Genomic DNA, 72,089 nt, shown 5'->3' with positions numbered 1-72,089 from the left:
AGTCATTGGATTTTTTGAGCCATATTTTCCACATGAGGTTTCTTTAGAAGCCATTAAATCATATTTAATAGTCTGCACTGCATCTAGGGAATCAATCTTAAGAGAGGTTCTATAGTCAGTGACAAGTGTATCCATTAAGTTGAATGCACTTTCCACTAATGGGCCATGGAAGCAGCTAAGGCAGGCTTTGACCAATTTAGCCAATGTAGGATACTTATAATCATTTGTGAAATCATTTTTTAAATTAAAAACTTTAGGCCAATATTTATCAATTGTACACTTGACTTGATTTCCACTTTCATCAGATGTGTAGAGCATTTCTTTGGTGATATCAATATCACTCTAGTATAACCTTATTTCAGCTTCTACTTTTGACTTTTCATTATCACTAAAAATATGGGACATAAAAGATGATAATTTTTCAAAAGCTAATATTGTACTGGTTTTACCTCTTAGCTCTGGATCTAATGCTGTAAAACTAATTAGATATGAATTTTTAAGGGGTAATTTCTGTTTCATATGCTGAAATTTCAAAGTGAAATTCTCTTGCGTACATAAATAAAAAAATATTTCAATAAGCGAAACGAAAAATTTACACGTGCATCAATAAATGAAACGAAAATTTTACACAGCGGAGAAAAAAAAGTTGCGAAGCGATCAATGACAAATAGCTAATACGGCGAAAAATCCCCCTTCTCTACTTATTGGCGCCACGCCAGGAGAGATAAGACCTTTGAACCCAGAGTCACGTGATCGCACATCTGGTCGAACGAAGTCTCTCCCTTTTTTTTCTGCCGCGCCTACTTGCCGAAAAGAATCCAGAAGAGAATGTCCGAGAAACGGGGGAATGAGTCATAACTCGCAATAAGGAAAGAACAAAAAAAGAAGTTTTTTCTCCCTTTTCACGCATTATCACTGCCTTTGGAGAAAGAAAGGAAAAGTTTTCACCACACACGCTGACCTTGCGTTTTCTGCTTTCAAAGCAAACAAAATTACCCAGATCAAAATAAATAATTCATTATTCTTCCTACTTCCTTTTGAACGACGATCCCCGGAATTTCCGGGTATCGAAGTTCAAAATCCCCGGAATTCCGGGGTTTCCCCGGAGCACAAACACCCCTAGCATTTATTAAATTGAAACAAAAAAAAATTCAGTCAGTCATTTTTTTAAATATTTTATCGATTTTAAAAAATACGGAGCAGGAGAAAGTATATTAGATTTTTCATTTTTTTAAAAATTAGAATTACAAAGGTACCTTTTCCTTAGCAAAATTTTGACTGTAAATGCTATTAATAAATATAGTATAATTATATATAATAATTCCTGATCATTTCTCTTTATGATGCAGAATTAAAAAAAAAAATGTTGAACCTTATACCCAACGTTTACGTTTACCCAAGAATTTTCAAAATATTTTAAAATGATGAAAACAGTTTTTTTTTTCTTTGTTCTGAAAAGCACTTTTGCAGTCACTGGACTAAAATTTATCCTTTCGAATAAAAAAATTTAAAATTATAAAAACCATTTGAAATTTATGTGGCAAATAATAATAAAGAAAAGTGCTAACGAATCTATCAATGCTAAATATTTTTTTTTGTTAATAAATATAAAAATATTTTAGATCATAAAACTCAATTTTACAGCACTTTTACAAAACTTTTTTTTGTTACAAAATATATACACAATTGACTGAACATTTAAGCTGCATAATCTTTATGGCATTTGAAAACAGCAGGCTGATTTTTTGCACGAAGTTTCGAAAGCTATAAAACTTTAACTAAATCATCTGCAGATCTTTCACCATAGTTAAATCGTGATTATAAATTTTACACAAATATATCCGTGATATGATAAAAAAAATAATAATGAGTTCATAGCCTCTTTTAATTGATTCCATTTAATGTGCCAGTTTAATGTAGAAATCCTCTGCGAATTTTAGTAAAATTAAGAATTGTCTTAAGTTTACTAACAGTCCAAGCATGTTGAAATTGTCCCAACAATCCGAAATGCGCCAACAGTCAACTATCTTGGATGACCACAAAAAATGGTAACAAGTAGCTTTTAGAATTGAAAATAATTATTTACAAAATTACCACATTAAGGGAAACATCACCTAAAAATTAAATTTTGGCTACTGCACTTTAAGTCAGGATTGAACTTTTATTTGTTGCTCTAATATTCCGTCAAAGCACAAAATAAGACAATATGAAATAAGAAGTACCAATGATGCGATTAATATGCAACAAGTACCTCAAATTATAATGAGATTGTAATACCACTTTGACACACTTTTTGAAAAACGTATCTTTACAGGGGCACGTGAATTCCGTTTTAATTAATGTACAGTAACATCTCGATTAAATATTCATTATTATTCTTTTAAATAAAAAATATTATGAAACACTTCCATCAAGCATTCACTGGCTATTTTTCTGAATAAATCAAAAAATAATTATAGTAAAGACGTTTTTTGAAATTTATATTCGCTTTCGATTGAGATTCAAAATTTTCTTTACGGTATTTTATCATCCAATTATTATTTATTTTATTAAATGTCTCAATCAAATTTAAATTGCAATCAAATTACTGTAACAATATACGTACTGATGTACTTCGATTTTATGATTTAAAAAAAGGAATATAGTTATTTGACAACAGTGTAATATAAAGGAATAAATTTTTAGATCATTTTTGTTTTATTTTAGTATCCTTTTAAAGGGTGTTAACTTAAAAATAGTTCTTTAAATTCAATTTTCTAATTTATAAAAATTTTAATAAGACACAAAAACCTTGATCCTATAATTGTTTCAACTCTTTTTACAGAAAGGCAGCATAAGATATTATTCGCTGATTATGTTCTCTACTTCATTTTCAAAAATGAGGATACTCCATTTAATAGTTGCTCTTTGAAATATACAGTTAAGCTGAACTATTAATTGTCACAGTAATAGAAAACTTAAAGGAAAACGGGAAGGCAAAGCAATGTTTCAGATTTAAGAAAAGCCTTTTTACATCACAAAATTGTATCTTTATTTTTATTAATTTACTTTTTAAGTGTATCGTTTACCCTTCTTAGCCTGGGATATTCTGGTTGCCTACCACCAGGCAAAAAGTTTTTTTCTTAAACGAAGGGGATTATACAGCACCAAAAATAAAAATCTACTTCCGTCATTCGCCGCAAGTTTGCCAAGTAGTGCTATTTTTGTTGCTTATGTTTTTCCACTACAATGCAAAATAACTTCAAATTTATTAGTAAGATATCTTGGCAATTTAAGCCTTATCATATAGCTTATGATAAATACTATCCTCAAATTAGATATTTTTTTCTTTAAAAAAATTTAAAAAAACTTTTATATTGTTTTATGTTCCATCTATATTGTTTTATGACCCAGTTTTTTTTAGATATTATTTCAAGAGTTATTTATAATTAATCTCAGAATAACAATGAAGCTAAATTAAAATTACGGCAATTGGATTGAGGGCTTAAATGGCAAAATAGAGTTAAAACTTGTGACCTGTGAAAAAATTAGTTGTCTTAGTCTAGTTGAATACTTCAGAAATAACCATAAACCTTAACTATTATCCTAACTGCTACTACTTTCATATAGATTCACTAGTAGCATTATATCCTTTACAGGAACAAAATAATTGTAAATAAAGTACATTCAATAAAATTTTATTCTTTATTATCAACTCCGTATATAAAAATTTTATGTTTTTCGAGTAATGTGAAGAATAATCTTTATCGCAAGAAGTTCAGGTGATAGAAAAAAAACTGAGGTCATATTTGTATTAATCGATTTGTAAAATATTAATCGAAGAAAACTGTATTCCTCATTATTGTATAAGTTTATTAGCGAAGAAACATATCCCAATGTTACATTTTTGCCATTAAAATTGATAAATCAATTAGCCTATTATATCAGCTTTCTCAAAAAATTAATACATTTAAGTTCTCTTTTCATTATATTAAAGAAAAAATTTTAATTGATACAAATAATTAACTCATATTTAGAAGGAATAAGGCACACTTCGATCTATTTATGTGTCGAATATAATCAATAACAGCATTCTCTTTTGTTTGATTTTCAATCATTAATATCAGAAAATTTTTTTCTATATATTTAAATTTCTCTCATGATATTTTCCCGATGGAGATTTTTCAAAATTTAATAAAATCAGCATTCACCAAGAATTTGTACAAATTTTCCGTTTGTTTACCTATTATCTTCTTCTAACACAGAATTGTCTTAATTCATACAAAAGAGAATAATAATCTTTGATGAAGAGAATATTAGACTTTAGTTGACAGACTAGCACGGATGTAAATTATTCGATGCTCCTCATTCTTCAAACAAATTTTTACAATCTTGTATAGTTTTAGAATTTTTTATAAAAATATTATATACCTTAAAAAGAAATGATAATTTTCAGATTTGAAATATTTGGTTCATTACATTAAAAATAATCTAAAAATTTCTTCAAAGTGATTCAAATCTTCATATATTTAGAATAATAACCTTGACTTCTCTCTAATAAACCAAAATAACTTATGAAATATTTTACTTTCTCATACGAGAAAGGAAAATAATGTTAGCTTTACAATTTTAACGAATTTCAACTCCAGATTTTCATGAATCAACCCGTTTCAGACATTATTGTGCCCGAAGAAACCATAGTGTTTGTCTGTCTGTAGACAAAAGAATTCAACTGTAAAAAATTAAAATAAATTTTGATGCACAGTCTTGTCAATTTATGACAAATTTTGAAGGAGATACGCAATTAGAAAGACTATCTAACTGTTCTCGTACGTGGAAACACAATACGTCGAAAATGCAAAAAAAAAAAAAAAAAAAAAAAAAAGATGGATGGATAGCTATTAGCAATACTGAGAATAGTTTTATCCTCAGTATTTATATATATATATATATATATATATATATATATATATATATATATATATATATATATATCCAGTTTTCAATTAAATGAGTCAATATTTGCTTGTCGGTTTGCCTATCCGAAAGTACGTAAGTCCGATTACTCACAAATTCAATAATCTTTGGATAAATAAAATTTGGTTAATGGATTTGATTTCCAAATGGTAATCGAACTGTAGACATATTCTGTAAAGGTAAAAAGACCAAATAGAGACCTCCTCTTCTTTGCAAAACTAAAGGCTTTATGCAAAACGCACCATATTATGTATGTTTGCAAGAAAGTCGAACATTTCCATTAATTTTATGAGGAATTTATATATATATATATTTAAATTATCATCATTTCAACTACTAGTATAAACCCAAGGTTTTTAAGATTTCTTTCTACTTTTAGAAGTACGTTGTAGCCTGGAAATAAGATCTGGGCTTTTAGAAATTAGGAGAGTCCAAGTTCGAAACGTGCCCCATAAGCAGACTTGGAGTACATACATAGGTCAGCGAGGAGATGCCAGTTCAGGTGTAGTCCTTTCCTCTGCTCTCGAATCAAAATGATGAGGTTATTCCTTATACGGTTCTAGTGTTTCTTCAAAATGGGATGTTAATAAAGCAAAGCTAAACACTTCTTCTGGGGAGGGAGATATTTGTTTTATGCTAATATTATTATTATTAAATAGATACCAAGATGGTTTAAAGGATATTTATTTGAAAGTAATATGAATGGTTGCTGAAATTCATTCTGTGAAACTCCTTTCTTTTATTTCCACAGAGCACATAAAATTTCTTATTTTGACTTCTTCTAACTTTCAAATACTCTTGAAGCTTAGAATTTATTTATTTATTTACCTTTTCATCAATGGACAGGAAGAATTTGTGTATAGTGTAACATACAATTCTAACATAAATTTTGCATTTTCATAAAACTACTTTTTTTCTTTATAGCAACCTTTTTGTAGGCCATCGTATGAGCACAAATGGAAACTTTAAAATTTATGTGAGCATTGCCTGATGTTCTTCAGATATGCAACTCATCACTGATTTCCAAAACTGTTTCTAACCATGATTATCTGAATTATTGCTCTATCATACGCTGTTTTTGATATGGAATAAAATACTTTTCTTAAAATATATATCTTAAAATATTATCGACATTAAAAGCATTATGCATATGACTTCAAGCAGAATGAAACTAGGGGATGAAACTAAAAAATTTGTCATTAAATTTCTCTACCGGCTTACGCCATTACATAATTTGGCATTCAGCAGTGTCTCTGCGACAGTAGCGCAGATGATCTAACTCATCTCGTTAAAGCAGACAACAAGTGGCTAAGAAAAGATGGGAGCACTAGGGCAGCTGTTGGCTGGTGGAGGAGGAATAGAATATGAATTGAAGGCAAATGATGAGTTGCCAAAATTTTGTGCGCTCGACATTTTGGTTGTTCCTGTTTATTCTCAAGGACGGGTAATGTCACCCGTGACATCATTTTCTTACTTTATTTCTTCCGGTTGGCTTGAAATATGGCCAGTTTTTTTGCTCTTTTGTATTGAAGAGAAAGAAGTCATACATAAGCGAACTCCGACTTCGTAGAAAAACTTATGCTTGAATGCCAACAGTGCCCCACCAAAATTTAAAGAGCATTAATTGAGACACATAAGCTAATAATCTAAAATCAATTTTTAACAATGGTCTTAAATCTTCTCTTTAGTTGTAAAGTTTAAGTTGTATTAGGTGAGCATGATGCTGTTTTGCGCTATGAAGTCTATAAAAAATGGATAAAAAATAAATAAATATTTTAACATTTTTCCTTATACAAATCTCTCAATGTTTTATGCTTGAAAGTGTAATAAATAAAATAAGTTTTAAATATTTAAAAAAACGTTCTTAGAAAATATTATATCCAAGGTAACAATAAAGTTGTTACTTTTAATTTTTTTTCTTTTTATATATATATAACCTGAAGTGGTTGCACATCTAGGATTGGTCGGCAAATTCTCGACTTTTAGTTCTGGATTGAATAAATTCTCCAGATTTTTTAAGAATCTCAACTGAAAGTCTCTAATTAACTTGTTTTTGTTTTTTTTTTTGTTTTGTTTTGTTTTTTACTTATAAGAAAACAGTTTGTCATTAAAAATATTAACCAGATTTCATTTCCAAATACTATCTTCTGAAAAGTACTTTTGAATATTTACTATATTTAAATAATGTAATCAATCTGAATGAATCACTTCTGAAGAAAAATGCATTAGTTATTCATCTTCACTTTTTTTTGAAAAAAATTTAATAATTGTATATTTTATTTTTTTATAATTCATTTTTGTTTAAACATTTATTTAGATTTTGCCCAATGCCTTCTCTTCCTCATATTCAGTGTTCCAGATTAAAGTTCAGAAAATTTGGTCACTTTATTTTAATCAAATGTGTTCTTTTACATTCAGATATATTTCTCAAACAGGAAGTAATAGGCCTGGGAAAAAGTCAATATTTGTATTGACCAAAATTTCAATCTTTTCTAATTTTGATATTTGTTCATAGATCGAAAGGTCGTAAAATTGTCAGCTTCAGTTTATGTTGATTAATAATCGCGAATGTTAAGATAGAGCCTGGTGAATGAACAGAACATATAATAAACTTTATACTGTCATTAAATGCCTACCCAAATTTCCATGCTTGATAATCTGCAATGGTCTTTTTATCGATTTCTATCTTCTTATATTTATTTATTTTTTAATTATATGGAAATTTTTGCATTTCCTTACCTGCCAATTGATTATTTTTGAAAGCCAACGTATTCCTTTTTCCTGACCGTGTTTAACTTTACCTTAGAAACTCTCTGATTCAGAATAGTGAATACTCAACACTCTGTGTCAAGTCTGAGTAAAATTTCTATAAAGCGTCAAATAATTCGAAAATTTAATGTGATATAAATAATATTTTTGAACAATTTCATTAACGAAATAGAAAAAAAAAATTAAGCTTATTAGAATATTAAGTCATCTTTCAGTATATCATTTCATGAAATTACCTGTCTTTCTGATTTCTCAATATTTTTTTTTAAATAATTGTAGTTCAGCTTGCTATGTGAAGAGATTTAAGTTCTAAAAAAAGCTGCTTTTATATTTTCTTTTTCCGTAACTGATAGCTCAGTATGGTGAATGATAAAAAAGCCTTTACTCTTAAAGTCTTAATTAGATTAGAACCTGAAATATGTTTGAAATAAATGCTAGAGTATAGGCATAGGTAACAGGGGGAAAAATAGTTCTCGGAATGTAAATAATATAGGTAAACTCTCCAATAGGGCCTTTATCAATCTTTTTTAGGTTGGATCTTCAGAGGAATTTTCTGGCCCAAAACTGTTTTGTTTATTGTGAATAAGTAGTATTTCACTCTCTCCATATCTAGTCATTAATATTCAACATTATGTTCTGATACGTATGTATGTAACCTTATGTTCTGAGATGTATTTTCAAAGATTTAATCAAAGACAGAAAGATTTAATCAAAGACAAGTTTACTCAAAGACAAAAAGATTGGATCAAAGAACAGATTTAATCAATTTGTCAATTTAATAAGATATATTTAATCAATTTGTCAGTTTAATCAGACAAATTTGTTAATTTCAATCACTTTTTTTTTAAACGGTCTCAATCACTTTTTTAGACGGTTTTTTTTTTTTTTCCAAGTCTGGTTACTGTTTTCAAATTTTTTTTTTATAACGATTGCGGTTTTTCCACTTCTTTAAATAAATGACAAATGGTGCTTATCTTATAATAATAATGAAAGTAGTTGTTTCATCTCTAAAGCAATGGCATAGCCAGGCTTCTTAGTGATCACATGTTTTTTTTTTTTTTCCACACCCAATCGTCATAGATTTTTCAGAAAGAATAAATGGGCCCTGGAATGGCATTATTTTTTTCATCCTTTCATGATATTTCACTTTAAAAAGCGACATGAATAGATGAATGGTTTGTTTTCGTGGCGCCCCATCAGAATGCTAGACAGGGAATTTATATTCCCCTTTCTTCCCTATCGATATGCTACTGTATGCAACACAGGATCCCTGCTATTATATTTAATAACGATATATTAGGGGGGGGGGGAATTTTAAAGACAGAAATGGCAATTTATATATATTAATAACACATTTAACGCATACCTATTAACCCTTTAAGAACATGTATTTGGTTTCCTTCTGATAATTGGCATGCATTTTTATAAATAATACGGAAAATTGCTATTTAAAAAGGAGAAGATAAGAAATTTTTTGATTTAGTGAGTAGGAGATTTCCAACTAGACATACTAGATTGAGAGGACACCGCAATAAGTCATTTAGGGAATTTTATCCTGTTTACCAAATAAAAAGACATAAATTATAAATAGAAATTCAATAAATTATAAAATATTAGAATAATATTAATATGTTTTCAAATGTAATTGATCAGATTCTTATATGCTTCATTACGCTCACTTTATTATTAGAATATTTATAAATACTGAAAATCTGCTTCAATAATATTGTGCACAAACATGGACATGGACATGGACAGACTGGAATCATAAAAGAAAATCATTTTCGAAGTTAATAAAATAAAAATTCACCTAACATAAAGCATTAAACATGATAAAAATATGAAATTAAATTGAAAATGTGAAATTAAATCGGTTTATTTACAGAAGGTCCTCATTATGTGCCCTACCGAGAGTCATAAAATATCTAAATCCGACACTAGATTTAGTGCAAAAAATAAAATTACTGTTTCTCCCTCCTTAGTTTTGATGTTAACGAGGGCCTTTTTAAGCTGTGCTCTTATAAAAAGGATATTTATTTTCAGCAAACAATGAAACGATAATGACAGTTGTTTGAGAAACTCTTTTTTCGTTCATTATTTTTTCCGTCTTGTGCAGTTTTCTTAATCAAATCTGATTAATTGAGAAAGAAACGACACAATAAAAATGCCAGGTGATGCTGCCATCTAACGTTCAGAATGGTGAAAAAAATGTACACATTTCAGCTTAATTAAATTATAAAATTAAAAAAATAATTTATATGCAATTACTAAAATGTTTTTTAAATAATAAAGCAAAAATGGATTTAACCAAAAACTCCCTTTTAAAGTAGATTTTTATTTTTTTAAATAATATTATTTTTTTAAATCTATCTATATTTATTATTTTTTTAAAAATTGATTTGGTATAATGGTAATTACAATTTATTCATTCCTATATTTTTCTTAATTAGAAGCACTTGAAAATCTGTAATGAAAAGTGAATTACCAAATCTCTCCCATATGTGCTTCAGAGAGGGGTATTGAGCTTTCTCCTTGGACCGAATGTTTAAAATATTTTATTCAAATTTTAATTGATTAAAAATTAAGCTGGATTTTGGCGTTTTATCGCTATACCTCCAGAAAAAAACTATAGCATAAAAAACTATAAAATAATATTTACACCATTTTAAATTTTATTTTAAAAAAATTCACTGATTTTTAATTAATTATTGAATTTTTTTAAGGAATTTTGATATTTTTTTTAAGGATCTTATTTTGATTTTATTTGCAACAATATCTTCTATTAGTATATTGCAATTCAAACTGTTTCCAATGTTTCACCAAATATTTAATCATGGGATTTTCTTCCTTCGATAAAAGGTAGGAAAAATGATGTTTACTATCAGCGCATTTTGCATGAAGAATCACAAGTTATACTGCATAAAAGCTAAAGACAATGCGTAATTTAAAACAGATTACCTAGACACTTAAGATTTTAATGACACTATAGTATCATTTTTACTCGGTGCATGTGATATACAGTTCTTGTCTCTCATTAGGAAGCTTCGTATTCTCAATAAACAGAACAATTGCGCAGTTATTAAAATAACACGGATCTAACTTTCACCCCAATTGGATACTTAAAAATATTTTTCATGCATAAGAGATTTATTTGAAATAAAACACAACTCGTATTTCCCACAAACAAGCTGATCGTCTAAGATGAGTCATAGTACTAGATGGGATTGCAAACTTACTAATTTCAAAATATGTTACATCAATAGAGCCTTTATCAGTTTTAATAATGAAAGGTAGTGATGTAGGCCTTTTTTTTATATTTCGTGTTATTTTTTAACAATAAAAACCGGTGAGAATGCTAATAAATAAGGAAATTGCTTGTGATTTATGACATCTCTGTCCATAAAAACACTACGTCATTTATATGCTGGAAGAACAGTCTTAAATATATTATTCCCAATTGAAAGAAAATTAGATCATAAATCAATAAATTTGCAATAAAATCCTTTGAAACGCTTTATATAATTTATTATAAAAACAATTTATTGAACTTATAATTCTTTAAGATAGATCGAACAAACAAGTTCATGATGTTCCTTGCGTTAGTATGAATTTAATAATTTTAATTGATGGAAATGTATTTTCAAATTTTATCAACAGATAGCAGCACACATTCATGGATGGCAGCAATCCATTGTTAAGAATATCAACTTCAGAAGAAAGTGAGAACTTAAAAGACTGATATAGAAAAGAATTTAATTTTATACTTATTTTTAAATATTTCTTTATACATTTATTAAGAAAACTTTTAAGTTTCTAATTAAAAAATATATTTAAATATTTTCACTTCAAATACAGTTTTTAAATCATTATGTTCTGAAAATTCTATTCATGTTCAATAATATTTTTATTTACTTTTAATGTATTTACTAATGATAATTCTGTTGGCTTCAATCACCTCTTCGTTTGGAAAATCTCATCAAACTCAAATATTTAATAAACGCTGCAAGAAAAGTCAAACAATGTGTGAATATGTTTATTCCAGGTAATAGTCAGAAATAATGTATGTATAGGTAATTAAAAAGTTTAACACGTGCGTAAAGAGCCTCCAAAGCAGAACGTGGACTAGGATTAGATAATATTATAACGATACTTTGTTTCATGTTCATACAAATATCACTCTGATACTTTGTATCACACTGATACAAGTATCAGTTTGATATTTTGTATCACAATGGTAGAATTATCACCTTGATACTTTTTATCAAATTCAAGCACTATCATCCAACTCTAGCCGATATTAGTAAATGATATTGTTGCAAATATGACTCCAAATTGGGATTCCACTATTTCGGAAGAGGTATTTGCCTCGTCTATGACAGTGATTGACGTGTGGTTGAGAAGAAGAAAGAAAAAGCTTCGCTGACAGAAATATTGAAGTGAATTGAAATTGTAATCACACTTATATTATCTTTTATTGATAATTGTATGAGTATTTATTTATTATTTTTTGTGATACATATTGCAACCAAAAGTGGAAAAAAAAACATTTTTTCAAATACCGACCATCAATATTGTAATTTAATTTGTATGCCCTGCCAATTTTAGTTTCTCATATTTAAACTATTTTTGTTCTCGCTTTCAAATTTTTGATTTAAAAATATTTTCTACTTTTAATTTATTGAAAAAAGATATATATTCAAATTTTTCAATTTATCAGGAATTATTTACTATTTTTCAGTATTTTATAAACTTTATAATTATTAAATTTTTCAAAAATTCACTATCGGAGAGTATATTTGGTTTAAAATCAAAGTTTAATTAAAATTAATTTATGATTAAATTCTAAAAATATTTAAAAATACACATTTCAGAACTCAAGCGCGTCAAGAAATAACAAAGTCCGTGAAAGCAGTATAACATGTTATATAAAACCGAGTAAAAACGCGGCGAAAAAAGGAAGAAGGTACAAAACATTTTATCTGAAGTATTGAAAATCAACTTTTATGGGTGATTGTGTAACAGACGGGATCAAGTCCTAGTTTCCGTATCACCAATTTTAAGATAATAATCGGGAAATAAATGAAGAATCAATATAATCGATTTAAAAACCATCTTTAGATGACTTTAGAAACACTATTAAAACTTTGCATCTGTAACTACAATTTCTCTGTTGGCACCAAACAAATTCAAATAATATCGATACATCTCTTTTTATCTTTCCATATATGTTTTACAAAATTAGAACATGAAAATGTACTTATGCACACACAGGGGATTTTATATTATATTTTTTTTATTATTATTTTGCTTTTCTAATGTATCTTAGTGCTTTTAAAGATTTGCAAGTATGAAAGAAAGTGCATGTGTGTATGTGTAGTCTCTCTACAAAGAAGATCATTTGACTATCAAATTAGCACAGATATATTTTAGAAAGTGAGAATGTGCAAATCGAAATGGTTTTGTTGATATTTTAATTAGCGTTCTAATTAATTAAAAACTGAACAAGATTTGATATTTTTCCGGAAATATTACGATGAAAACTGATTTTGGCACTATATTTAGAACTTAAAAAAAGGGAGGGCTCTTGTTAATGATACCGCTTACCCGAGTTTTTCCTGATTACTAGTAATTTTAAAAAATATTTTTTTATATAATTTCATATTGCTGCTATAATAAAACTCAAATCGTTTTCATTATTTCATTAAGTATTAAATAGTCAATTTTATTCCTTTGTTGAAAACTAAGGAAGAAAAATTCTGGTAATTATCTGAGAAATTTCCACGAAGAATCAGAAAGTGATATAACATTACTGAAAAAGACAATGAGCAATTTGAAATGGATTATCCAGAAGCTGAAATTTTTAATGACACTGTAACGTCATGTAACTCCGTTTCTTTAGACAAACTTTGCCTTTGATGTAAGAATCATAATTAATTAATATGGGGGGGGAAATACTAATATTGACCAAGCTGCGTCATGAGAATCATGAACAAATTATTTATAAGAGATGAGATACAACCATGGTGTATTCATGGTGAACTAACTGGTTACCAAAAGCAGTAATATAAATAAAAGCAATAATATAGTACAAATAAAACTCAGTGTGCGTGTGTGTGTTGTCGCTCTACAGAAAAGACCATTTGACCTACAGCTACCAAATTTGGTACGTGTATACCTTGGAGGTCGCGAATTGCACCTGGGGTCATTTTTTTAAAAATTTTAATTAGAATTTTAATTATTAATTAAAAACTAACTTTCCCGCCAAAAAAATCTTCATTTCCTCACCGCCAAATGAGTAAGGCTTCAGCATTTTTTCCCACTCTAATGAGGCTTAGGCTTAACATTTTTCGGCCGATTATTTCAAACGATTCTGTTTATTTTCTTAATGTTTGATGCATTTAAAATTCAACGTTGTTAATGAATCGATCTTTCAGATTCATTCTGAAGTACTTTTGAATTAAAATAAAACAGAATAAAGGAAATTAAAAATTTCTAATTTGCATAGCGTTACCCCAATTGGAGTAGAAAAATTCACGCATTTGCGTTACCATAACTGGCGTTGAAAATTCACGCATGCGCATTGTGTTCTGATTGTTTACATCTATTTTGTATGCTTATGTAATTAAATTGTATTTATGTTAGTTTGAGTTCATCGTTTTTTAAGTAATTTTTTAACCTGTTTTCGACCGATTATTTTAAACGATTCTGTTTATTTTCTTAATGTTTGATGCATTTAAAATTAAACATTGTTAATTAATAAACCTGCTTATGATGAATCTGAAAAAATTTTGTTGAGAAATTCTTGAGATATTACATAAATTAAGAAAGATGTTTTTTAGTGCCCATAAGGTTTAGTGACTCTGTTTTCAGTAATCATATTTAAAAAAAAAAAGCTTTGTTTCAGTAAAAAATATTATTATATTAATTGCAGATTCATCATTTCCACTTTAATTTAAAGCATAAATTCTACGGGAGCTAACAGAAAATTAGAGAGATACATATCACGTTATGACTGGAGGCCTTTATAATAAATATTATGAGTGAATTGAAATTTGAAGAATGAAGAAGCTATTTTAATGAAGAAGCTATTAAAGTAGGAATTGCATAAAATATTTAATTATTAAAATTTTAACAAGCATTAAGATTGGTGAGCCGGCTGGTCGCCAAAGGCGGCTAGTCGCTAATAAAGGTTGTTGGGTTTTATTTATTTATATATTTTGTCTAAAGTATTTTGAATAGATGCAGTTTTCTTTTCTTTTATAGAAATTATAAAACATGATCCTGTCGGTGCGAGGAAAGCTGAGATGCTTTGGCACAACAGCTTTTTAATAATTAGAATGATTCAGACTGCTTCCTACAAGCTACTAGCAAATTAACAGATTATTAAAATTAAAATTTATTATTTCATTTAATCAATTGGAATAAACAAATATAATGAACAACACTTCTTCAATATCATGTAATTTTTAACTCGATAGCATCTGGTGTAGATACAATCTCATTTTTTAAGTGCAGAAAGGACTTCTTCGTGAGCTAATAATTTAACTGTATATACTTATGCCTCCGTTGTTGAATACTTTATATGTCGAATGGTGTATAGTACCGCCAAATTAGCTGAATAAATCTGCCATTTTTCATTTTATCACTTTGAGATTTAGCTATGTATTACCATGAAGTAAGCGTAGAAGAATTTTTATGCATTGCAAAATAAATGCATTGATCAAAATAAATGTATGCCAAGAGGCACAATTTGTCGTCATTTATTCAGTGAAAGCACTGTTATGTGTCGTAAAACAGCTTTAAATTCCCTTTAATGTTGCGCAGCCAGATTCAGGAATTTTGTTTGTCTGTCTGTGGGAGCATTCAGGATGATTCCTTTGCATGCATTGTTCTATAATTACAATTCACTCTCCGCCGGCGTTTTCCCGAACACAAAAGAATTGTAGGTTTCCTGTGCAAACATTAAGCGAGTTCAATGATTGGAATAGAAACAAAAATCAGCAAAGCGAACAATCAATCTGTCTCCAGATTTCTTAGCTGTTAAAAATATATGCTTTTTTTAAAAGCATTTTTTGTTGTTTTTGTTGTTGTTGTTGTAGGGGTTTTATATAGCTCGAGGTGAATTTAATAAAATATCCATTTTTATAAAATTACTGTTGGAGTATAAGATTAACATATAAAAGTATATAAAAATATTTTATGCAGTTCAGTTCTAAAATTTTATTTAATTTTTAATTCAGTTCTTCCGTTCAAATATTTGTCTAAACAGTTAGTCTTTCCAGTAGACTTAGATATAATTCCAGAAAGGAATTATATCCAACTTTTAATAATTTCCAAAAAAAAATAGATAATTTGTATAAGTATATTTTTCTTTAATATCTAAAATCAAAAAAGACAGTATATGTATCAAATGAACTATATAGAGGAAATACTATTATGATAAGAATTACGAAATTTTCTGTTGCATTTCTAGTCCTATGCATAAATAAATAAGTGTCATCTGTTCAGATTAATACAAAATTAATTTCAGAATTTTTATTCATTAATTTACTTTTAAAAGCAAATTTTATCCTCATTTTATTTACCTTGTTATGTGTATTATAATAATATCAAAATAATACTTTTGCGTTATTTTAAGCAGATTTTTCTTTCATTAAATATTAACAAGTAATATATATTAAAAAAAATTTTAAATAAATTCCTACTTAGGTCAACAAAAAAAATTCTTTTAGTTACTTTGTATTAAATAATTACAATCAATATAAATATGTATATACATATGACAGAATTACAATATTAAGTGGCAAAATAGAGCTTGGCGACCATCTGACGACATGGATTTGGTGACTTTGGCGTCCAAATAGGAATTACTGGATAAATTTATTTAATTAATTAATATTTGAAAGAAACTGTATCAACATCAAGTATCATCCACTACAAGTTTTAAAAAATATTTGAACTTGACTGGGTGAATAAAAAGTATTTTATTAAAGATTGAAAATTTGAACAAGATATATGTATATATAGAGAGAGTGAGCTAATAATAGGAATTGAATTACCACGTAAAATACGTGATTAAAACTTACCTTGTCTTTGTAATTAAAAAATAAACACATTTCAGATGAAAAGTAAGTTCCTTTCTGTGCTGTCACACACAAATATTTTGTGTATGTTCATTTAAAGATTTGTATCTACGATTTCAACTGTTTGGTATTCAGAAAATCCCTGTTTAATTGAAATTGAGAAATAATTTCTTTTGGTGACATTTGTCAATGTTGCATTAAGTTATTTTAAATACATTCATGTGTGTATTTTGATCATAATGATATGCGTTCAGTGTCTCTATTTCTGTTTGTTTTAATGTTTGTCAGTTTTGTTGCTTTTATTGGCACAAGAGCCATGTTTTGGCCAAAGTACATTCATCTCGTCTTTTGTCTTTTTCTAAATTTTTCTAGCTTTTGCTTTAAATGAGCTGCCTTTCGTGGACCGTTTCTTTATCCGAAGCATTGCTTTTCTTGCTTGTTAAAATATTAATACAGAATGTATTTATTTGAAATCCGACCGTTTTATTTGATAAGACCTAACATATATGCATTTTAATTAAATTTATATATATATATATATATATATATATATATATATATATATATTTTTAATTTTCTACAACAAATTATTCCACAAGCAAATTTGAAAACGGAAGCACTATGAATTAAAAGCGCAAAAGAAAATCCGATTTCAGTATTAATGTTCAAAAGACGCCAATTTTTATTATCATTTTAAGAATGCAAAACTGCACGATTGATTGATTTGAAGTAACACTGAAATTATTTCAGTTTCATCATGAAAATAAAAAAAATGTTGCAGATTGTGTATTAAATTAAATTTTAAATATATTGAAACGTAATAAAAACTGTATAAGAAAGGAATTCGTACCATTACAACAGTTGTTTTTCTCTTGGTTTTGAAGTAATGTAAAAATCCTTTTTTGTAACATAATATTTTCGGAAAATGTCTCTGAAAAAAGCAATCCAAGAAACTGCTTCATATTTAATTAAATATTTTCATTAAATTTTTGATTTTGAATAGTTTGTAATGACCATCCTCTTGTCTTGAAGAGTAAGTATGCAGAATTTCATTAAAAGACAAAATCTGTACATTTATACTAAAGACATTCAAACAAACATCCATTTTTATATAGAGAGATAGATTTGGCATCGACAGAATAAAATTTTCAAAAGAATTCACTCACAGTAAAATGTAACCATCGACTAAAACTTATCTCGAATTTGACTAAGACTTATCACTAAGCAAAATTTAAATATCTTTAAATCTTTTGTGAGTTTTTGTTTCGGTCATTATTGAGATTTTTAAGCCTTTTTTTTTTTTTTTTTGGAGGGGCATTTCATTGTGATGATTCATTTTTTAGAGATTAGATAAGACAGCGAAGCATTTCTGTTATCTCCAAATGTCTCGAAGCGATTGATGCATTACGTATATTAATTGTCTTTTTGTCATAACGTTCAGCAGATAGATATTATCAAGATCAAAATTTTATCATAAGATATGTTTTCCAATTGATACAACGAATGACTTCAAAGCAGCTAAAATGATATCCATTTTAGCCGTGATGAAACTGTCTTCTTTCTGCTGAAATCTATTAGTCAATATTATGACACATGAAAGAAAGAAAAGTACTCCAAAAGAAAGAAACTGTTGCAAACAAAACCATAGAATTTTCGTTTAAGAGTATTTCACAGTACCACTGACATATTTATCCAATAAGCGTGTGAATGTTTCACACTTTCATTGTAAAGAATGAGATAAAAGAAGATAATTTGTTTGGAAAAAAATAGAACAAAAGAATATATTTCATAAAATACTCAATAAAATCTGCTCTCATAATGTTGGAAGGAAGGGGGTGGAGGGACTAGTTTAGTTAAGTTATATTAACGATCCGTTTTAAAGCAACACTAGGGCTGTTTTGGGACGTGCCTCGTAACCACGATCAGATGACGAGGAGAACAGCTGATCTGGCACCCCCTCCATCTCCAAACTTCCGCACCACACCAGCAGTAAGACATTGGACCCCGGCGGATTTAACGTGCAGTGGTCAAGGGGCTAAGATGTAAACAAGCACAATTTAATTCATTAATAGAAAAGGAAGTAATTCAGGGATTTACCTATAAAAAAGTTACATTTTACAAAAAAGTGTACAATATTCCTGATTAACGAATTGTAACTTACAAGAAGTTCCGCGAATAAAAAACTCAATTCTCAATTTAAAATTCCATGCACTTAATTGAAGTACTGATTGATTATATAAATTATCTTCTAAATGTAATAAAAAATATCGATTTAATAAGAAATAAAATGCATTAATTCTTTAAATATATTCAAATTTTGCATATAAAAAGTAATTTCCTTCTATCTGTTGTTTACATATCTATCTAATTCTCAATATGGTAGATTAGCACTAACAAATATACCGATTACTTAGTATAAAGGTTGGATCATTAAAGACTATAACTACTTTTTTACGGATGTATAATATATAAAATCATTTTCCTGTGTTAATTGGTTTCTGAATTCAATTTGTAAGTATCGATAATGTAAATAAGTGTTCTTTTGTTGGATCTTGGTTCTCTGAGAATCTTATTATGTATAGTAAATTAGTAATGCATTAAAAGCGATGATCATTCGATATGGGCAGGATAGGAAGTTACTTATCATTTGAAAAATAAGTACCGAAAGAAATTTGAGCATAAAGACGATGCGAAAAAAAAGCGAAGAAGTACAGTGTTGCGGCTTTATTGGGACTAGAAGACAAAATATTAATAAATCTATTTGATTTTAAACTCATATTTTATAAAGTAAACGAAAAATAATAATAATTTTCGACATTATCAAACTATTATGCTCATAACAGGTATCAATTTCACAAAATCTCTTTTGGAATATAGATAGATAAAATCACTAATTAAAAAAAAAAACCTTAATTAACCCATGTACCAACTACATTCATAACAGCAAATGAAAAAGAAATTTAAAATTTTAAAGGAAGAATTTTCCTTGTTGAAGCTTACTCAAACAATTTCTATGCAGAATCAGATAAAAGGTCATGTTCTCAAATTTGCACATAAAAAAAATTGTAATTTGTCCATCTACTATTAAACTAAAATCATCGATAATCAGTCGGATCATTTAGAATGTGACTATAAATGCAAAGATAAAATTTTCCGTTGCGTCCCGATTGAATGTTGCTTACACTCACTTCAACTTTAATACCAAAGTCTTCTTCTTTGATTTCTGTTATAAATAAGCATAATAAATAACAGAAAATACTGAAAACTTAAAGTGAGATTATCATTACGAAAAAAATCCAACATCCGCTCGTGGATTGTACAATGGAAAGTTAAATAGGCTCAGTAACACATAACAACGCTTTATTCTACAGAATGCACGGGTAAAAGAACGCAGACGAAACGTATATAGAGTAGCAGCTGCAGTATATAGCAGCACACAAAAAGAAAATCGTTATTGAACAACCTCTACAACAAAAAGCACTCAGAAAAAAATTGCCAGAGAAGCTTCGCTCAACTACCCACTTGAGCTCAACTTAACAGCTAACTCTGACTTTTCTCTGCTTTTTATATTTCCTGTAACAAGACATCAAATATTCTAAAATATATTATAAATATATAAAATACATCAAATATTGTAGGAACTCGAATCTCAATAAACTATCCCCAAGATTCCAAAATATTCTGGGTCATTCATTTTCGTCATCAAATTTTTCGCAAAGACAGGGGAGTCATTGACCCACGAGCTATTTATCATCCGTTGGAACTATTTGTAAAATTCTCTTTTTTCTCAGGAATTTAATTGCGATGGAAAGCAAAATAACGAACTTGTAATAATATGTTTGCTTATGACAATATTTCAAGTCAAGAATTGTGAAAGTATAAGCACGTATATTGATATTAAGAGCATAGGATGACAGTAAATGGAAGTTGGGAACAGGGGACTTATAAGAGTAGGAGTAATAGAAATAGAAAAGTATATTGGTTATACTTCGATCTTTATTGTATATTCTTTATACATTTATTAATTTGAATTTTTTAAAGCAGTTAAATGATATGATTTTTTTTTTGTAAATGAAAATAATTAATGAATAATTTTGTTTAAGATTATTTATCAAACAAAAAATAATATTTTCTACATGTTTTGCTGGGCTTCAAAGTAACCAAATTTACAAATTAATACATGGGAAAATGTTATCTTTCGATTAAATTCACATTAAAATATGTGAAAAAAAATTACAATATCAGTAATTTATAGTTTATCATCTGTGCCTCTCTATTTTTATTGTACTCAAGCGCTCAGCTGTGCATGATGGTTTAGTATTATTTTGAATCATAATTCGATGTTGACAGTTTCTTGTTTTTGCCTTTTTCCCATGTCTAGCAGAACAGCATTTGAGGGTTTCATTCTATGTACGCACATACTTCTTTTTAATTCCATTCCGACTCCAATAAACGCAATATTACTTCTATATTTTTCAACTTTAAGATTATTTAAATACTATATCTGAATTTGAATTATCTATTAGGCTAATCAACTTGCTTTTAATTAAATACGTGCATGACGACTGCCTTCCTTCAAATGTATAAGAGATAAAAATTACATATAAAAGTCGATACACAACAATAAATTTAAGCTAAAAAAGATTTTTTCTTTGTAGTATTGAGGACTTCACAAACTTTAGTTTCCTCCTCAATGGCCTCCAGGCTTAACAAGATGCCCAAAGGGTTCATAAGACATAAAGCAAAAGTGCATTTATCGATTTAAAGATTGTTCAAGCAATAATTCTCTAACTTTATACAAGAATATTTTCCGTCATCACTTCAGTCAAAAGATATGTGTCACTGCATTCTCGGATGAGCAAAAACAATGGCTACTTCCATTATCTAGATCTCTAAAAGAGGATCTGTCCTTTTTTTTATTATTATTAAAACACCGAAAATGGGAAAATCTGGAATCGACGCCCTTATGAAACTCGACACATGGTTGAGGAACTCGAAATTCTATTGTGAAAAATAAGACACGTCATCCAATAACGTCGGTATCGGGAGGAAAATCACGGCTGTCTGCTGCATTTCGTAATGCTCTTCTAAGTTTTCCAAAAATCTCTTTGTCTTTCTATTCAATGCATGACATGATCGAAGGTCACTCTCAAAACAGAAACATAATATAAGATGTGTAAAAATTTTCCTATCCGATTTTAGACAAAGAAAGATAGATGTCATATAAATATGAAGTAAAGCATATTTATCTTAAGAAGGAAAAGCAGAATAACTACAGACAAAACGGCATATACAACAAAGCAAAAAAATATGCATTTTTTTTTTTTTTTGCATAAACAATAATAGGAAAGCTTAGAAGATAATAATATGAATGCATGGCATTTCTGCACTAGCTTTTATTCCCAAGAAATATTATAGTGTTATTTCCAATATTTTAATATATTTGTATATATTATATAAGATACATTTATAACGATATTGTTATATATGTTTTTAATATTAGGAATATTCTGCATAAAACACAAATTGAGTTCTAAATAAGACAATAGCATTTCATTATGAGAGTCTGTTTTTAATTGGGTTTCTAAGTGATTTAAATAGTGGTAATAAGATATTTGACGATAAAATGTTTATTATAATCATCATGGTCTTCTGAATAAACTATTGAAAAAAATATTCGTTATTTGTTACCAGTGTGGCAATTGCTTTCTGCAAATGTATCTGTATGAAAACCTTTTATTACAGTTTTGCGAAACTTTTTCAATTATTTATTTTGTTATGGTAGAATGAAGATCATTAAGATCCGTGCAGTGGAAGCAAGAGGACGTATGTGTCCGGGAACATTTCTATAATGATCACATTTCACACGAAACAAGAAAAAAAAAAAAAGACAAAACTTTAACGCACGCATATCTCACAGAACAGCATCTCACCTCATTATATTAACAATCGCAATGTACTGTGGGATGCGTTTTTAATAATATATCTATATCGCCATCTATTACCCAAAAGAGAAGATAGAGCAATACAGCTGCTGCAATATTAATATAATATTTCGAAGGGGCTCCTTACGAAGCCTCGGGTAGCTTTAAAAAAATAATACATTAATCTAATAAGTCAGATTGAAACGAAATCTTTTCATTTCTTAGAAAGTGATACTATCGCCCCCCTCAAAAAAAAAACATAGTATTGATAACTATTTAGTGATTTTCTATAAGAGAAGGTTTGGGTATCTTTAATTCTACTGTGAATATAAATTCAATATTTAATTTCTTGTGCCCTCATTAAATATTTCTTCAATAAATAAATAAAAATAAAATTTTCGAAACATCCAGAATAATTTTAATAGAACTTTAGCATTTCTTTCTGAATTTGAAAAGAAGATATTGTAGATTTTTCCCATTTTAAAATTTGAACTTAAGATATCGCTATTTTAAAAGCTTTTTTTTTTTTATATATCTGTTTCATAAATTTCAAATCCGATTGAGAAATGTTTTTCACTTCAAAAACATATATTAAGCAATTCTTGTTCTTTAACCTCTTCATGTACATATGTATACATTTTTTTAATTAAACTTTTTCCACATGAAAAAGACGATTAAATTTTACTGAAAAACAATGTGTTTATTGCAAAATCTCTCAACAATAAAAAAAATTTAGTCGAACATCAGTGCTGAGAGCGTTTTGTTCTGCTTTATGCCAACTGCTTGAAAACAGTGCAATGTTAATTTCTTTCGTGTAAATTTTTAGTAATTTTTAAAAAATATCGTTATTATTTATGATTAAAATATCAGTAAAAAATTTGTATTATACTTCGTTTCAGTGGTGTATAAATTTGTAAATAAAATTTATATTGTTGGTCAGATTTTATAGAAAGTAAAAATTGAAGCATATTCATATACGTACCATTATTATTTCAAGTAATATTGTTCTTGAAATCGTTTATTTGATTGCGGGTTTTATAGATAATGAATTATGATAAAACATTAAATGACTTTCTGTATAGGATCCAATTGTCAAATCGGTTATAATAGAAGGTTTACAAAAAGGTGCAAATTGTTGTAGATAGAAAATCAGCAGAAGCCAAGATATTTAAATGTTTTCTGGAATTCAAATCGACACAACATTAAATATAAATGAATGAGCAAAGCAGAGATATTCGCAGATTTTAAATACGAACTACCATCTAAAATGTTCGAGAGCGCGACAAAAATCGTTTTGAAATCAGGCTACACTCTATAGGAGACTACTCTAAAAATAAATGGAGATCCTTCATGCAGTAGGATCCCCATTTGCTTAAATGGAAATTCTACTTTTCACGCTTAAAAAATCCACATAAAAATTTTTTTTCTGTGGAATAGAAAAAAAGTTTTCAAAGCTGAATTCGCTATATTTGTGAAAAATGTAAATAAATATGAATGTATGAAAGTTTTTTTATGACTTGAAACTCTCAACATGCGAATTTATTTTTGTGTATATTTATTAATTTTCATTTTTAAAAAATTCAATTCTTATCAATGTAAAATAAAAATAAAAAACATTGCAACAGAAAATTGATTTTTTTATTTTAAAAATTTGACGAGAATAATATAAAACAAATTCATTAAATTAATGCGGCAGCATCTTTTAACAAGTGAGTTCAATTTCAAAGAGGAAAAATCAGCAAATTGATTCGCACGATACATTCTTGAATATTAACATATTTGTTATGATAATAGGTTTCAGGTGACTCATTAAAAACCGCCTTAAAACTTTCATTTTAATAAATTTAATGTCTTAAGAATCATCTCAAGTTAATGAATATTAAAATCTTAAAAATATTACAGCATTATAGATCAAGTTTAAAAAAGATTATGCTCTATAAGAATCTTCTGTTGAAAGCATTTTGTATTAATCTTATAAAACTACTTTGATATATTTAAAGTGTCTATTATGTCGTTGTTTCTGCTATTTCAACAATTCTGTTACACTTCAAGGTAGCGAAAGGTAAAGTAGAGATGGTAAATGGCACCCATGACATGATTTCCCCCGTCATTTTCAGGGACTAAAAAGGAAATGATGCCCGGGACATGACATTATTCTTCACTTCTCTATACGTTTCATTTTAAAAAGGGACATACATGTAATCTGATGTTGTAAATAAATGTAAATTAATGTTCTGCTCCCATTACGTTCTTAAGATTGGCATCTTTTTTGTTCTCCTGTCATGACAATGCAGAAAAATAGGAGAAGTCTAAAATAAAGCAGTTTGACTTTTGAATGCAAATCATTATAAATACATGGACTAGAACAATTCTACACAAAAAAAAAAAAAAAAAAAAATATTTATATCAAATCAAGAGTTATCAGAAATTATAAATCGTAGATACAAATGTGGTAAAATTAATAAAAAATGCGACTCATTCAAGTATTTTCGAACCCGCAATGATATAGTGGTCGACTCTCAATTTTGGGAATCTGAGCAAGATCACTCATTGCAACAAGTGAAGAGTCGTTGTATATGGATGCGTGCGGCAAATATCTCCATGGTTCAGTGGCATAGCAGTTTGGAGAAAGATATGTATTCAATTCTCATTCTCTGGTCTAAGTTCAGGATTACGAGATCTGTCTTAAAATAACTCTCCTGTAACTTCAAGATGGGACTTAAATCTATAAAACAAAATCTGATATTTTTCAATAAAAACAATACTAATTTCATATTTCAATGTATTTCTCATTGTTCGACATTTTTTGAAATACTCTTAAGGAGGTGTCATTTATATTTGTAGATTAAGTATATATGTGAAAGGTAAAATGGTTAGAAGCATTGAGCAGAAAAATAGCAAACTGAAATTTTTTAATGATTTTCCTTTTCAGATATGCTCGCAGACTTTTAGAGCTAAAGCGAAATACTTATAGGATATCTAGAATGAAGTACTCAAAAGTCAGTGAGTATGAACAATTGTTATGCAATCCAACTGATAAAGTTTCCAGAATGCATTGACAGGAAAGGGATCTTATCTAGATAACAGGATCCAGATCTATTATCGATATGTTGTACCTGGTATTAATCCACAATTTACAATCCATCATATTTAAAAAAAATTGAAATAGATTTAATGAAATTAATTTACAATTGTTAGAAAAAAAAACTTTTATGTAAGTCCACTTAAAAATAATTCATTTAAATGTATTATAAACACTTAATAATACTTTACAATTCATTTATATATATATTAATGAAACAAATCATTTAAATAGAGGATTTCTATTTAAATTATTTGTTGATTTTAACTTACAACCTGATAAACTACTTAATGCTTTACTAGTAATTTATTTATATGAATTAAAATTCCATTAATGTACTAATTTTGCACTGGGTAAAGGAGCTGCACTGGGACTTAACATATATTTTTTTTTTGCAAGATAATTTTTGCTATTGATAATTTTAGAGCAAAAGAAATACAACTTTTTACACAACACAAGAAATGAAATAACTTCATTTCATATGTTTTAAATATTTAAGAGGCTAAACATAAAATAAATTATTCACAGAAATCAATTTTTTTCGCATCAAAATCAAATTAATTCTTCTGAAAAGATAATTAATTCATTATTTTTCTCTAATCATTTAAATAATATTAAAATGCTATTTTAAAAAAAACTATCTTTCAATTGAGTGTAAATTAGATATTTTTAAAAAACAACTGCATTAAACTTTATTAATTGCAGTCTTCAATAACAAAAAAGCATAATTTGAAATTTGGAAATATTCCTTTGTTTTTTGCTAATTTTTTACATACTTTAATATGAAATATTTTCCAAATTTTGAAAATGAATTTTCCTTCACTTTATGGATTAAAAATCAGAATTTACTTAGGTGAATGTAAATAATAATTTAAATTTTCCAAACAGTAAATGATGAAATAAAAACTACTGTCAATTTAAACAAGATGAAACATTTATTTCACTCAGGAGATCACAACCAGAGACATTTACATAAAAGAGAGCTGCTGCTTTGTTAAACTGTACGAAAATGAATTGAAATGCCAGTTCTTTTTCACAAAAAGTTTTAAAAAATTGGAAGAAGATTACAATAAATGGCACTTGATGTCAGTTTTACTGTTTAATACATGCATTAACATTCTGTCAAAGATATGTGATACAATATGATAAAAACAGAAAAATTAATGTATAAAAAACAGGGACAATTCCAGCTATCAGTAAGATTTTCTTCTTAAAAATGAAGACATTTGGTAATAGCTTTGGAGTGAATGACAACTTCTCAAAATGAGATAACAAAATAAATACTTTACAAAAGGAACATGAAAACATAAATATTCATGATAATGAGTAAGATGAAATGGGGGACTAAACAAGTTTTCTTGAAGCTCTCTATGTTCTGTTTTTCTTTTAACAGCTTCATATATCACAGAAAAATGAGTGATGTGCCATATAAGTCTTTTTCTTTTTTAATTTAGGTAAATATTTCAAAAATTCAACAGATATATTAGGAGTATGAAATTCATAGAAAAATTTAAATAATATGTTGAACTTGATAGAAAAACAGTGTACATTTAATAAATGATAATAATTTTTAACATTAGTATGATTATCAGAAAGTATATGATAATTTTTTTTTACTATGATACAATCAAATGCTAAATGTCAAATCTCTTCCTCAACTTTACATCATTTTGAGCAACTCAATCGTACATTTTAATAAATATTTACTAATATTTAAGCATTGTATACATGTCAAAAGCATAAATATTGAACTCTATATGGCTATTCACATAATAAAAGCATAAATACTTTTGAATAATAAATATAATTTCTAATTTACAATTACAAATGATGTTTTCCTAAAAGGTTTCTCTATTTTTACATTTTCTAAATCTAAGCTATCTTTGGTTCCAAATACCTCCATATTGGGTGCTAATGACATTTTTCTGTAAGGTTTAGCAGGAGTGAAATCTTTTTCCACTTTTATGCTCTCTAATGTATTTTTACTTTTATCATAAGAATCTATATTTTCAGTTAAGTCACACTCTACATCACTTGTATCAAATTCATTGTCATCTAGAGTGTCAGTAATAGATACTGGGGGCACCGGCTGTAATCCTGGAGATTCAATCCAGTCATTTTCCCACTGTAACTGACTATTAACACTTCTTTCTTCATCAGACAAAACCATGCTGGTATCAGCATCAGTCACATTATAGATTTCAGTAATTTTCACAGTTTTATCTTCATCAACATAACAGTAACTCATCACAGCTTCAGCATTGGGCCCATCCAGTACTTTGCCAACACTGTCGTCTTTAGTTGAATTCATATACTGACTGATATATTGACGTTCCATCTTGAGAGCTTTGTTGGCCAAATGCATGATATTGTAGTCATTGTCCTCTTCACCCAATGATTTTAGAGACTGGAAGAAATCCTTGTTCTTATCATTTTTGCTGATTTCAGAGGTAAGTCCTACTGCAAAACCAAATTTCATGTTTCTGATGACACGCTCTGGTTGACTGATCTCGCTGAAAGATTTGCGACGAACTGGTTCGGCTTGTGGCACTTGCACAGGGGGAAAGCCTGCATATGATTTCCGCTGCATTCGGGCAATGGGTGGATCAGATCTGATGGAAATTTTTCGCTTAGGAGCTTGTATATCTTCAGCTTTAAAGGTCTCATACTGAGGAGCATTTCCATTCGATAATGTATAAGTAGATGTCGCTTTTTCCTCTGGTGTATAGTCATATTCAGTAATAGCAAGTTCACAAGAAAACCTATAAGAACAAGAATATACTTAATATAAAAACCAAACCAAATATAAAATTTAAACATTTTAAATATCAAGAAATATTAGAGTACATACAAAAAAAATCCATATATTTAAATTGTTGTTGGTTGAGAAAAAAAAACCTCAAAATTCATCAACAAGAACTAGGAATTCCTTCAAAATTTAAATATATTTTGAATTCTCACATTCTCTTTTGATTTAATACTGCTTGCAATATTGTTTAACTATGTAGATCCTTATTAGTTTTCAGTCTTATTTATTTTATTTATTTAATCTCAAATAATAGTAAAAAGAAGGACAATTCAAACAAATTTTAAGTTGACAATTCAAAATTAGTTCTGAATTATTATATATTAATCAATATTACTACCTTTTGATTTAATACTATTAGTAATATTGTATGTAACTACTCTTTATTTGGTGTTAGTCTTCAGTCTAAATTATGTAATTTGATTTTAGAATATTTTTAAGGGAACTATTCAAATTTAGTTCTGAAATTTTCTTTCTAAAAATTTAATCATTCCAATAAAAAGTAAACTCAGTGGCATGATAGACCCATGTGGACCAAGGCTTACAGTGCCCATGTCTGCTTTCTTGACCGAGGGCCCTGTGGTACAAGGCATATGTCCCAGTTAGGTGGTCAGCCTAACGTGGAACCCCCAGTGTTTAGTTCCCAAGCATGCTTGTTCCTCTGTTTATCAACCCATTTAAGGGATGAAAAGCTGAAATCATTCCAATAATGCTCTCAATATAAAATGAACATTACAGAATAGATATTTCAATAATTTGTCTTAGCTCAAATAACTATTGATTTTAGAATAATATGAGTCTGACAGTGTTGAAAATCTTTAAGCATAAAGAAAACAAAAGAAGAAGAAGAAAGGGGGGGGGGAATGCAGTAAAATGTATTTTATTTGCAGAAATATCATAAACAAATATAGCAATATTATTGCTTTGATAAATTTCGATCTATTTACTTTAATAGCATCCACAGATACATGAACTTTTTCAGTAAAAAATAATAATAATAAAAAGTAACAGAAACCCTTCTCTTGCAATTCACAATAAATTTTTTTTTAAAAAAATCTAACGCAAATAAAGCTTTTGATGATACTAATAACCATGAAATGGGAAGAATGCATGCAATCACAGGTGTGTGTGCAAATATACATATACATTTTATGTATCAATACTACTATAATAAAAGAATTTCAAAAAGATTATAATACTTACATGGCACTATATATTTTCCTGTCAGGATCAAGTTTCTTGAGCAACAGTTTGATGAGATCAACAATGCCTTGGAATTTGGACAGCATTTCTTTTCTAAGGGATGGCAATTGGTTCCAAATTCTGTAGAAAGATAATATCAATATTATCAGTCAAAAAATATCAAGAAGTTAGAGAAAGAGAAAAAATAAAGCAGAACAAATGAGTATAATAATAGAGAAATGTTTATACATACTTGGCAAATATTACAATTGAGATGTCTAATGGAATGGTATATGGAAGGCTTAAAATGGATAAAAGTTTTACAGGCCGCCGCCTGTATAACCAGTTAACAAGGCCTTTATTAACTTGGTCACAAGCATCCTGAATAGCTAAAAATAAAACGCATGAAGTTAAAACAATTAGTTTCAATATAAAACAATCAACACAAATATATTAGTTACAGCATTTTTCTCATTTAATTGTAGTAAATTGTAAAATTCCAATCATCAAGGACTTAAAAATAACTTTTAATTACGAATGCATACCATGAGGGTTTTTAGAAAAATGAGGAGAAAATGCATTTTTTGCCATAAGTATAAAAACTGAATAAAACATTTGCTATAAAGTAATAATTTATGATGAATGAACTGAAATATATTTATACACCTTAAAAAAATTTACTCTATATTTTGACCCTTTGAAGAGTAATCTAAAAAGCACATATCTTGATGGTTATGAAAACACCAGAAAAAATAGACTCTTGAACTTTCTACCATTTACAAAGCAAATTACATGATCATTTGGAGAATTCAGCTGAAAAATTTTATCACAAAATGTTATTCTTTTTGTTTAGGGGATAAACCTCAACATTACTAAATAAACTGTATCAAGTCTAGAAACTGAAGACTAATAGTGTTCAAATAGAGTATAATAATGATGTGCATATAATAATTAATATTTGTAAAAAACCTGAAAACTAATCTCTCATATTTTTATATTTCATACTACAGACAGCAAGTTTTAAAATAATAAAGTTTCCATTTTATTTGGTGTAAAATACTATTTTAAATAATATACATGTATTATATACTTACTATTTTACATATTTATTGTTTACTTCATATATTTTAATACTTAATATTATATATATATATATATATATATATATATATATATATATATATATATATATATATAATGTGATTATTTTATATTGAGTTATTAAACTTTGTCAAGAACACAAAAGTAACTTGAAGAGTGTAATTCAAATGCATAATCATTCCTATTTCTACTTAAGAAGATTAGATAAAATGAAGCGAAAGTGGAACAGTATGGTCTTAGAAAAAAATTATGAAAAAATAATTACCATCAACAACTGCTTCAGGCAAATTTCCTAAGCTAGCCATCTGTCTTTTATATCTGCAATCAATACAGTCATCATAAGGATGTTGCATCTCAATATCATTTACAGATTTACGTGACATGCCATCAAAATGTGGCTCAGAAATCTTGACTACTGACTGAATGCCCAAACACCGGGTACAAGTGATGATATCTATAAAAAAACTTGAGATGATTATTGTAATAAAATAAAGACAGGATTAAAATAGTGTTTCATGCTTGTCATTTTATATTTTTTAAAAATATCACAATGGAAATGTATAGGTACAGATTCATAAATAAATTGCCATGCCAAAATAAATTAAACTTTACAAGTCATGAGTATTTTTCTGTATTTATAGTTCAATGTAAGAAAAGGAAGTTCAAATTTAGATACTGTAGAATTGTTGAACCTTGGCTTTTTTAGTGTATTAATTTACATAAATTACCAAATATAATCTAAATGCTACTGTCTAAATTGCCGTGCAAACAATTAAAAATGCATCTTGAGATGTTTTTAAGTTACTTTAGCTTTTTTACAAGTTAATAAAAAAAAACATTTGAGATTATGCCTGTGTGCAAGTGGTACCCAAATTCTTGTTTTGTTTCATTAAATAAATTGATTACGCTGTTTCAAATCATGCAAAATTTTGAACAATGCTGGTGCACAATCTTTCTGATGAAACTAGTAAAAAAAAGTAATCAGTTTATTGTTCTGGGAATTATTTATTATTTCTTCTGATCAACATCTTTATATGCATCAAATGCCATAGTACAAGAAATTTGCCATCAGTTAAATACTTGCAGAATCAATAATTGTACTTATGCTGAATAATATTTAACAAGAAAATTTGGAGAATGCCCACTTTTAAGGTTACTTCAATTGACTGTGGTACTTACTCCCTAAGCATAAGTAACTATTTTGGGATAATCTTACACCAAATACACAGCATTATTCACAACCTCATTAATAAGTTAAGAAATTTAAAAAAAATACACTTACTTTTTCTTTGTAAAAACTTCAAAGCATCGTCAAACCCTTGCTGACACATCTTGCTGAGGACTTCAGGCTTTGGCGGGAATAAAATTCTAAACATTCGATAAATATTTCCAGGTGAAACCTATAAAAAAATAGTCTTAATCAGTCCAAACATAAAAAATTTTTAATTTTTTTTCTTTTTTTAAAAAATTTTTAATGCTTTTTAATCAGAGTAACCAGATTAAGTATTCAAATACGGTCATTTAAACACATATAAGTTATTAAAAATACTTACTGCAATACTTGTATTCACCAAGTTCACTTGTAAAATATTACAACTTTCATCCTGAGGACAAATATCATGCTCGCCAGCAAAAGGCGAAACAGTTACAGTATTATCATCTAAAACAGGAAGATTGTCACTCATTCCACCATCCACATAAACCTAAGAAAGGAAAAACAAGAAAGATAAAACTTTCAGTAACTTATGTTATGAAATTTGTACCTCATTAGCTGTTTTCTAATTGGATGGTAATATCTAAACTAATTAAATTTGTTAATTTACTTCTCTCCTACATCCAAATTATAATAATAATGTACATTGTATATATATGTATATAATATGTATATGTATATAATACATATACATTGTACATATGTATATAATACATATACATTGTATTGCACCATTACACACTAAACTTTTTAAAATGTTGGCAACTTAACCATTGGGACTTCTTATTTCTCAATAAATATAACAAAATATGAAAATTAATGGTGATTCTCAATTTAGAGATTAAATGCATAGCTATTCAGTCCTGAAGCATTATAAAAAAGAGGGAAAATAATCTTTTACACAGAATTTTTTGCAGTGAGTGAACTATTGTGTTACTATTCATGCTTAGACTACAAGATAAAATTTCAATTGGTTTTAACAACATCCATTACTATGTGATAAACAATTATAGAATAATTTTTTATGGTCACGATTGTCTGCCTTAATATCCAATCAACAAGAAAGAAGTTTGATGTGCTGATTTAAATTAAACTTGTATGAAAGGATATTTAACATATTAAAAGTATCAATCAAAATTAATAAGCAAGAAATAATTTAACATTTTTAAGTAATCACAAGATTTATTTTTAATGAATAAACATTTTTTTTAAAAAATAACAATATTATTCATATTTTTAAAAAGTAACAATATTATTATATTCAAACAAGAAATTCTGGAAAGAGTACATAATGTTAGCAAAAATGTGCATTTGATAGATAGAACAGATTGTAACTTTAAAATATCGGAACAGAGTTTGTTAAAATCTAATTTAGAAACTTGCCATCAAGTGTTTTCCTAGCAAAAATGCTATTTCATCTACAATTTTTTTATTATCTAACAGTCTTCACATGCATCAGATTTTGTTGGAATTCCCTTCAGAAGGATGCAATAAAAAAAAATAGATATATTGTAATAATAAATTTTCATCAAAGCAAAAATTCTCTTACATAGCTGAGTGTGTATGCTAATAGGTAATGCTTTACTATCTTTTCCAATAACATTCATGGGTGAATACAGAAAATAATTTTAATGCATATAAGGAGAATTGTTAATGTAAGATTCTAAGTACTAGAAATATAATAATAAATATTCAAAACTTTGAATTCATCTCCTTTCACTAAAAAAATCATTATCTTATAATAAGAAAATCATGATATTTTGTAACAAGCATTCAAAAATGTATATCTTATATTAAAAGATTGCAGATATAAATTTAGATTTTTAAAAAAAAGTTATTACGAATCTTACCTCGCCTTGAAATTTTGGTTTGTTTAAACCAGAATAATATGGAATGAAGCAACTGCAGAGCAAAGCCTAAAATACAAAATTTTCATGAATAACAATATAATAAATAAAATAAGCAAGAACATAGATCATTATTCTTAAACTTATAAAAACATCATTTTATAAGTTTGAACAATTTATGAAAAATCTTCACATATTCTTTCAACTCATTTTCACTCACAAAAATAACTTCCAAACCTGTGATTGCTTAAGAAATATCTGAAATCATACGTTAAATATTTTTAAGATATCTACATGAACCCCTAGATTTTGCAATTTTATTTAAGCTCTTCATTAAAGTTTAAATAAAGCATCATATTTTAGGCATTTATTATTTTCATCCACAATAAAATTTTCTTATACATGAACAAAAAATTCTTATCTTTTAAATATTATTTTAACTTAAATACAGATAATATAAAAATTCTGTGATTCAATGCATGAAGCTTACCGGCTTTGCAACAAGAATCTTAAAGAAGGCAAACTTAATCATAATGGAAATCGAATATTAGTGCATATGTGTCAATTTTTAAAGTTAAATGGGAGAAAAAATAATGCTATGCCCCTGATATTTTATGCCTTTGTTAAGGCCACTGCTTAAGATTAGGCGCGAAAAAGTTCTATCATACCCTTTCGCCACTTATCTGAGCTACGCCATTAACGAATCTGACAGGCCATTTCAGTGCAAGGAATTTAAACAATTTTAAAGAATATTGCTTGATATTTGTTTTTGTTAAGTTTTACTTCAATGATAATATTTTCTGTGCGAAATGGCTAGAATTAATAATAAGGTTTACTATTCAAAACTATTTATGCGTCATTGTCAAAGCAAATTTGTACTGCTTCCTAAAGCGCATGTGTTGGAAGGATTTCTAGTCTGAAAGCCATTCATTTACAGAGGAAGTGTTATTTATGATCGTACTTAACATCAAAATATTCAACATGTTAAAAATAGTCGTGTACATCATTAATGCAAGCAAATGAAACGCAGGTGACATTTTTATTTTATCATTCAGGAAATCGAGGCTCATTCACGTTTAATATGCAGCAACGTGAGCCTTCAGTTTCCAACAAAAACAGAGAAAAAATTTTCATGGTCTAAACAACACGCCCTTGAAAATAACCAATAGCAGCGTAGTAGGAAGAGGAGTGTTCTGGCGATTCGTGAAGAGCCCAGTAAACACTGCGCATTTTCATCAAATCAAGGACATCTAACTAACTGCTTCAAATTTTCGAATATCAACAGCTGTACTCCATCACACTGCTGATAATATTCTTTCATTATTCCGCTTATTTTTTTTCCTCTCAGATAAACATACGGTTAAGTAAACTAGACCGAATTCTCACATCGAAATGTAAACACACCTTCTTTTCCGCGCATGGCAGTATAATATTAAACCAGTCACGAGCAGGGATTACGCAACTGATTAGATGCATTATCTAGAAAATGAGCAACTGTTAAAAAAGTTTACATGATAAACGCTCAGTAAGGGAGATGATAGTATTATAACAATGACAAACTTGCCCGCGAAACACTGAAAAATAGATTTTTTTTTAAGTTGAAATAATGCATTTCACCATCAGCCTACGCTACAAAAATTACACAAGTCTTATGACTTGTTTCCCCCCTTTCCTTTCTAATCTATAACAATAAGACAAAAATAATACTATAAAATCCTGCATTTATCGCATTTTTTGAATTTCAAATAAAAATGATTATAAGAATTCATAAGTTGGCTTAACTTGCTTGTCTAAATTCCGTTCAGATTTTTTTTTTTTTTTTTTTTTTTTTTTTGCTTTTCTCCTTAGGTTTTAAAATAAATCACGAGGTTTTTTAATTAATTTCAAAAATTAAAGAGAGAAAAATAATAAACGATACAGTTTTTTAAAGCACATTTAGTTGTACGCTTACAAAATAATCTTAGTGTACTTTAAAAATCAAATCGTTTTATTTGAGTCATTTCTTATTTTCAGCCTTTCAGTCAGTTTTAAAATTCACTATTAGATTGTATAAAATGTACAGAATACAAATTTAATTAAATTAATCGCTTGAATATTAAGTTCTGGAAATATTAAATTAGAATATAAGCTGGTGTGCAAAATTTCAAAATTCCAGCACATCCGGAAAGAGCCGAAGCCGGGAAAAAAAAAAAAAAAAAGCCGAATACAAAATTCAAATTTTACAAATATAACATAAGTAAGTTAGTTAAGAATATAAACACAAATTTAATCATATTTACAAAAAAACAAGAATTTAAAATCTTATATTAAAACAGGAAAGGTATAAAAATATTGCTTACCTGAATGAGTTCTTGCCTCGAATTAAATTGGGACAGGATGACATTTTGATTATCTGACCATCTAGTGACGGAAATGAATAATCGTCCACTGCAGAGAATGTGGGCATTTTCCGGCAATGCATTTTCAAGGCGTTCTTTCAAAATGGAATTCAGATCGAACCTCGGGCTCAGAGGGCCAAGAGTTTGAGACCTTGCCTTAACAGCGACTGACAATATATCGGTAGTTGTCTGACCTGCAATAGAAAAAAATAACCCTTATGATTCTAAGCTGACTTAAGCGAAGTTGACAAAATGAGTAATATTTCCATAATATAAAACGTAAACTGAATTATTTCGTAATATATTTTACATATTTGCAAAATAAAATTGCTGATCGAAATTCAAAAAAAATCAGTCTTGTAAAGTTCAAAAATGATCATGTACGTTTAAATTTAAAAATATCAATATCTTTATAGAGATTTAGTGATGAATATACTTGATAGTAAAAATTAATCCGAAAGAGCTAACATCAAACAAATGAAAATAGGAAGAAAATATTAAGACTTATAATCAAATATAAAGATAAATCTTGAAATGTTAAACCAAAAATGTGAGAATTCTTTTAGGCAGACGAAAATTTTACACTACATTATAGTTCGATTTTCATTCCAGTATGTTTCAACACGGTAGTTACAAACTAGGTTTGAATAATAATTGTTAGTGGTTATTACCATATTGATTGTAGATATATGATCAATGGATTTTCTCCAAGAGACGATTATTCTCAAAAAGTATTTTAATACAAGAAGAATTTAAAATGATTTATTTCCCAAAAATTGATTATACGAAAATTCAAACGATTTCTTAAAAAAAAAAAAAAAAATTGAGAAAAATTAGAATTAACTATTTTACTAAAAGAAAATTCGCAATATTTATTCAATTATGCAATGTGGTTGTTAACGATAGCTCAAGAGAAATAAGGCCAATGTTGTTCATCCAAAGAAGTCGATTCATTGATGGCTGAAAATGGACACATCTCACATAACTTCATCCGTCAAGAAGTTTAGTCTTCATTCTTATTCAGAAAATGATGAGTTGATAGTTAAATTAACGCCATATTTTGAAGAAATGTGATGGGATGAAAAGACATAATTCATAATTTTGACTAGATGATAATAAAGATTCCAGATCATTTGAAAGTATTACGGGGAAATTTTAAGGAATCACTTTGTCTCTAATTTTGGGGAACTTTTTTTTTCCACTATAACTAACCGCCTTTAACAACCAATTATTAGTCGTGAATACTATTTGCATTTAATAACACTGATATACAACTTGATGTCCAAAATTTCCTCAATAAAATATTGTTATTGAGGAACGAATATTAAAATATTAAAACTATGTTATTTTCATAACCTTATACACCTGTTCTGATTACTGCATAAGCGAAATTTCCTAATGGAGTCGTAGCTATATGACATCACAGCGCCATTAAAAATTTATATGTCAGGATAATTTCTATTCCAAATGACGATAACATAGTTTCACTTTCTGATTTCTCGAGTAAATATGCAGAAGCAGAATTTTCTTTTGTCAATTTTTAACAGTTGGAAAAGGCCATGCAGTTAAATATCTGATGAAACAATTGAAATGGTATGAATTTAATTACTACAATGGACTAATTGTTGCAAATCAAGCAAAAAATTGTTTATAAAATCAAAATTTAGGAAAAATTAACCTGAAATTAAGCACAAATCATTAAAAGTACTATTTTTTAAATTTTTTTCTTTTCTGAAAGCATTTTTAGCAAAAATTTTTGCTACAATATTTTCGTAAGCTTTCGTAGAAAAAGAAAATAACTTCTTGCTTCATTTTTCATTATAATTAGAATTGAATTATAAAATTAATATAAAAACCCCTTCAAGATGCACATTCCAATCCTTCAAAATATATATGTGCCAAATTTGATAATTCTAGGTCGAAAGGTCTATCCTTTACAGCACCAACACATGTACACAAATTTTCTTTTAATGTAATAAAGATAGATTATTTTAATCAATAATCTGCATTAAAACTCGCGTGAATAAATACAAAAAATGATCAACGGCTTTTATTCTCTTTAGGTTACGTTTAATCTTAACAGATGAGAGGAGATGACGGGAAAAAAAAGAAATATTGTACATAATCAAATAATCTAGAAGAAGGTCAGACTGGCCTCACAAACTTAATTCTTTATGTATATACAACTACCTATAAGTTCTTCTTAAAAGAAATCTTAATGAAAATCTGCACAAATAACACTGTTATTTATTTTCATATATCTTTCATTTTTCAATGTTCCTACTGACATTAATGGATAAAAATTGTATTAGCAGATTTTCTGTCATATAAAGAAAAATCAAATTTAATGGTTTATTGACACATTTTATTACAGATTTTCTGCATATAAGTTCTTTGAAAGAAACTCTAAGTAAAATTAATATGGAATTTATATTTACAAGGAAACACGTGTCCTTGCATTCAAAGACTAAGAAAGATTTAACTTTATTCAAAAATATTGTTTCATGTAGTTTTTTAAGGTTATAAATAAAATCAGATGAAAAAAAATTTTAATGATCGCTAACAAAGAATTAAAATAAAGATGAAAAAAAAAACTCCACAAACAATATGAACCCCAAAATTATTCATTGAGTTATTCTTTAGACCAAAAGCAGATATCCTTTATTAACAATGAATGAATGCTTGTTTACTACTAATAGCCTATAAGTGAATGACATCTTGCCGCCAATTCACGTGACTAGAATTCTCAGAAGTTGGTATCGCCTTCGAGATAAACCGTCCTTAACCCCGCAGTTTACACTTAAAGAGCGAAACAATTTCCCTTTCACTACACTTGAGGTCCTCCATCTTATCTCTAAGATAAGATGCCCTTCACCTGGATTGACAAGTCAGTCACGACGCACACGGCAGACGTCAAAATTTCATAATGGTTCGATCGAGTGACATGGAATAACGTCTCATCTTGGACGACTTGGCAAACAGTCAAACCTGCACAGCTGACAGCACAATATCTCAGGTGAAAGCGAAGACTCGTAAATTAATACCGCCTCCACAATTTTTTACTACATAATGTTACTTAGATGATAAAAAAGGAATGAATTTTTCAGACGTAATCTTTTCCAGTACCTGTTATGTCACGATTTTTATTTCTGCGTCACATTACGCAAATATGCAGTTTGCGAAGACATCTACTGCGACATTTCTTCTCCGTCTTACCTCATTTCATGTAAAAGGAAGTATTTAAAAGCGATTTAAGTGAGAGGAAAATAGATAAATAACGTCATTTCACAATCAGAGGATTGAAATAAAATGTGTCAACAAAGATTAAAGACGACGACGTTTTCTTAAAACTTTTGAGAGATTTAATTATGTTGACAAAAAAAGGTACTAGGAAGCAGATTTCTGCTACATTGATATGCAAAACTTTTTAGCGACCTCGGATGTTAATTCGTGAAAGAAAAATCGTGTAGCAGTCGCAGAATATTAATTTAAAGGTCATATAATCCAGATTTAGAGCATCTTAGAAACAAAATTCAATTTAAAATCTCAAAATGATTCACTATTAAAAATGGAACAGCTCAACATTCATCACTAACATAATTTTCAATCACACTGCATCTGTTAAAGGGCATCTGGATTTTTTCAATCATTTTTATAAAAAATAAAAATTGAATAAATAAAAACAAATCAGAGTAAAGTTCACTGCGAAATTCTTATATAATCGTTCTTTAAATACTGAAAAATCAAACATTGCCGAGCTGGAAAATTAGAATTAAGTTGCAACTGCCTTTTAAAAATGGCCTTGATTAACATATTATATATATATATATATATATATATATATATATATATATTACAAGAATAAGTAAATTTTCTATCCACAACATTATTCAATAATTCGGAAACCGTCGAGATTTGATAATAGAGTTCCAGATTCAAAATTGGAAAATCCAAATTTCAATTATATCGTGTTTAAAATCTGCAATAATCAATATGGATTACAATAAAGGGCGGATACTTATCGTTAGAAATAACTATTTCTCAGGAAAAACAAATAAGATATTTTCCTTCTCAATAACAAAACAGATGCAAAGCTTCTGTTAATCTTCTGTTCAGAGATGAAAAAAACGACCCATATCAATGGATGTAAAAATGAATTTAAAGTATAAGAATGGACTCTCCGATATATTACACGGACGAATGCTCAAAAGATTTTTTTTTAAATTTTCGTGCTGGTGGCATTTAACTGGCCATAATTAACGCCGATTGAGCTCTTTACATGTTATCAAAAATACCTGGAGGAAAAAAAAAATGACTTTTTTTAGTGCAAGATTTATATCAGCACATTTTTTTAAGTCGGAAATTTAAAAATTCCAATGAGACAATTTGTTACAAACAGAAAAACTTAGAAAAACAAAAACAACTGAGAGGTTAAATAAATATTTGCGCTTATTTAAAACACTCTTCCTATATCGGAGAAAGTAAAAAAAAAAAAAAACTTTAACAAAAAAACAAAATTTAAAAAAAAAAAAAACTTATCATTGTGAGGAAAAAAAACAGCAATGTGAATACATTTTCAGAAATGGCAGAGAAATAAACAAATCATGTTTTCTTTTGTTGTTGTTTTGTTTTATTTTTTCCCCCATTTGTTGACTGTTTCAATGAACGGTTTCATCTGCGTTTTTCAAGAATAACAAAAAATACCGACGGATTCAATTGTTATCTATAACAGCTGTTTTAAAATTTATTTAATTTCAATTACAAATTAGTTGTTTCGATAATATCTAAATGGTCAGCCAGAAGTCACAATATCCTCATGTTGATATAGCATCTAATATTAGAATGCGAGATGAGGTTCTAGTCATCTTTCAATCCCGTCGATTCCAAAATTATAATATCCCTTCCCCACAACCCTAGTATAATCTCTCTCAAAAACGGGTGCAATTCATTCACATCTACGTACAGACAGTTTTCAATTCAGTCAGAAGAAATGCGGTTGAATTATGTAACTAAATAGCGGCTATAACCATACATATAATAGCATGTACGCACACCTTTACATACTATAAATATGCTGCCACGAATGCGTACTGAATAAAAATATGGTTTCGCGCAAAGCTAGTACAAGAGAATGACTTTCCATATTTGGCCACCAATCCGCTCTAACGACCAACTAGTCGGCCAGAAATAGTAATTGTGTTTAATTTCAATTTCATTTCATGTACTATCTACTACACTAGCAGCTTCGCCATATATATTTTTTCTAGAATATATGTGTCAAAAAAAGCAAAACTCGTATATCTGTAAACAATTTTCATTCGTACAAAAAAAAAAAAAAAAAAAAAAAAAGCAAGAAAATTGAATTGATAAAAGTTGTTCAAATTAGCTTTGCAAGATTGATTGAAAAATCGGAGAAAAAATTGTGCCGTAATGAAATTAATGTCACTATAAGATAATTTCTGAAATTTTAAGATGGTGTAAAAATGTTTGATAATGTTTTATAAAAATAATGTTTGATTATGTTTGGTAAAAGTAATATTTGTTCAGAAATGAAGGCGGAAAAATAAAAAATCTTTTAATATTCCATTTCACACTTTATAGAAAGGCATAGAAACTTTTTAATAGCTCAGTTAATTCTTCTAGCTGCTATAGAAATGAATGCGAAATTTTGTTTGAATTTGTAAAAAGGTGTGAAATTGTACAAGGTTTTTTTAAAAAAACAAATGAACACACACACACATTATATATATATAATCTCATGTCACGGTGTTTTTGTTCGTACTCCGCCGAAACGGCTCGACCGATTTTCATGAAATTTCTTATGTGTATTTGGTAGGTATGAGAATAGGTCGTAAAGTATATTTCATAACGCTAGGTAATTAGGGTGTTCCTATTCACGTTCACCGTACGCTGAGGAGATCAACGCTTGCTTGAAATCATCGCCACTGTGATGTTGAAACAGTCCAGTTAAAAATAAACACGCGCGTCCAAATGCTACAGGATCCATCTGCTGACACATTCTCGGACCAATTGTTAGATATTGGCGATGGAAAAGTTGATGTCTAATAAAATACTGGATGCATAAAATTGCCCACTAATTTCTGCACTATCATTGATTCGCAAAATACTCTCATTGACCGCATATTTCCCAATGTACGCACATAATAAATAAATCACGCGTGGCTGGCAGAAAGAGCCATTTTGGCAGCAAAAATTGTGGACGTCGACGATTTAAAGTTCAAGATACAGCAGTCATTGCCAGGTGACATGGTATCATACAAATTGATCGATACAGTTTGCGATGCTAACGAAGCTGTAAATTATCCAACAGAGTTTTTGAGCTCACTGGATTTTCCAGGCATGCCACCACACCTTCTACGACAAAGTTGGATCTCCGGTTATTTTACTTCGGAATTTAAACCCACTATGGCTGTGTAATGACCCGCGATTGGTCATTAAAAAATTGGTGTAAAACGTTATCGAAGCCACCATTTTGAATGGTAAATTCCGAGCCAAATATGTTTTGCTGCCAAGAATTCCAATGATTCTCACAGACGTGGCAAACATTGTTGGAAATTATGTAAAAAAATTGTTAAAAATTATTAAAATTCGGGAAAAAATACACAGTAATTAAATTAGTTATATTTAAAAAAAATTATTTTCTGAATTTTAAAATGGTGCAAACATTGTTTTTCTGCAATTATATATTTGCAAGTTATAACAGATATATGACAAAATATCACTTGATTTTCAATTTCAAAAATATTTTCAATTAAAATCGCCCCAAGATGCACACTTTCACATTTAATAGTATATCTGTACCAATTCAAGTAGCTTTAAGTCGAACAGTCTGGGCTGTACAGTGCCAATGCATACAGACACATATTCTCTTTAGTAGTAGTAGAGATTCGATGGACAGTGACAGCAAAAAGCAGACAATCGTGTTAACATAAAAAGCAAAAATTCAAACAGAAAATCAATAATTACAAAAAATATATATATTATCGGAAATATTAGGGTATGATTCATGTCTGCAGGTAAACTTTGAGCAGCGATAGCGTATCACGGAAAAATATCGGCCAGTTACTTCCGTTTTATTTGTATTGTTTAATATTTGGTATTCCATCTTATCACATTCAGACATAATTTTCTGATATCGTAAATATTGCCGAACAAGAGTTGCAGGACAAACGTCATGAATTCTTAGACACGAAGACCCTGAAAAGTTATCTTCACTTTCCTATCGAGTGTTGATATCTATCTGCGCATTTCCGGATACTGATTCCCAGAAGTTTCCAGAATTTTGAACTTTAATCCAAATTACGATAAACAATTACTTGATCCAGCAATTTTTTTTCCACAAATTACTATAGGATTAAATATACTATACAAAATACTATAGGATGGCGAGAATTCAAACTATGTATTTCGTACATATTACATATGCGCATCGCTATTATTATAAAACCGCTTTGATAAAACATATTAATCCTGAAGTTTAAAAATAAAATTAATTTTTCGCCGGAATCTCAGAAAGAGCGTACAAGCAGCTATAAGTACACAGTCATATCGAGATTCTTAAATGTGTCACATTTAATACTTGGAGAGAACAATAACCTTAAGCGATGATACTGAAATTCCTAGAAAATCTAATTAAAAATAGAATTCCCTAAGATGTAGAAGCCAGTGAAGGAGAAGATATAGGGAAGCAGTAAGCTCGACGGTTATTCGTCTGAAATCGTAAGATGAAATAAAAGAGAAGAATGTATATGCTGCTTTATAAGATATGAAGAATTACAGCAATGGATATGAAAGACTATTCTTAAAGAGATTGAATATATATATATATATATATATATATATATATATATATATATATATATATATCAATTGGGTAAAAGCAATAGTTATTTGAATAATTTCTGACAAAAAGAGAAAAGTAATAAGAGAAGGTTTTTCAAAATGTGACTAAAAATTAATCTTAACATAAATTTTTTAAAATCGTTGTGACTTTATATTATATGTAATAATTTATGCTTTAAAATAATAATTTTCTAATCGCTCGAACTCTAGCCTCACTTTAATTCTGAATTTCGCGGGATTTTATTTTCCTACAGAACCAAAATGGGTATCGGCAAATTCCTTTCTAAAATTATACAAGTTCAAAATACTGTCACGTATTGTTTTCTTCCAGCTTTTTGCCATCCTAGTCGAAGCTTTGACAAAAAAATCTTGATAACAGAGTAAAAAATGAAAGATTTCCTTAAAATCATGAAAAATAAAATTTGTTAAAGGATTCCACATCTATTTATTTAAAAACTGTTTCACATACATGTGTATACGTAGTATGTTCCACATTTACTCCTAAACGACTGGCCCGATTTCAACCAAACTTTGCTTGCCTATTAGGAATAGCGTCAACTTTTCAATGCACAAAAATAAATTAAATATCTAATTAATTAATATTAATTGAAATTTTGCCTAATTCGGAGCAAATTGTTTTACCAGAAATATTTTAAGGTAGTCTGTTTATAAAGGTATATTATTTTAAGGTAGTCTGTTTATAAAGGTATATTATTTTAAGGTAGTATATAAAGATAATCAATCAAGTGGTGTGATATAATAAAAGGATTGTGTATAGTATAATATTTACACAAAATTAGTTTTTATATTAAAAATATTTTAAATGAAAGTATTTAAATACCGAGCAATACTGGGTATATCAAATAGTATAATATAATACCAGTTAAATTGCTACATCATCGCTCTAAACAGAAAATAATGTTGTAAATGATCTATTATAATTGTTACGTAAATGCTGCCGTAGAATAAAAAGAGAAATCGATAATTAGTAATGGATTAAGTTATCACTGCTAATTAGCAATTCAAATAGCACATTTCTAATTAGAGTCATCGAATCAGTGAATATTTTTTTAAAATATCAAGAACCTGCATTTACCTTCACTGTCTATAAACTAGATTTGATGATATAATCCTTATAATATAATTGTGAAATTTTCTTTATTGAAAACAAAATACCATAATCTACGCTTAAAATATAAATAATTTGACTAAAGTTTATCAACCTTCAGTTGCTTTTAAAATGATAATATACATCGGAAGCGATTTATTATTTTAAAAACTTGAAAGAGAAACAAAGAAATAAAACTACAGTCTCTATTATCTGTCTTACTAATCTCAACACATTTTCTTAAAAACTTATCATTTGATTATTTTTTCTCCTGTGCCCAGAAGCATTCCAAATAGATCATTATTTTAAACTACAAACTGATGTCGTAATAACGACATAACACAATGACTTAATCTACGTGTCATTAAACTGAAAAAAAAAGTTACAAATGTATCAAGGCCTGACAAAAGCGTAAATTACTGATTATTGGTGTCCTTCAAATCAGATAGGTGACGATTTCCTTAGAACTTTAATGGTGCACCATAAAAAAAAAAATCAGAAAATCACTTATCATAGAATTAAGATAAGAATATCCTTTAAAATGAGATAAATGCGAAAATGTCATCAGCTTATTTGTCTTTCCAGTATCCGCGTGCGGCTCATACACAGGAAAATATTTCACAAAATTGTGACAGCAAAAAAGTCTATCATTATGCTGACAATAGCAGCAAATTATCACGAAACAAAAATGCTGAAAATGAATCATTAAATTGCAACTGTTCACTTAAAAATTTCCCCTATATCTTTCATCAGCCAAAACTGATATAAGTCTTGCACATACAATTTTAAGTACCAGTTCTTCGCAACAGCTGAATACGCTCAACCGAAATAATTCAAACAAAGTGTTAACTTCAAATGCATTTTTTTTTTTTTTTTTTTTTTTTTTTGAAATCGACTATTACAATCCAATCCAAACTCACAGTAAAATACATTGAGAATGAACTTTTTTTTTATCCTGAAATTCGGACAGAAAGACATTTACCAATAAATAATGCAGATATCGATCTGAAAGTTTTACCGGATATACTTTTTCCTATTTAACAAGCACTTTTCTAATTTAATCCTGACTTAATTAACCCTTTCTAGGGCCGTGGGAAGTATGCTTCCCACCAAATGTATCAATCTTTGTATGAAATTATGTAGGTTGGCATAAGTTCTGACAAATTTTTTTAGAAAGACAGACACTTAGATGCTTCAGTTCTTTATCTTACACAAAATGACGTGCCTTGATTTGTTACTTAATTATTAATTAACCAAATTAATTAATTAATCAAATTAAATTTATTTAATAAGCTAAATGGTTCCCTTTTCCTATTCTAATTTCAAGCCTAAAAATATTTTAACATAATATGACTAGAAAAAAAATGGCCTTTTAAAGGGTTAAACTACCTTAAAGTTCAACAACTCATTTTATAAGTCATTTTAGAACATATAACTTTCTCATTTAACTTTTTTTCAGGCTAATATCTTTTATTTAAACGCAAAAAATCGAGTTTAAATTTCCTCTGTGTCTATCTCTAGCCACCTAATTTGGTACAATATCCAGATGCAAGTATAGTGGCCTCTTTTTGGATGGCCAACTGGATAGTTTAAAGTAACAAAATAGCTGTTTTGCATTTTCCCCCCCATAAAAGTACGATTCGACTGAATTATTTATGCCTCTAATAATAACTCACTTAAAACTTTTATACTTCTGAGCCAAAACAGGGCAAATAATCAATTACAATTATGTAGTTTAAGCTAATCATATTGTAACGCGTTACTATCAAATAAAATGCGATTTCTAATGAAATTTAATTTCTTGATAAATACGCAATTAACACAACGAATTACATAATCTACAGTAGGAAAACAAATTATTATTAAATGCAACCTCAAAAAAGTCAGTGAAAAGTTAGTTTAAATTCGTAAATGCTTTATTTGTTTAATAAAATAAGGATATCACAGCGATTTTTTGGCTTATTGTTAAAAGTTCAGAATTTGATTCAATACATTTCCAGCCAGATAAAATAAAAATGTTTAAAAACAACTTCGAAAAGACAGACAACAGAAAACTCAGCTCAGCACTATTTCGAGACTAAACTGAAGAGATTTCAAGAAAAGTAATTATGATAAGTGTACGCGCACTGGTCACATAACACATCGTCAGTGAAAAGAACTGGATTATGAACGAAGTCATCTCAGACAGCGAGAAAATTTGATTGAAGGAAAAAAAAAAAAAAAGAAGATAGGACTTTTACCTTTTCTTGAAACTGAAAGCTAAAAATAGAAATTTGTAGTAGCAGTCTTGGTCCAAGTCCAAGGTTTTGTATCCAGTAATAAAATTAAATCTTGAAAGAAAGCAGAATCAAAAACCATTTTTAAAATAGAAAAATCTTGCGAAAGAAAAAGATTTCATAACGGTGTGTTCTTTGAAGTTTGAACTGGTATTTAAAAAATATCACATAACACTAAAAAAAAATTCAACTTTTGGAACTTTACGGACATAACAATCTCATATCTTACTTCCGCTTACAAAAATACATCCGAAACGACCTTTTGCATCTCTCCTACAGAGCGTTCGATTGCGTTATTCCTAATTTTATCAGTTGTTTGAGAATTTAGCGTTCATTTTTCTCACGCTTATTATTATGAAAAGAAACAGGAAAGAAAAACATGAAAAAAATATTTAAATAAATATCTAAACAAAAAAAAGCGTGGGAATTCTCCTCTCAACTTTTCCGTATACATTAACACATAGAAATCATTTATAACATATGTTCCCAAATTATTGCATCTATGTGCTATGTTCCAACGTATTCGATAAAAAATTTTCCCTAATTATCTAAAATTTCTACGTACAAATGAAAGTAATTAACATCCTCGCTGGAACACCAGGACGTAAATAAATGCAATAATATATATTTTCATACAAATAGTATCGCAACATAGATGTTAAAAAATCTTAGAAAATAAACTCTTTTTAATGCTGTTTCGTAATAGAAACAAAATACAGTACGTGTCTTGGCTACAAAAACTTTTCCTCCCTTGGTTTTGGTCCAAATTGAATAGCAAATCTAGAGAACTTCTTTCAAAGGGTAATCTCTAGCACGAAAATGAGAAATTGTTGCATAAGTATGCAGGTTTTCGTTAGCCCTAGAAATAATGTACAGTGATCTTAAAAGGTTAACGGCCTTATCGCCGATGACAGAACGCCCCTCCTTATGAGGGTTCAGGGCACGTGATACTTATAATGAAGTTTATTATGCATAATTCAAAGAATCTGTATTTATTATCTGCGATAATCAAGTCATTCAATTTTATTAAATGTCCTCGTGGGAGTGTCTTTAATATAAACGCTCTTCCTTTTACGAGTTCACGTAAAACGGATAGATACAATCATAAAAGTATTTTTTTCGCATTTGCAAATATATAAAACAAGGAAATTTATCAAAATTTATAGGTCTATTTTTTAAATATTACAAGTTGCCTTCCAGATATAAGAGAAAGAGAAAACATGAATATAATAGGTCACAATAATACATTATAAAATGTCAAGTTTGCAGGTAAATTTATCGAACTGATTTAAATATATTTCTTCATGTTCATGTTGTTGATAGAGGAGATGGAAGATGGAATCATTCTTTATTCAATGTGATGGGAAACGCTCACTAGAGTCTTTATTATGCGATTTCAAAAATATGTGGAAATTAAGATCATGTTATTTGTACATTAAATTACCACTCATGTAATAATATTTATTTTCATCCATTAAACCTACTCGAACTTTAGCGCATAGACTAAAAATAGATTATCTAATGAGAGCTTATCGCATTCAGATCATACTACAAATCAAAGATCACTGACCACATCGTTCTACTAACAGTTGATTAATTCATAGCTATAGATAAAACAAATATCCATCTTGGGTAAGAATTACGTTAAGAATGATCAATATGCAAAGGGTAACTTTATATGTGTACATACAGTATTCCATCTATAATATTAATACTCCGTTATAAAATAAAATGATTTCAATATTTTGAATCATGGTCAAATATTAATCACTTGATGACATTCAATTCTCCAAGGTTTTCAAGGTCAGATTTTATATACTAGATTTCAAAATGTGTAAATTGGATGGAACGAAATTCCATTTAGTAACTTTCAGCGTATAATTGACCCTCCACCAGTAGAGCGTAACTTCCAAAGGAATTGCATATTATATTACACATCAAACATTTGTCAGAAAGACTAATAAGTCATTCATTCACTAATCCTTGAGAGTACACATTTTTAAAAGTTTAAAATACTTTATAACGAGAAATGAAGGTACAATGTCCAGCCGAAATTGTTTTGTGTACGTCACAAAATTTTTAAATTAACCATGTTAAGAAAAAAAATTTTTTACAACCAAATGATTACGGCCAACTTTCAAAATACAAATTTTATATTTAAACTCTACTTTCATTTAATTAATACTGATAGAACGTGAAAACAGTGGGTCTGAACTCAACATGAAGACTAATGTAATTGCAAAGACTATATTTAAATAACTAATAAGTGATTTTGTTCCAAAATGTTCAGTCAACAAAAAGAAAAAAAAATGTAAATTAATTAAATAATTCGGGGAAGTCTCCCTCTTTATAAATTGAAAAGAAATATCTCCCCCCCCCCGAACTCATTCGGTTTACACTATCGCAGTGCTGTGGTCACAAAACAAAATTTCTTTTGAACATCAAAGAAAGATTTTTAAAAAAATGAATAAAAATTTTAAAGAAATAGTCATTCATCACAAAACTATCCTGATTCAAAACTTGCAATCATTTAAAGGAAAAAACAATTCATTATCGAACATTTACTTTTCTCCTTTCGACAAATGAAGATGGATATTGTTAAGAATAGAGATAAATTACATAGCTCAATGGACTTGAATAAAAAATTTTGTAGTGAGGTCTGTCACAAATAAAAGGAAATTCTATCGCAAATAGAAGGAAAACGTGTTCTTATTGTTATGTTTCTTATCACCAAGTGTTTTAAAATTCATTTGAAAGAGTAGAATGCAATCGAATGGTGGGGGTAAAAAGAACAAGGAAGTTCAGTTTTCACCTTGAAATTATGAGACATCCGCAAGGAGAGGAGAAAACAAAAATGAAATCCCAGATGTAACTAGTGAGGGTCGCGTGTCGAAATAGCAAAGGAAAACCGGTTGGTATGAACATGTCGTCGCAGTCTCTATTTTTAGTGCTGACACGAGATTTATAAAAAGATTAATAATTAGACACCAAAAATAGCAAGATCAATCGAATAAAGGGCACTTGAAACGAATAACTGTTTACTTTTTAATCTGAACACACTGAGAATTAATTAATAGCATCACGTATCAAAGAAATATTTCATCAGAAAATTTCACTTTTCAAGGTCATTAAAAGTACATATTTGAAAATTCTAAAAATTAAATTTCCCACATGAAGTAATAATTAATACAACATTTGTATTTATTATTGTCATTCAATTAATAAATTTTCAGTAAGAATAACGCATTTTTTTTAATTTACATAAATATTAATTGTTAAATTGTTTCATTCTCCCAATAATTAGTTATTTAACAAAACACTTCAATTACTAAAATAAAATTTAAATGTGTTCTTCATTTTCAACACTATATATATAATTACCAAATTTTTAATATTGTTTTGTAATAATAGATAAATTCCAATTACTATAAAAAGGCTGATAGCCTCTAAAATTACGAGAAAAGAAAAGAAATTTTAATTGAAACAATGCCAGCCAAAAATATAATTAAAGTTAAAAAAATCAGAAATTACTTCCCACTTACTATTTTTACCAACAGAAGCAATCTCTGCAGCTAAATTTTGGGTTATGGAAAATTCTGTATTTCATAGTAAAATATTTTTTTTCCCTGTTTTAATTGAACTTCATTAAATGAAAGATATATTGTTTGGATCAATAACCTTTAATTATTCTTTTCTGTGGTTACTATGAGGGAATATAACACATTTTCCATTGACCAATCTCAGACACTTTTTTGAGTAGTTCCTACAATCATATTAGTATATAACTTTTATTATTATTTAAAAAAAAAAAAAAAAAACTCTATCCATGCAAATTTTTTATGAAAAACAAATTAACCAAAGCTTCTTATTCTACAGTTTTAAAGTTACATTTCAAGATAAATTGTCTCCAAATCAAAGATACTTCATACATTAGGGAAATTTTTTATTAAAACAATCGAAGAATCATTCCATTATCCCAAAATATCCGATATGTGGATAATAATTTTAAAAATATCTAGAAAATTCTGTGAACTATTACAGCAGTTAATTAACACAGTGACTAATTCCCATGTTATCAGAAGAAGTATTGATAATAAGTTCAAAAGAATTTCCAGAATCTCAACCTTGAACTATACAACCAATGGCTGATAAATCATTCATTCTTATACAATTAATAGCTGATAAACATTCATTCTAATCATTCATTATTTAATACAAGCTTTTTAATGCTAAATGTTACTTCTGTACAAGATTTAAATAGTTGTTAAATTGGTACGTAATCAATATTTTACAGTAGCAAGATTTTTAACATTTAAACACAATACAACATACTTGCATCATAGTAATTAAATTAAATATGATTCATCCTTTCAAGTTTAATAGTTAGATAGTAATACCACAAGAAGTTCAATTCTCCAAATGACTGGTTCCTGATTTTCAAATTATTTTTTTCATAAATGATTACTTTTACTAGCTAACTAATGAATTATCAAATTTCACTTTATTTTAATACCTCTAAATGCCAGCTTCTAAAAACAATTTCAAAATAATTAAGTTCAGTCAGGTACAGAGAACACATTAAAATATGGTATATTAACTGTATTTTAATAGTGTTCCTAATAACTTAAACGTTTACAAAAAGGCATTTGTCAATTTTTTTTCAATCTGGACTAATAGATAAAGCTTTATTAGACATAGGTGGGCATAAATAGGAGAATAAGTAAGAAATTATAATAAAATTTGCTTTAAAAGAAAAAGTTTATTTTTCTTTCTAAATTAAAGCATTTCAGATCAATAAGGCTTAAATAAACAGTGATAAACATTTTCCAATAATATCAAGTATTGTTCTAATACAAAAAAAAAAAATGTATATATTTTTTTTATTTTCATGATGAAAATATATTAAAATTTAGGAATCTCAGGCAAAAAATCTTCATTCATATTCAAAGACCAGCTGTGTATGTACTATATAAAATAAACCATATGGACAGTAATAATTCAAATACATGGTAAATAATTTACTGAAATAATTGCAAATTTTTTTCCCAAAGGTTTCAATAGCAATCAATAAAGAAGTATTTTAAAATATCTTAATAATGTTTCAAAAAATACTATTAAATTAACTATAATACTATTAAATATATACTATTAAACTAAATAATACTATTAAATTAAATTAACATAACATACAAATAAACTGAGTCTAAATCTCTTTATATATATATATATATATATATATATATATATATATATATATATATATACATACATACATGTATATTGAATGTTTATATCAAACATCTGAAATGTACACAAGAATCTGCTTCAATGTATTTCAATAAACTATAGATTAAATGTTATGCAATATTATTTATAAAAATATTAATATTTGAAATAAATGGCAATGAACTTGCATTTGAAATGATAAACAATAAGCGTGTACCTATACAAAAAGATATAAAAAATCTTCAACTTCGAATCGTTTTTCAACCTAACATAATTATATACTCATGAAGATTCTGTTGTAAACTTTATGAAAACTAAGTTTTCATATATTAACACTTTAATTTCAATTCTCTTCACTTATTAAACTAGTCGATAGCTTATGAAAATACAAACATTTTAACACTGAAGATCCAATTTTGTCATTTCTTCACAACATTTTAAAAAGTTAATCTACAATAAAACCATCATACTCTTTTTGAAAAAACTGACCTAACAATAATTAGGAATTAAAATTAAAAGTATTAATATAAAATAGCTATAATTTAATGTCATTTTTTCGAATATTTTGAGCAGTGAAAAACTCTCTAAAACATACAAAATATAGAACTTTCTAGAAATTGTATTTGCTAACTGAAAGAGAAAATAATATAACTGTTTCATTAATAATAAAAATTATAAAAATTAAATGGTATTCAATAATACAAATTTAAGATAAAATTAAAAATAAAAATTTTTGAAACTTCAATCATTTTGAAAACAAGTAAATTGTTTTGCTACAAAATTTTTAATGAGATTTTAAGCAGAAATGCATAAGGTAAACATATCAATATCCTAAATTCAATAGAATTTCATCCATCATGGATATTGAATTCATAGAGATTTTTTCAAGTAAAAGAACTTACAAAATTAAGAAGTACACTATTTATAATGATTATAATAACAAATGAAATTATACTAAAAAATGAATTAGTATTAAATTTTATTAAAAAATAAACTTATGTTACATTGTTTCTGTATTCTCTATTATAGTATTTAATAGTAAATAACATTAATTATTTTTGTTATCTATAAAAAATGAGATTTAAGACACTTTGCAAGCATGATTTCTAAGTTAATCTTAAGACAACTAAATATGTCTAAATCTATCTACAATTGGTTTTATACATCTCTTATAGTTAAAAAAGTTACAATAATTAACTTTTCATTAAAGTTATGACAATCATACTATTTTATATATCCTTTAAAACTGTTAAAAAATGTGAAAATGGAACAGTAAAAGTAGATCTATTAAAAGTGCCATTAACATGGCTCTATATTCTTACATATATATTTAAACAATTTTTTAAAGCAGTATATGAGTCAACCAAATGTGATTAAATCTTTTCAAATCTTGATTTTTTTAATAGTCTTCATTATAAAATTATGCATAAATAATTAAAAGAATAAATCAGCAGTGGAATAGTTATCTTTAATTATACATAATATTTGGAAAACTGGGATTAATCTTTAATCACATATAAATTCTCGTAAGATGGAATAATAAAATGAAGAATAAACTTACCCAAGGAAACATCACAGATTAGTGCTGCTGCTGCTACAGAACCAACAGATGCTCCAGCTATTTTGGATACCAAAACATGAGGCGCGTATTCCCGAAAACAGCTTGCAACTCCAACGTGATAAATCCCCAAAAAGCCACAACCAGCAAATGATAAGTTGATCATCTTTCTAAATGAATTAGAATAAATTAAGCTAACTGATTATGCTGTCAAGATTTAGATCGAATACGCTAAAAGAATCGAACTAAAAATTGAAAGAACAGTTCACTGTAAATGCTAGCTTGAACAAAAAATTGCAAGCATCAAATTTAATGAAATTTTAACTAATGTTTATTTTTACGAAATTGACAAATAATGTTTACCTGGATCCAATATTGCTAGCGCTTATATATGTACACACACTAGGCACAATCGTCCTAGTAGATATGAACTTGCCCTATCATAACCTGTCAATTTTTACTGCGTGTAAAAGATGGTTGCTGTAACGTTTTTGTATTATCGCCAAGAATAGAACTTTCTCGCCAACACTAACTGATTATTGAAGGTAACGCATTAACTTCACTCACTTTCTTGGAAATATTCATTCCGTACGTTATATTCACGCCTTTAGAATTTGTCTTATGTTATCGCATACATAGTACAGAAAGCAATAATAGAATTTTTCATTAAATTTAAATAGGCAATTACAAAAAAATATATTCAAAGCGTAATGATATTTTTTAAAGATATCCAGTATGTAGTCTATAACCACATGAAAATGTGAAATATAAATTTGAAGAATCTATGATGTTCAAAAAATAATTATTATTATTCTTGTTGCCATTAACAAAAACAAGGCAAAGTGTAGAAACATATTTAATACTTCGTTCTTTCTTTATTTAACGTGTTTGAAAGAGAAAAATACGTTTAAAATAATATTCATAATTACAAAAATTTATGCCATTAATTTTTTTTTTTTATTTTTAAAACATATCTGGGTTTTTTATTACATAAATTCATATTTCAATAAATTAACCTTGAACATAAATAGTTTAGAAATTTAAGTCACATTTACTCACTTAGAGTCGCTGTCACAATTTTCAGATTAATCTTGTTCTGTCATTTAATTATTTCAATAAAGGAAAAAAAATGATTGTTTGAAATATCATACAGCATTAAATGTATGAAAAATTAGCAAATCTTTCGTTTGAATTTCTACTTTTCCCTTTGCTGATTACTGTTATGTTCATATATGGTATAACTGAGTTTCATTTTATATTTAATTTGTATTGTTAAAATGGATTCCAATAAGCGAACACAGCAGAGTGCGCTTTTTTACTTTAGATTTACTATATAGTATTAAAAAAAGCATAATGAAAATCAGTTTTGATTATATTTAAAATAAAACAATGAGCTAATAAAAATATCAGTCAATTTCAAGAAATTACTCTATTGCACATCATTTTCTGAATTTATTCCTTTTCTCTTCTTTGTTCTCTTTCCGACGTCGATTTCGTGGTCGAAAATTCGAGAATTTGATATCTGATTCTTCGGAAGGCCTTCTAGATACGGATTTGGTATCATTTCAATAAATGCAGGAGGCATCAGGGGTTAAAGTTTCCCACTTGATTGGTCATGGAATTAAAAAAAAAATTAAAAAGTTGGGATGATAACTCAATAATTATTTTCATCATCTGAACACAGCTCAGTTCGGTTCCATAATAGCCATTGTGTATTTCAAAATGGAGTTACATGAAGCTAAATTGTACTTTCTTTCTTTGGTGTCAGAGGAACTTAAATATAATTTTTGTAAAAATAAATCAAGAAAAATAATAATTTATAAATAAATCAAGTAAAATTAATGATGTGGTGAAAATAAGCATGAAAGTATCGTAAAATTTATGTAAAAGGCCTTTTATAGCAATGTAGTATAAATATATTCGTTCTTCATACATTGTTATACTTTCCTTTATTAAATCTTCACGATTTCTAAGGAAAAATATAGCGATTAGAGACCTATATTTCCTACTTCATCTAGTTTGAGTTTTTAAAAGTGTGGAGAATCGACAATTCTATTTGCACATTTAAAAAAAAAACGAATTAAAAACTAATCTAATTAGATTTTTATTCAATATTTTTAATTTGTAGTAAAAATATTGCCAGATTTATTTTTTCTTTAATAATTTATAATCTCATATTCATTTTTTATTTCAATAAAATATTTTGTGTATATTATTCAAATATTCTATTATTTTAAGGGAGTAAATTATCAAAATTTTTACAGTTTTAATAAGAGTAAAGTTTTAAAATGTTCTACTGTACAAATATTATAATGATGGAAATTTTGTATTAGCCTTCGTACATCTACAATTTTGACGTCAAAGATCACATATTTAATTCCATTTATCTTTTCTGTATTTTTGAATTAGTTAGTTAACATACTTACGAGCACATAAATAAGCAGATATTATATTCTTTGATTGATTTAATGTAAAATTAGATAAGGATCTACAGTTTTGGTGTAAATATCGTATGTTAAATGTCACCTATCTAGTGAGTTGTGATTTTGATTTATAGCCATATGCATATGCACCAATAGACAGGTCGAAAAATAATAAACCTTCAAAAGGATTTGAAAAAAATGACTCACATCTGCAATTCTAATAATAAAACTATATACCAAATAATATTTATCCAGCTCGTTCTCTTTCTAAGTTATCGAGTTCGTATACCTACGGATGGACAATCAACTACTGATAAATTTCGTCCAAAATTTCAAATCCATTTACAGTTTCGATGTAAAGACCATATGCCAAAATTGACTCATCTATCTTGTTGTGTTGCCACATTATTTTGTTACGAAGCAAAAATTCAGAGAGTAGCGTATATTTTTGATTCAGATATAAAGATTCATCAAAATCTCGACGAAGAATTTTTTTTTTTTTCTTTTCTCTAAATATGATAGAACGTGATTAAAAACATATACTATCTGTTTGTGTTAGATCTAACCTTTTGTGAAAAACATTATAATCGTTTCTTCTTCTTCTTTTTTATTTGTTTAGAACGCAAAATAGTTTCATTTAAATTGTTAAAACTAATTTAAAATATAATATCAATATTTACATTTATTATATTTCTGCAACCACTTATATGATTGAAATTTCGTACACGTATTACGCTATTCTTCACATCAAAAGACATAATTCCATCTCAGTATTTACATTTTTTACTTCATCCTTTTAAGGAAAGAGTTGTATTTACAATCTTTAACTTGAGCGCTCATCGAAGATGAGATATCAAAAATCTATGGCAATGCGTCAATGCCGCTTTATCTACAACCTAATAGCTTCGACGAAACTCAAATCTACCATCCAAAGCGCAACCAGAAATTTAAATGCGAAAAATCCAAAAAACTGATGAACAAACAGAATAAACAAAAAAAAAAAAAAAAATGCGTTGATAAGAAAAATCGCTCATTTGCCTTCGAGATTACGACTGTGCGATTGTTTATTTTAAAGATTCGATAACAATGAAAAGGAAGCATTTTTCCTCTTTCCTTTATGCGTTAATATTTGTGCATAAATATTTTTATATGATTACACACTACGCAGTAAATTTCAACATTTGAAATTTAATGAAATGTTCTTAATTAGATGCAATTCTGCAATAGAGGTCAAAATGCCTTTTTTTATTTTGTTCTATTCGCCTTTGGTAGCAGTTGGTTCACCAGGATAAATGTGTTGCTAAAAATTTCAATTAAGTATTATATGCATAATTTGGTCTTAATGACTTCCATAGAAAAATATTTTTAAACTTCAAAATATATGACAAATAGATACTACTTTAGAAGCCTCACACCGGTCTGTTCATTGTGTTATGCATTTTATAAATTTTCTGTCTATATTTTTATATAACCAATTATATTATTGGAAAGAGTACCAGATATGAGTGCTATTTAAAAATGGGTGCTATTTAAAAAAAAATTACACCATTGTGCACGCATATACTTGACAATAAATTCTCTTTGCAAGTACAATAAAATTTCAAAATATTTAAACTACGCCTTTTACTGAACCCTATTCATCATGTCATCATGGAAAAATAAATCAAATCTTCATCTCTTGATTATCAGCAATGAATAGAAATCCAGTATGAAACATTAGTAGGAACAGAGGAAAAAAATTGAGTTATAGCTTTAACAATGAAATATATTGTCGTAAAGCATGCTAATGATATTTTTAAAAATTAGATTTAAAAAAATAAAAAAAAGTTGTAAGATAAAGAATTGATATCATTGAAAAAATAATTTTTTACATTTTAAGATGTCGTAAAAATCCTTTTTGTGCTATAATATTTTCGGAAGTTATTGCAAAAAATCTCCAAAATTTCACTTGTTTTATTCTTATTAATTAAAATTCTTCTTAAAATTTCAAAAAAAATAATTGATCCGAAAAACACACTTTTCCATCCTAAAATATATTTATCGTAATAATTCCTTATATACAAAGAATATTTATTAAAGTTTACGTAAAATAAGCCAAGGTTGAAGGCTGTAGATCAAACGGTCTGGTCCGTAGAATGCCAACGCATATATACACATTTATCTTTATTATTAGTAGGGATGTACTATTGCTTAACGATTTTTTTAGACTTTATATTCACCTTTGAATCATTAATACGTTCAGTGAGGTAAAGACTTGACAGCTACCCTAGGACCGCGCTAAGTGAGGGGAGCAGACAGGTCTATAAAAATATAATTAGTTTAATTACCAAATAAATAAATTTGTTAAAAATATAAATTCTGCGAATTGTAAAATATTAGGAAAACATTAGCACTTTACAAAGATCAGGCTCTTATCTATTTCATTATGTTCATTGGTTATTACAGTATTTACAAATATGAAGCATCTACTTTAATTCAATTCAGTGCAAACGTAATAAATAAAATGAATACAATATCATTTAGTTTTTAAAATAAAAAATGAATCTAAATAAACCAATAACATGTTATAAATGCATTAAAAAGTGTAAATTAACCAGTTACTAAATGAGAAGCTATATAATGTGTACTGCCTAAGCCACAAAATGCTTAAATCATTACTGAATGAGTAATTTAGTTATTTACAATGCAATATTTAACCAAATTCATTCCGTTGTTTAACAAATTTCTGAAAGCAATAGTCTCTCTTTAATCTGACAGATATCAGATAAATACTGCAGGGTTAACTAAAACGCCAGTAGATTATAGGAAGTTCATTTAAAAAATACGTTTTAATAGCAAAAACTATATCTATTGCTCAAAATATAGAAAAAATTATATTATATATAACAAATATTACAAAATCTGAAGAACAACTAATCGTTCATTTCCCGCCAATATTATTAACAAATGCAATGACTTGTTTTTTTCCTTTCGTGTTCTCCACCTACTCTTCTGAAAATGCCAGGTTACTAAATTATCAGAAATGGTGAAGTCCCGGATTATATAGAGACCACTATTATTGATTCTTGGAAAATGTATTATCAGAAATTTCTTTGGAATGTTTTTCAAAAAAAGATTATATCTCAACGTAACATTTGCTTTAAAAATATTATTAGCGAGATTTTATTTAATTTTTAATATACTAGATTATGAAATTGAAGAATAGAATCAATACTAAAAATACCTACTAATGCTAATACCTACCTTTGAAATTAGATATTTCCTGGAAGATGGTGCTTTCGGCAATTTTGTGCTAATTCATCATCAGATTGGTTTAAGTATGTTTGTTTGATGTCATTATAAACATGGAAGCCGAAAAAAAAAATGCATTTTTGGCATTTTATTTATTTATTTTACTACCGCTGAGGCAAGAATCTTCAAACTTCGCCAAAGATATGTACTGTTTACAGAGCAATGCTGTAATGAGTGAACAACACATAAATGATCTGTGAAATTCATATCATATGAATTTCCATTTAAGATCAGTATTGCTCCATTAGACCAATCTCAAATAATCAATGAATTACCATTCTTGAGAATAAAAGAGAGACTGAAATTGTTAAATTCATTCATTCATTAGCATTTGGTGTAACTTGGCTTCAGTAGTTGCTTTGATGTTTGGATACCTTACAAATTACGAACAATTTTTAAAACTATTTTTCATGCTCATTTTATTTCTTAATACAATCAAAAACCATTTACTTTTTAAACAACGGATCGTCGATAATAATGAGAGTCATTGGCCTTGGAGTTTTTCAAATAAGCTGCTATTAACCACCTCTAAGACTAATATCTATTCTCAGAATGTCTATTGCTGATGGTACTGGAAAAGCACTTTTTACCTGGCCAAAGAATTTATTCCGTTAAATGGAGTAGTCAGCCGAACAGTTTGAACTAAGTCAATGAGCAGAAGAACATACAGTGGATCACCCGGCGAAAGTTATTGTAATTCAACTGAAACGGTCTTCATACAGTCTGACTTGACATTCTGATCTTCATACAGTCCTGACTTGACATTTTTCTGTTTATCATCTATTTTATTGTTAGCATAAAGGGGATAAGTTGAAGAGGAGAAAATTTAATTCTCTGGAAAACTACAAGCAACTTGAAAATATTTTTTTTATGATTATAAAATATAAATAATCTATAATAAAGCGATTGTGGAACTTCTCAAACTATGACGAATCATCATCAAATAAAATGAATTAATTCCATAATTAAATGAAATAATTTCATAATTAATTTCATTCTTTTATATTATTCTTTTATGTACAAATCTTTGACCATTCTTTAGAGATATTTCTCTTAATTTATATAAATAAAAATAAGATAAAAATTTCTGAAATATATTATTTTCAATAAATTGGTAAGTATTACATGTTAACATGAACAGACCTTATTTCTGACTCTGGCATAAAATGATTGACACAAAAATCAAAGACGAAATATATAAATAAAAAAAATCTCCCTTTTTTTTATTACTTAAATTGAATAAGTAAATTCTTCTTTGTTTCTAAATTATTATATCATACTTCGTTTGACTGCATTTATCTGTAAACTGTATATACGTACCTACTGCTAGCTTTCTATGTTTTAGAGCATTTTGTGTAGCAGTATCAGTTTTCTTCCAAAATATGATTGACATATCAACGAAGCATACACTTCCATCTTGCGTAAATGATTCACAGATGGCCTTCTTTCATGGCCATCTGGCATTTTCTCTTATCATCTGCGAATTGATAGAAACAGTATTTCCACTTCTGAATTTCAGAGTAACTCACGTGGTTCACTTTTTTTTATTCCTCATATATGTATTTTTAACTATTTTATTTTTTAAAATTGCAAATAGATCCTTTTACTATAGATATCTTTCAAAAAGTTCTGTTTTATTCTTTGCATCAAAGAAAAAGAAAGAATTATTCGAAAATATTCAAATAAATAAATAAATAAAAAACTATGACAATGAATTCAATCCAGATGGCCGAAATAAGGGTGATTTTGACCTAATCTGCTAAACGAAAGTTGGTGAAAAAAAGAGCCTATGTGGAACATGAATCACCATAGAAACACTGTCCTACCTCAAATCGTTTATGAGCTAGAATAGACAGAAATGTGTCGCAAAAAAAGGACAAAATACGTGAAGCCTCTCTAAGATCTACACAAAAAAATAACTGAATATTTGGAAAGAATGGATAAGTTTTTATGACGTTAAATGTTTTTATTTCTATCTTTTGTATCAGAATTTAGCGTCGAGCTGTAAACGCTAAAATAATAGTCAAGAGCACATTCGAATTGTCTCTACTTTCTGTAACTGACAATACCGTAAACGTCAGTATACTGTAAAGTCTCGATCCAAAAACAGGTAGCGATATGATCAAATTTTTTTATTTACAGCTTTATTACATAAAAACAACTCTTTCTAATCTAGGTTAAATGAATGATGCTATTTACAACACGAAAATTACACAAGAATAGTTCCTCGAACCATTTCGAAGGAAACAACTTTACAAGAACAGCTAACAGGCTGTTGGCGTCTTAGGCTACTCCGGGGGTAGCTCTCGGAATCCACCGAATTTTCTTCGGGTGGAATTCTACGCAGAAGTCCGATTCACACGAAGCTTCTCCTCCTTGGTTCACACGAAGCTCCTCTCCTTGGTTCACACGAAGCTTCTCTCCGTCTTCTTCCGAAAAATCTCACCTTTTATTTTCCTCTCAGACTCCCTGTTACCCAATCACCGTTCAGAACAACCTGAATCGTCTCTGGTCGCCCGTGGGAAAATGTCCATTGATGATTCACCCTCCACCATGGGAAAAATGCAGGACATCTGGAGTGTTTGACACTGTCGCCTTTCGAAGACACGATTTATTTGCCTGGGAAACGCACGTGTGGTTCCTTATCTGGATTAGCACTAAATGGCCAGATGACCGTACTTAAAAGGAGGGTCTTCCATTTGGCAATCTGGAGGCACTTAACACTGTGGGAGTTTCGTTGATGAAGAATGGCCCGGAATGTACATTATCGAGTGTGGGAAAAAGGAATGTCACAGTGGTCACCCAGGAAGAAGCTGATTCATTACAACTCTCCCCCCCTTTGAAAGGGGACTTTTGTCCAGTCTTGGACGAAAGTCACTACTGGGTCGTGGAACCAACTATCCCTTCTTAGAGGCACTCATACAATACAAATACATTTTAAAAAACAATTTACATTAAAACACTATTTACACATTAAAATACCGTTTACACATTAAAATTTATCACTAGATTTTCCTTTTTTTAAAGGTTACAGCGGCTCAAACCATCAGCATTCTGGTGCTTACTGCCCGGTTTATGTGTGACAGTATAGTTGTATGGTTGTAAAGCCAATGACCATCTCATCAATCTAGGGTTGTTACCCGCATTGGTTTTTAGCCAAACTAACGGATTGTGGTCCGTGACAATAGTGAAGTGCTGGCCATCCAAGTAAAATTTAAGCTTCTTTATGGCGTATACTATACTAGCACACTCTTTTTCAGTCGTGCTATATTTCTTTTCCGCGTCTGAAAATTTCTTACTTAGATATAAAATAGGATGTTCCTTGCCTCCGGAATCTAATTGAGACATTACAACTCCCATCCCTACATCCGACGCATCAGTTTGGACTATAAATTTTTTTGTATAATCAGGGGCATGCAAGACGGGTTTTTTTGTCAAACTCATTTTTAATTCTTGGAATGCTTGTTCGCATTCGGGCGTCCATCTAATCTGCTCTTTCGTCATCCTACCTTTCAATGCATTGGTTAAAGGTGCGGCTATGACAGAAAATTTTTCCACATAGTGTGCGTAATAACCCGCTAGCCCAAGGAAAGCTCGTATCTGAGTTTTTGTTTTGGGGGTAGGAAAATCTATCACTGCTTTGATTTTTGCTTCGGCTGGTGTTCGAACGCCATCTCCTACCATATGTCCTAAATATTTCGTCCGGCTCTGTGCTAGCTGACATTTTGATGGTTTCACGGTTAGATTTGCCGCTCCTATTCTTTTAAGAACCTCGTCAACATGTTTCAAGTGTTCTTCCCATGTTTCGGAATAGATCGCAATATCGTCTAAGTAAGGTACTGCATACTTCTCACAATTCCCTAATATCTCAGCCATCATCTTACTAAAAAAATATGGCGCATTCACCAATCCAAATGGCATTCTTAGAGGGAGATACGTCCCGAAATTAGTTACGAACGCTGCTAACCGACTTGCGTTCTTCGTCATTGGAATTTGCCAGTAGCCCTTCGCTAGATCTAGTACCGTAATAAATTTTGCGGCGGAAACTCTTTCTACTCGCTCTTCTAAATTGGGCAAGGGGAAGTACTCAGTTTTAATTACACTATTTAATTTTCGGTAATCAATACAAGGTCTTGGGGCCTTTCCCGGTGCCTCTACTAACAGCATTGGTGATGTATAGTCTGATTGTCCCATTTCAATTATTTTCAGATCTAACATCTGCTTTATTTCCGATTTCAAAATTTCGGCTTGGCGTTGTGATGTGCGATATGGCTTCGACCGAACCGGCTGATTACTGATCAGTTCTATATCGTGCTCAACTAGATGGGTTTTTCCCGGCTTATTTGAAAAAACTGTTTTATGTTTATGTAACAACTCTTTGAGTTCCCCAATCTGCTCCGTCGTTAACCTCTCTTCTAAGTTGCTACTTCGAGATATTTCCTCGAAATCGTACGCGTTTACGTCTCCCGTCGGGTATGCGATCTCTAAATCATTTTCCGTCTCCACATTCACTTTTTCCTCGTGGAACACTAGATTCACCTCCGCCAATCTTTTATGGTAAGGTTTCAACAGATTAACGTGAAAAATTTGGGGCTTGGCCTCCTTTCCTGTCATTTTCACTATATAGTTCGTTTCCGACAATTGAGATTGAATTTCGCCTGGCCCTATCCACTGTACTGATAGTTTATTCGGCATAGATGCTGCGAGCACCAACACTTGATCACCGGATTTATATTGGCGATGGACAGCATTTTTGTCATACCATAATTTTCTCTTATCTCGCGTCTCCAACATCCTGGTTACTGCTATATCCTGACAACGTCTCATGCGGTTTATTAAGTCGTACATGTATTTGGCTACCGCCGTTTCGTTTTCTTTCGGTGCTACCCAGTGCTCGTATAACAGCACTTCTGGAGTCCTTAGGTTTTTTCCGTGAACCAACTCAGCGGGGCTAAATCCTGTGCTCTCGTGAGTAACCGTTCTCAAAGCTAACAGAGTTGCGGGAAGATTTTTCTCCCAATCCTTCCCGGACTCTAAACATAGTACCTTTAGAAGTCGCTTAATGGTTTTGTGGAAACGCTCTACCGGGTTTGTCTGGGGATGCCGCACAGATGAATGAGTGACTTTTATTCCGAACTTATCAAAAAATTCTGTGGTTAAATAGCTAGTGAACGACGTACCCCAATCACACTGTATCTCACGGGGGAACCCCATTCTACTAAAAACGTTTAACATAGCATTTATCACTGTGATTGACGTAAGGTCTTCTATAGGGATTGCATCCGGATATTTTGAAGACATACACATCGCCGTTAACAAATATCGATTGTTTTTCTCACTAATGGGTAATGGTCCTACGCAATCAATATTTAATTTGCTAAAAATTTCCGATATAACGGGAACTAATTTGAGAGGGGCCTTTGTCTTCTCCCTTGGTTTACCGATTCGTTGACAAGGATCACACGAGCGAACGTAATTCTCGATATCCTTTACACAATTTGGCCAAAAATAATATTTTAGGGCCCTATCTTTCGTTTTAGTTACCCCCAGATGTGCCGACGTCGACTCGTGGCACATCTCTAATATTGCCGGTCTGAATTTTTTCGGCACAATTAATTGAGATCTCGGGTTTCCTAAATGATCTTTTGTTACCCTAAAAAACAATCCCTTTTCCTTTTTAAATCCCTCATGTCCTTTGTTAACGCGTTCCCTACATTCTTCCAAGGTTCCGCAGTCCATTTGAGCCTTTGAAAATTCTTCTTGAGTTATCTTGAACGGAGTGAATAAATCTTCAGCTCCTTCCCCTATCTCAATGGGTGGTAACGATTCTTCTCTCAGTTGCATTTCAGGTTCTATCTCATTCTTCCCTCCTGTCCCGCTTTCTATTCTCCTTGCTTTTCCATCCCCTTTCGCGTTTTCCCCCTTCTTTTGTGAACGAGTAGTGACAGCATTCACAGTGGCAATACTGATACGTTTGTTAAGTAACTCGGCCGTGGCGTTACTAAGAAGGTAAATTCCTTGATCGAGAGATGAATCAACAATAGCGGCCTTTGTGACGACCTCCCCGAACTCTGGGCTATTGAGCCTTACACGTGCCAGAGGCAAACACCTCAAATCTAAGTCCAATGGTTGTTTCACCCAAATTACCTCACCGGTAAAATCTGCATTACTGACGTAATTTCGTGTTACGATATCTACGCTGGCGCCTGAATCCCGGAGAATTTTAATTTCCGATCCGTTAACGGATCCTTCACTTATATAGGGAGCAAATAATTCATTTTCGTGCGCGCTTCCTACGTGATTTATCTGCTCTGTCGGTTGATTCTTTTTTAATTGAGGGCAGTTTGGCCTTAAATGCGTCGTAGACAGACATTCATAACATTGTAATTGTTTCCGCTGATCAAAATTGTCTCCCCTCCAATTCCTTTGTGGGGCTAAATTCCTCCACGATTTATTTTCATTGGGTTTAGCGTTTGCCATTCTTTCCGTCGCTTTATACTTCTCTTCTTCCTTAGGCGAAAACGGTCTGTTTCTCTCAACCATTTTTCTTTCGGGGAATTTTACAAAGTTGGATTTCGTCCGCACCGATTCGTAGTGGTCTAGTTTCTCGGCTAGAACAAAAGGATCTACGAACTCCGACCATACGTCTAGAAAATGGTCTCTTATCTGGCTCGGGACGCGTTTTTTTATCTGGTCGGTGATTAACAATTTCTTTAGCCCGGTAAAATCCGTTACACCCGATCCCGAAAGCCAACCATCTAAGAAATGTTCCAGATCAAAAATTAATTCCTTCCACAATGCGTTCGGTTTTTTCTGATGGCTCACGAAACGCTGCCTATATGTCTCAGTTTTTATCTTAAATCGTTCCAGCAAAACTTGTTTAATATGCTCGTAATCCTGAGCTTTGTCTTCCGGTTCTTTCGCTATGATGTGAGCCAAATCTAACGGCAATAATGACAGTAGTTGAGAGACCCATTCAGCCTCGTCAATCTCGGCGGTTTTTAATTGCCTCTCTAGTAATGTCAGATAAATTGACATATCAGTTTGGTTACTATCAAACTTAGGCATTAAATGCTTAATATCTCTTCGCGGTCTAGAATTTTCATTTCGGCTTGAATGTGACCTATTAATTTCCGAGGAATTAGATATTCTTAAACGCTCCAACTCAAATTCCCGTTCGCGCTGCCTTTCAGCTTGTAATTCTGCCTCTACGCGCTCTTTCTCTGTTTTTCGTTCTTCCACTATAACTTCATATCTATCTTTTACGAAGTCAATATCTGGGAACTCTTTAATTTTCCTGATCAGATCTACTACTTTATTTGAGGGGTCAGTCTCGATCCCTAATTCTTCCGTCAGGGAGAATAAATCTATTTTTAACGCTCTGTTTAAGAAAGCCATTTCTTAATTTAATTCTACTTACAAACTGATTAGCTATCTTACTCTCAAAAAAAAATATTTTAAGCTACACAAAACTCAACTGATTTTAAACACAAGGAACTCCTTTATGTATCAACACTACACATAAAACACAGTTGATTTATACAATACACAAAATAAATTCTATTAACTATTTCACCAGTTTTGAATAATTTACTGAAATCAGCAGATTTCTATTCAACTAATTACTGCAAACTGTCACACAATTTTTCATCTAATACACATTCGAAAAAAGTCAAAGTTATCATTCATCGAATGCATTTGGTTCAGCCACTGAAACCTGTGGTTACATTTAGCATTTACAAGTTAATTAGGATCTACAATTTAACATTACTTCTATAACTTATTTACAGAACTTGTACACCAAAATTTTAATCTTTATAATTAGTCCCAACTAATTAAAAATTTCTTTACTGCATTGCTTTAGTAGCCAATTCTAAAATGCTACACTGAAATTTCAAATTTTACTTCAGTGATCGACAGTTACTTTTATAATAAATTTACTGCCTCTAGAGAAAGGAAAGTTAGGAAGCACTCACCGGTGTGCAGGAGACTCGGAACACTTCGTCGGTTGGTTGATACCAGGTTGGAGGTAGAGGGAATTCCAATCGAAGTTGAGTCCACTGGTCGAACTTGCGGCTGGAGAATTCCTTTCTAACTTGGGTCAGTACGCTCTTGCAGCTCAGCGATTCTTCCTCGCTTTGAGTTCCACTCGTCGATCTTGAAGTTGGCAATTACCACGCAACTTTTTTAAAAGTAACTTTAACCTAGATATTGTAAGTTTTCTCAGACTAGAAATCTCTGAGTCTGAAACGCAAGTCCAGTTAGCTAATGATAGCTTACCGCGCAAAGTTCTATCCCACCGCTGCCACCAAATATTAAAGCTGTAAAGTCTCGATCCAAAAACAGGTAGCGATATGATCAAATTTTTTTATTTACAGCTTTATTACATAAAAACAACTCTTTCTAATCTAGGTTAAATGAATGATGCTATTTACAACACGAAAATTACACAAGAATAGTTCCTCGAACCATTTCGAAGGAAACAACTTTACAAGAACAGCTAACAGGCTGTTGGCGTCTTAGGCTACTCCGGGGGTAGCTCTCGGAATCCACCGAATTTTCTTCGGGTGGAATTCTACGCAGAAGTCCGATTCACACGAAGCTTCTCCTCCTTGGTTCACACGAAGCTCCTCTCCTTGGTTCACACGAAGCTTCTCTCCGTCTTCTTCCGAAAAATCTCACCTTTTATTTTCCTCTCAGACTCCCTGTTACCCAATCACCGTTCAGAACAACCTGAATCGTCTCTGGTCGCCCGTGGGAAAATGTCCATTGATGATTCACCCTCCACCATGGGAAAAATGCAGGACATCTGGAGTGTTTGACACTGTCGCCTTTCGAAGACACGATTTATTTGCCTGGGAAACGCACGTGTGGTTCCTTATCTGGATTAGCACTAAATGGCCAGATGACCGTACTTAAAAGGAGGGTCTTCCATTTGGCAATCTGGAGGCACTTAACACTGTGGGAGTTTCGTTGATGAAGAATGGCCCGGAATGTACATTATCGAGTGTGGGAAAAAGGAATGTCACAGTGGTCACCCAGGAAGAAGCTGATTCATTACAATACCTACTTTGTCAAAGGCTTGTCTATTCTAGCAGTTCTAGAATGTGTCTACAATAAATCGTATTGAAGCTCTAGTTCAGGAGCACAAATGCGATTATTGTTACGGAAATTTTTTGTTGTTGCGCTCTGGTTTTGGTTTTAAAAAGTGGATATAAGTAATTTTTATTGATCAAATTTATTGATTCTATTTTATTTTGGTTTATTCAAATCAACAAATAGTTATTATTTTATTAAGTGCTAAGAGAATCTCGTTGGCACCTTTCAGAACAAAAATATCACACAGATTGTTGCGTCGCCATATGTGCAGTTTTACAAATAATCTATAAACTTTATTAACAAATCTGTTCAAAAGTAAAAAAACTATCCATGTGCTCTCAGGCTTTGGCAACTTGCTTTACATTCATAATAATAAGGTCTGAAAAATTATATCTGACTATATTTTTGAGAATTAATTGCATCCACAATAAGAATGATAATCTCTCAAGTTTTATAGGAGGAAAATAATTTCAGATGTATATATGTAAAAAGAAATGGAAGTTTTTGTATTATCTCTGAAATTTTTAATTTACCTTAGAATTAGTCCATTCTAATAGCTGATCAAAATTATTAAATATTTCCTTATGATAAATCCATGCAATTGAAATCTATTAGCAGCTACATAAAACAATCTTCTAGAAAGTATCATTTCTAATTTGTTAAAGACTTCCTCATACACAAAGATTTTTGCACGTGGTCCCGCACATGAATTACGGATGTTTATTAAAGATATGATGAGAATAATACACTTATGCGTCAATACAAAAAGGAAAAAAATCTTGAGCGCTTATTTCGTAAGAAAGGATAAACATAATGGCTTTTGAAATTCCTGACGGAAAAGGAAAATTTTGATGTCATATTTTCTATGGTATAAAATACATATCTTTTGTCATCATTACGAAACATCGAGGAATAATTAAGAAATCAAACAAAGGGATACGTGTTAATATCCTTAACTTGATAAGATTGCATTTATTTATTTGACCTATACTGCTGCCTAAAACATCATATTGTGCAACTAACAGGATGCTCGACGAAGGACTCCTTCATTTTAGAAGAGAATAATTAGAAGAATGGTTTTGAAAGCCGTAAAAAATCTGAGTTTCAGAAATTTCGAATGCAATACAACTGTTGACGATAGGTGGCGCTGTGTTCAGTAGTCGCAGATGCATCCCATAACAGGATACTTGGGAATATTACTTGCAAGAAGCAATCACTACTAAAAGATATGTTAAGATTTTGGAACAATTTATTCCCAGATTACAAGCGTTATAGGGTCGCCAAAGATTTTCATGATGTGTCTAAGAAGGGCTTGACCATTAACCCTGGACGCCGAAGGTTTTTGTTTTTCTTGCAGAAAATTTCAAAAATATAATCAATACTTTTTGCATTAATCCACATTTGCAGGAGCAGGCTTGGATTGGATCCCGTGTTCATTCTATATTATTCCTTAACACTGCTTCTTGTAGGGCACATTAAAGGATACTGTTTTCTGAAACAACCTTGCAGCAGTGGACGAGAGAAAAAAAGTTAATTTGAGAGAAGGCATGTGTTTCTGTTCTCATTAACTAACCCTACACAGAGTGGTCGAAAATTTAATTCTCCATATGTACATTTTGAATGTATTGCAATATTATTACAGCGATTGCTTACAAAGGACAGTTTATATCTTTTTCCCCCTCAGACCCCATCTTACAACTTAATTCTATGGTACGTCAGTCGGCTACATTTGTAATTAATTTCAAAACTTCTGTAGCAGATTTGTATGGCTTCCGAAATAATCATACCGCTGATTTCATTCTGCTATCCATCTTTGTTAATGAAATATTTAATTTTAAAATGAAATAATTCTTCGCGAGGTTCCTTGTATAAATATATCCAAATGAAGTCGCACAGAAAACTCGTACGATGGCAATGGTTATTGCATTGAAAAAAATGGCAACGTATGCGTTTTGATCAAAATTAAAAAACTCAGTATTTCATTAATAATTTTAAAGAAATAAAAGTACATCTTTATAATCACAGATGAAAAGTCATGTTCGATAAATGACAAAATGTGACCATTCTCTTATTTGCAGCGACGCTTAGGTTACACATGTTATATAGAAAAGTATTAATTTCCTATGCAGAATTTTCCCGAAATGCTTCAATAATTAGGCGGTTTTACATTATTTTATGATCAGCCACTTTTAGCGACCAATTGCTTCGCAGAGAATATCAGTAATGTTTAATTTCAGTTATATGTTTCCTGTTATGACTTGTTTGTGATCCTTCAATAAACTATTTGTATCAATTTATGGAAGACATAAGGTAGTATTGTTTTAATAGCCCTAAATCTGATTTATTCACTGCACATATTGTATACAATAGTAAACCTTTTAATGGTGTGAAATCCCAAGACTCATAATCATTACAAACATAAAAGTGCAGAAATCTATGTAAATAGAGAAGATAATAAGTTGAATCCTTCTCCCTCAATTTCCAACAATAGAAGAAAATCAAGCTACTAAATATTAGATGAAAAAAAGAAAATGGTTTGAATGTATTTCACTGCAGCATTGAAAAGTATTGCTAAAAACCATAGAAAGAAATATTTAAAAAAAAAATTGTCAAAATTCAGCCTAAAATTGTATTAGAAATAAATTGGTATCATTAAAGCGATAATTTTTTTAAAATATTTAAAGGAATTTAATTTATTTTGGAACAATAAAATTTCTTAAATTATTGTGGAAAACATCAGAATCTCGACAAATGTTTCATTAACCCAAATTCTAGTTAATGAAAACTAAACTAAAACTAATCTTAGCCAAAATTTCACTTCAAAGTATAATGGCAGTAGATTTTTCTAATTCTAGAACAAACTTTGCTTGAGTCCATATACACACACATTCTTCTTTATCATTA

General features: G+C 29.3%; 1 protein-coding gene across 2 annotated transcripts; it reads right to left on the bottom strand.

Moving 5' to 3' along the window:
- Positions 1-26,730: 26,730 nt before the first annotated feature.
- LOC129967086 (patatin-like phospholipase domain-containing protein 2) lies at positions 26,731-54,869 on the bottom strand. 2 transcript variants are annotated; one of them, XM_056081792.1, is made up of 10 exons: positions 54,736-54,869; positions 54,376-54,542; positions 36,303-36,535; positions 33,967-34,032; positions 32,457-32,606; positions 32,186-32,303; positions 31,169-31,357; positions 30,056-30,191; positions 29,824-29,943; positions 26,731-28,576 (listed from the first exon to the last, which is right to left on the bottom strand). In XM_056081792.1, the coding sequence occupies exons 2-10, from the start codon at positions 54,536-54,538 to the stop codon at positions 27,625-27,627; spliced, it is 2,127 nt and encodes a 708-aa protein (XP_055937767.1). In that variant the 5' UTR covers positions 54,539-54,542; positions 54,736-54,869; the 3' UTR covers positions 26,731-27,624. The 2 variants fall into 2 exon arrangements, with proteins under 2 accessions (XP_055937767.1, XP_055937842.1); XM_056081867.1 differs by lacking the exon at positions 54,736-54,869 and having other exon boundaries at positions 54,376-54,724.
- Between the last annotated feature and the right edge of the window lie 17,220 nt (positions 54,870-72,089).

This window comes from Argiope bruennichi, chromosome 1 (assembly GCF_947563725.1).
Source record: "Argiope bruennichi chromosome 1, qqArgBrue1.1, whole genome shotgun sequence".
NCBI classification, from domain to species: domain Eukaryota; kingdom Metazoa; phylum Arthropoda; class Arachnida; order Araneae; family Araneidae; genus Argiope; species Argiope bruennichi.
This window is presented reverse-complemented; position numbering and strand designations above follow the sequence as displayed.

Excerpts from the sequence above, each read along its gene's own strand:
- LOC129967086 (XM_056081792.1), bottom strand. The coding sequence starts at position 54,538 with ATGATCAACTTATCATTTGCTGGTTGTGGCTTTTTGGGGATTTATCAC. Across the intron at positions 32,304-32,456 it reads TGGTGAATACAAGTATTGCA|GTTTCACCTGGAAATATTTA; the intron begins GTAAGTATTTTT and ends ATTTTTTTATAG. Across the intron at positions 31,358-32,185 it reads GAAGTTTTTACAAAGAAAAA|ATATCATCACTTGTACCCGG; the intron begins GTAAGTGTATTT and ends GTTTTTTTATAG.